A 72,089-nucleotide genomic window follows, 5' to 3' on the forward strand; every position below is an offset into this window, starting at 1 on the left:
TATGGCTAAACCTTCTCAGTTTTGCCAGTTAAGATATTAAACTCTTAATTTAAAACAGTGGCCTGTCTCATACAAAAGGGCAGGATAAAAGCTGGAAAATGGCTTTACAAAATATTGACTATGATCAATGTTTCTTATACTAAACAATAGATTCATTGATAATTTTAAGATTGATTCCTAGACAATTGTCTTTGCTCAATTCAAAGGCAAAAACAATAATATTTTCCAAGATCATTGCTACAATTCACACAACTGTATTTTGCTAATGTTATAGCAAAAAATCCCTTAAAGGATTTTATGCTAAATTTTACAAATGGCTCTTCTTCCAATGGAAGAACTGCGTATATGGTTAAAAATAAAAAAAAAAATATGGAGCATAACAAGGCTCCTTGAAAGCAACTCATAAAAGGTTGCAAGCAGATCCTGATGCAAACGGATCTGGCGTGATAACACCAAGCTAACCTTTGCTAAGGCAAGGTGGAAAAGCCTTTGCAATGCATTATGAAAAAACCCGACCTATATATATTTGGGGTCGAGGATATGTTTATGCTTTTTTCACAGAAAGAAAATAAAAGCTGGATCTGATGCTGTTGAGGCAGCGGACATCCCACAGAGGAGTTCCAGAGGCGACTAGGGAGAGGTCCTTGGTCCGGCCTTTCCTGCCCCCAAGGAGAGAGGAGTGACTGATAACAGAACCTGCTACACCACTCTGCAGGGTGTCAATTCTGCCCCTAGAGAGTCCAGAGAGACTGGCCTGAGATAAGTGCCAGGATGTGCTGCTTCAGATAGCTGACTCCAGCTCACCTCACTCAGGAATCCTCTGATGCGGACTAAACATCAGACAGTTTTAATCTTTGGGACACAAAACTCATTTTAATTAAAATATTAATGCTTCTTCACTTAAGAAGGGGAAAGATTAGGGTTCCTGTCACTGTTGCTCAGAGACTGGAACTGGTGGTATTTGGTAACAACTATGTATGTCATTGTGCTCTTACTGCAATTGACCTAATGATACTTATAACTGCTTATAGATGTTGGGAAAAGTCTGACACACGCTGTAAAGTGTTTGGGTTTAATGCATATGTTAAAAAATTTTAGATTTAGATCCCTTTTACACTGCCCTAAATTTTGGCAGGCAGCACTCATAATCTTATTGTGGAGTAGGCATTTAGGAAGGAGGATACCTAAGGCCAGATTAAAAGGTGAATACTGGGTTTGGAAAATGCCCTTTCTTCTTGTCTGGAGATGGAGTTATTGGTGCCCAAAATTATATCATTATATTTTGTTTGAGGAGCTACTCACAGTCTTTTCATTAATGATAGACGCAGGGGCCCAATGACGGGAGTTAGTGTGGATCCTCGCCTGAACAGCACACCATACAGAGGCTGTACTGGCCGGCTCAACATGGCATGGTGCCAGGCACGAGGAATGCCCTCCACATAGCCTAAGACAGGACTCCCTGTGATCTGTTTACTTTAAATCTCGCTAGATACCTTTCATTTGAGGAGCTCCAAGGATGGGTGACTTGTGGCAGGAAATCCCCCAACCTAAGACAGGATACTGGGAATCCTAAGACGGGTAAGGGGGATAAAGACCTGGTCCCCACTAAACCTAAGAATCATAAGGCACCCCTCTGTTCCCAGGAGAGGTAAATTGCTTCACCATTCGAGAGGAGGGTCTCTCCTTGGTCCCAGTCCCTTCTCCTTTAGATCTGACACCTTGGTTGGACTCTGACCTGATGCCCTTCACTTAATAGCTGCCTGTCTTTATAAAAGAAAGGGGGATCTGTCAGGAACCAGTTTCCTCCTAAAATCATTACAGGAACCATCACCCTGGGGAGTCTGCAGAGAACCCCACACCCCTAATTGTGTTAAGAATGGATCTATTGACAGAGCCTACCCCACACCCAAATTGGCTGTTAATGAGAGCTATCTGTTAGCGGAACCCACCCCGCATTCTAAACTATCTGGAGAACTAGGTGTGTCATCTCCTAGTTGCGACTTCTTGGCCTACTGTGACCTGACCAAAGGTAACCTGGCTACGTGATCAACGAGAACCACGTGACCAACGTGAACCACGCGGCAAGAGCCCAGAACCCTGTGCCCATCCCCCCAACTCCTTACCCTATAAAAGGTTGTATCTCGTCCCTAATAAACGGAGGCTCTGACAAACTTTGCATGGCCTTCTTCCTGTCTCCTAGCCCATATCTTCCAGGTAGTGCCTCTCCGTGACCCTGGAATAACTGACCTGCCAGGCGGGCTACTAACCCTAGACTAAGTGGCCCGCCCAAGGCAATCCACAGTGGCGCCCGAACCAGCGACGCGGAGCACGGTCAACTATCGGACGACAACGCGCAGTCCTGGGACAACAAGAAGAAAAGAGAAGGTTCTGCGGCTGTAGGACTCGGACAGATCTGCAGGACAAGGTAGGCGCAAGCTCACCGTCGTCCAAAAAGATATGGGACTTTCAAGGGAAGAGAAATTCATACAGGAATTTAATCAATCACTCAGGGAGAGAGGAGTAAGAGTCAAAAACAGAGATTCATATGTTTGCTTTATGTGTTTGCTTGTGGACTCAAAAGGGAGTCCCTCGAGATGCGAGAAGTTAGGGTACAATCCACACAGCTACACCTGCCAAGCAGGCTGGCTGCTAGGGCTAGAGAGCCTATGTCTTTAACCCCCTGCCATATGGAGCGAAAGCTGACAGGCAGGTTTGCTATACAGGAATCTAGACTCAAAAAGCTACAGCTTCATTTAGGGCAGTAAATATGCTTCTTTTTCATTTTAAAAATCTTGCTTCTTGGTCAAAAATCTTTAGTTTGTAGGTATAGAAGTTTATATCTAAGGTAGATTAATTTCAGTACTGTGTTTCTGTAGGAAAGTTTTAAAATCAAAGATTGTGATATATTCAGAGGATTTTTAGAATTGTTTAGGCTATCCTGAGTTTTTATTTCTTTTGTATAAGGTTGGAGATTGTTTTTTTGAGTTCTATATTGTTCTTTTGAGTTCTGTGAAAAGTTTTGCTATAATTTTAATGAACATTTACATTAAATCTGTGAGTTCTGTGAGAAATGTTGCTATAATTTTTAATGGACATTTACACTGAATCTGTAAACTGCTTTCAGTGAAATTGTCATTTTTGCTGTGTTTCTTCTGCTTTCGCAAGAAAGTAGGGGATCTTTCAAGATTTAAAGTTCTTATCCTACAAGTTTTTCCGTTTGTACGGCCCGCTCTTGGGTGGGAGTCGTATTGTTTCAGCTTGAGGTCCTTTCCTGCTGCCAGGTATGGCTTCAAGGTGGAATGCTGAGACTCAGGCCTCTTAATTAAATTTATCAAGGGCCAGAGCTATACTCTTAACAAGCTATAGAGATGACAGGACCCAAAACTTCTGTCCTGCTTGCTTGGAATTACTCCAAGATATTTTGTGGTATTCATGAATATTAAAAAGGATGATGTCTCGTTTATCCTAGGTGTAAAAGAGGTACATCTGGGTTATTTTCAGATTCTAGGCTATGATAAAATGGTTCTGCTATGGGCATGGCTAAACACGTGTCCTTGTGGTATGGTTAAACATCTTTGTATTTAGGCCCAAAAGAAATATTGCTAAATTTTGAGGTAGATATTTGCCTAATTTTAAAAAATAGACCGAATGAGGGTCCCTCAGTGCTGGGGAGACTCTCGCTCGGGTCTAGGGATGGCAGGGCCCGGAGACCATCCTTGCTGAGGTCACACACGTGGCCTTGGTTGGTGGGGGAGGAGTTCGACCCCCAGTGACCAGGAGAAAGAATTTTTTGAGGAAAGGGGCCACACCCCAGTGGTTCAGGAGGGTCGTAAATTCCAAAAATTCTGTGGTGGTTGCAGTAGGACAGCTCTCCTGCCTCGGGACCACTCCCAAGGTCCTAATCCCCTAGTTCCTAAAACAGTGCTGTGATAATCGCAGCTGGAAAACCTGTTTTTCCGAGGTCAAGGCTTTGTCTTCAGCTGATTCCTGGTGCAGGGTCGCTGAAGCGGCTGGCCCTGGATTTTTGGTTCTTCTCTTCCTGCTGGGAGAGTCTGGTTTATCCAGGATTTTCAATACTAGGTATGATCCAAAAGTGGCTGTGCCAGTATGCACTTCCAGCACCAGTTTACACTTCCAGCAATAAAAGTTTTTTCTTTACCCACATTTTCTTAAGCATAAATTGTTAACAATAATTTTTAATCTTGGTCATTTCTACAAGGATAAGATAAAATCTCAAAGTTTTGGTTTGCATTTCTCTGATGGCTAAAGGTTGTTATGTTTGAGCATTTTTTAAGTGTCTCTCAGTCATTTTTAAGTTCGTCTGTTGAGAGTTTTCAGTTTAGGTCTATAACAAATATTTTTTGGGATTAAAATTTTTAATAACTAATTTCCTGAGTTCTTCATATATTTTTGGAATGGATTTATGATAAGTAAAGATCTTTTCCCACTATATAGTCTTGTTATACAAAAGTTTCTCAGTTCAGGAGATTTATGGTTTCTCCAAATGTTTATGCCACTGAGGCTATGTTTGAGATGTGGCAAAATGTGCTTCAAAAATTTTTCTCTATGAGGTTCAACATAATTTTTATATGCTGAGGCCTTTGGCTCATTTAAACTTAAGTTTTGTACATGGAGATGGATGTAGATTTATTTTCATTTTTCTACATGTTGGTGTCTAATAAGGCCAGCATTATTAATTAAAAAATGCTTCATTTTTCCATTTTCCTATCTGCAAGGCAGACTTAAAACTTAAGAGGAGGATATCTTAAAAACTTTTAATTAGATATACAATGGTTAAAGCCCTAGTTATAATATTCTTATGGAAGACCTTGAGCTGCTAGGTAAAATTCATACAAAAAACAGTTTCCAATAGAGAGCTTAAAGCTGCCTAACAGGTACTCAAGCAGGTAAAAAATATAAATCAACAGGTAAAGTATACAATAATCAACAAATGCAGTATATTAATTATAATTCAGCTATGACAAGTGTATATATTAAATGTAAAATTTATTCTACAAGAGTTTTATAAAAAATGCTGTTTATGGCTAAACCTTCTCAGTTTTGCCAGTTAAGATATTAAACTCTTAATTTAAAACAGTGGCCTGTCTCATACAAAAGGGCAGGATAAAAGCTGGAAAATGGCTTTACAAAATATTGACTATGATCAATGTTTCTTATACTAAACAATAGATTCATTGATAATTTTAAGATTGATTCCTAGACAATTGTCTTTGCTCAATTCAAAGGCAAAAACAATAATATTTTCCAAGATCATTGCTACAATTCACACAACTGTATTTTGCTAATGTTATAGCAAAAAATCCCTTAAAGGATTTTATGCTAAATTTTACAAATGGCTCTTCTTCCAATGGAAGAACTGCGTATATGGTTAAAAATAAAAAAAAAAATATGGAGCATAACAAGGCTCCTTGAAAGCAACTCATAAAAGGTTGCAAGCAGATCCTGATGCAAACGGATCTGGCGTGATAACACCAAGCTAACCTTTGCTAAGGCAAGGTGGAAAAGCCTTTGCAATGCATTATGAAAAAACCCGACCTATATATATTTGGGGTCGAGGATATGTTTATGCTTTTTTCACAGAAAGAAAATAAAAGCTGGATCTGATGCTGTTGAGGCAGCGGACATCCCACAGAGGAGTTCCAGAGGCGACTAGGGAGAGGTCCTTGGTCCGGCCTTTCCTGCCCCCAAGGAGAGAGGAGTGACTGATAACAGAACCTGCTACACCACTCTGCAGGGTGTCAATTCTGCCCCTAGAGAGTCCAGAGAGACTGGCCTGAGATAAGTGCCAGGATGTGCTGCTTCAGATAGCTGACTCCAGCTCACCTCACTCAGGAATCCTCTGATGCGGACTAAACATCAGACAGTTTTAATCTTTGGGACACAAAACTCATTTTAATTAAAATATTAATGCTTCTTCACTTAAGAAGGGGAAAGATTAGGGTTCCTGTCACTGTTGCTCAGAGACTGGAACTGGTGGTATTTGGTAACAACTATGTATGTCATTGTGCTCTTACTGCAATTGACCTAATGATACTTATAACTGCTTATAGATGTTGGGAAAAGTCTGACACACGCTGTAAAGTGTTTGGGTTTAATGCATATGTTAAAAAATTTTAGATTTAGATCCCTTTTACACTGCCCTAAATTTTGGCAGGCAGCACTCATAATCTTATTGTGGAGTAGGCATTTAGGAAGGAGGATACCTAAGGCCAGATTAAAAGGTGAATACTGGGTTTGGAAAATGCCCTTTCTTCTTGTCTGGAGATGGAGTTATTGGTGCCCAAAATTATATCATTATATTTTGTTTGAGGAGCTACTCACAGTCTTTTCATTAATGATAGACGCAGGGGCCCAATGACGGGAGTTAGTGTGGATCCTCGCCTGAACAGCACACCATACAGAGGCTGTACTGGCCGGCTCAACATGGCATGGTGCCAGGCACGAGGAATGCCCTCCACATAGCCTAAGACAGGACTCCCTGTGATCTGTTTACTTTAAATCTCGCTAGATACCTTTCATTTGAGGAGCTCCAAGGATGGGTGACTTGTGGCAGGAAATCCCCCAACCTAAGACAGGATACTGGGAATCCTAAGACGGGTAAGGGGGATAAAGACCTGGTCCCCACTAAACCTAAGAATCATAAGGCACCCCTCTGTTCCCAGGAGAGGTAAATTGCTTCACCATTCGAGAGGAGGGTCTCTCCTTGGTCCCAGTCCCTTCTCCTTTAGATCTGACACCTTGGTTGGACTCTGACCTGATGCCCTTCACTTAATAGCTGCCTGTCTTTATAAAAGAAAGGGGGATCTGTCAGGAACCAGTTTCCTCCTAAAATCATTACAGGAACCATCACCCTGGGGAGTCTGCAGAGAACCCCACACCCCTAATTGTGTTAAGAATGGATCTATTGACAGAGCCTACCCCACACCCAAATTGGCTGTTAATGAGAGCTATCTGTTAGCGGAACCCACCCCGCATTCTAAACTATCTGGAGAACTAGGTGTGTCATCTCCTAGTTGCGACTTCTTGGCCTACTGTGACCTGACCAAAGGTAACCTGGCTACGTGATCAACGAGAACCACGTGACCAACGTGAACCACGCGGCAAGAGCCCAGAACCCTGTGCCCATCCCCCCAACTCCTTACCCTATAAAAGGTTGTATCTCGTCCCTAATAAACGGAGGCTCTGACAAACTTTGCATGGCCTTCTTCCTGTCTCCTAGCCCATATCTTCCAGGTAGTGCCTCTCCGTGACCCTGGAATAACTGACCTGCCAGGCGGGCTACTAACCCTAGACTAAGTGGCCCGCCCAAGGCAATCCACAGTGGCGCCCGAACCAGCGACGCGGAGCACGGTCAACTATCGGACGACAACGCGCAGTCCTGGGACAACAAGAAGAAAAGAGAAGGTTCTGCGGCTGTAGGACTCGGACAGATCTGCAGGACAAGGTAGGCGCAAGCTCACCGTCGTCCAAAAAGATATGGGACTTTCAAGGGAAGAGAAATTCATACAGGAATTTAATCAATCACTCAGGGAGAGAGGAGTAAGAGTCAAAAACAGAGATTCATATGTTTGCTTTATGTGTTTGCTTGTGGACTCAAAAGGGAGTCCCTCGAGATGCGAGAAGTTAGGGTACAATCCACACAGCTACACCTGCCAAGCAGGCTGGCTGCTAGGGCTAGAGAGCCTATGTCTTTAACCCCCTGCCATATGGAGCGAAAGCTGACAGGCAGGTTTGCTATACAGGAATCTAGACTCAAAAAGCTACAGCTTCATTTAGGGCAGTAAATATGCTTCTTTTTCATTTTAAAAATCTTGCTTCTTGGTCAAAAATCTTTAGTTTGTAGGTATAGAAGTTTATATCTAAGGTAGATTAATTTCAGTACTGTGTTTCTGTAGGAAAGTTTTAAAATCAAAGATTGTGATATATTCAGAGGATTTTTAGAATTGTTTAGGCTATCCTGAGTTTTTATTTCTTTTGTATAAGGTTGGAGATTGTTTTTTTGAGTTCTATATTGTTCTTTTGAGTTCTGTGAAAAGTTTTGCTATAATTTTAATGAACATTTACATTAAATCTGTGAGTTCTGTGAGAAATGTTGCTATAATTTTTAATGGACATTTACACTGAATCTGTAAACTGCTTTCAGTGAAATTGTCATTTTTGCTGTGTTTCTTCTGCTTTCGCAAGAAAGTAGGGGATCTTTCAAGATTTAAAGTTCTTATCCTACAAGTTTTTCCGTTTGTACGGCCCGCTCTTGGGTGGGAGTCGTATTGTTTCAGCTTGAGGTCCTTTCCTGCTGCCAGGTATGGCTTCAAGGTGGAATGCTGAGACTCAGGCCTCTTAATTAAATTTATCAAGGGCCAGAGCTATACTCTTAACAAGCTATAGAGATGACAGGACCCAAAACTTCTGTCCTGCTTGCTTGGAATTACTCCAAGATATTTTGTGGTATTCATGAATATTAAAAAGGATGATGTCTCGTTTATCCTAGGTGTAAAAGAGGTACATCTGGGTTATTTTCAGATTCTAGGCTATGATAAAATGGTTCTGCTATGGGCATGGCTAAACACGTGTCCTTGTGGTATGGTTAAACATCTTTGTATTTAGGCCCAAAAGAAATATTGCTAAATTTTGAGGTAGATATTTGCCTAATTTTAAAAAATAGACCGAATGAGGGTCCCTCAGTGCTGGGGAGACTCTCGCTCGGGTCTAGGGATGGCAGGGCCCGGAGACCATCCTTGCTGAGGTCACACACGTGGCCTTGGTTGGTGGGGGAGGAGTTCGACCCCCAGTGACCAGGAGAAAGAATTTTTTGAGGAAAGGGGCCACACCCCAGTGGTTCAGGAGGGTCGTAAATTCCAAAAATTCTGTGGTGGTTGCAGTAGGACAGCTCTCCTGCCTCGGGACCACTCCCAAGGTCCTAATCCCCTAGTTCCTAAAACAGTGCTGTGATAATCGCAGCTGGAAAACCTGTTTTTCCGAGGTCAAGGCTTTGTCTTCAGCTGATTCCTGGTGCAGGGTCGCTGAAGCGGCTGGCCCTGGATTTTTGGTTCTTCTCTTCCTGCTGGGAGAGTCTGGTTTATCCAGGATTTTCAATACTAGGTATGATCCAAAAGTGGCTGTGCCAGTATGCACTTCCAGCACCAGTTTACACTTCCAGCAATAAAAGTTTTTTCTTTACCCACATTTTCTTAAGCATAAATTGTTAACAATAATTTTTAATCTTGGTCATTTCTACAAGGATAAGATAAAATCTCAAAGTTTTGGTTTGCATTTCTCTGATGGCTAAAGGTTGTTATGTTTGAGCATTTTTTAAGTGTCTCTCAGTCATTTTTAAGTTCGTCTGTTGAGAGTTTTCAGTTTAGGTCTATAACAAATATTTTTTGGGATTAAAATTTTTAATAACTAATTTCCTGAGTTCTTCATATATTTTTGGAATGGATTTATGATAAGTAAAGATCTTTTCCCACTATATAGTCTTGTTATACAAAAGTTTCTCAGTTCAGGAGATTTATGGTTTCTCCAAATGTTTATGCCACTGAGGCTATGTTTGAGATGTGGCAAAATGTGCTTCAAAAATTTTTCTCTATGAGGTTCAACATAATTTTTATATGCTGAGGCCTTTGGCTCATTTAAACTTAAGTTTTGTACATGGAGATGGATGTAGATTTATTTTCATTTTTCTACATGTTGGTGTCTAATAAGGCCAGCATTATTAATTAAAAAATGCTTCATTTTTCCATTTTCCTATCTGCAAGGCAGACTTAAAACTTAAGAGGAGGATATCTTAAAAACTTTTAATTAGATATACAATGGTTAAAGCCCTAGTTATAATATTCTTATGGAAGACCTTGAGCTGCTAGGTAAAATTCATACAAAAAACAGTTTCCAATAGAGAGCTTAAAGCTGCCTAACAGGTACTCAAGCAGGTAAAAAATATAAATCAACAGGTAAAGTATACAATAATCAACAAATGCAGTATATTAATTATAATTCAGCTATGACAAGTGTATATATTAAATGTAAAATTTATTCTACAAGAGTTTTATAAAAAATGCTGTTTATGGCTAAACCTTCTCAGTTTTGCCAGTTAAGATATTAAACTCTTAATTTAAAACAGTGGCCTGTCTCATACAAAAGGGCAGGATAAAAGCTGGAAAATGGCTTTACAAAATATTGACTATGATCAATGTTTCTTATACTAAACAATAGATTCATTGATAATTTTAAGATTGATTCCTAGACAATTGTCTTTGCTCAATTCAAAGGCAAAAACAATAATATTTTCCAAGATCATTGCTACAATTCACACAACTGTATTTTGCTAATGTTATAGCAAAAAATCCCTTAAAGGATTTTATGCTAAATTTTACAAATGGCTCTTCTTCCAATGGAAGAACTGCGTATATGGTTAAAAATAAAAAAAAAAATATGGAGCATAACAAGGCTCCTTGAAAGCAACTCATAAAAGGTTGCAAGCAGATCCTGATGCAAACGGATCTGGCGTGATAACACCAAGCTAACCTTTGCTAAGGCAAGGTGGAAAAGCCTTTGCAATGCATTATGAAAAAACCCGACCTATATATATTTGGGGTCGAGGATATGTTTATGCTTTTTTCACAGAAAGAAAATAAAAGCTGGATCTGATGCTGTTGAGGCAGCGGACATCCCACAGAGGAGTTCCAGAGGCGACTAGGGAGAGGTCCTTGGTCCGGCCTTTCCTGCCCCCAAGGAGAGAGGAGTGACTGATAACAGAACCTGCTACACCACTCTGCAGGGTGTCAATTCTGCCCCTAGAGAGTCCAGAGAGACTGGCCTGAGATAAGTGCCAGGATGTGCTGCTTCAGATAGCTGACTCCAGCTCACCTCACTCAGGAATCCTCTGATGCGGACTAAACATCAGACAGTTTTAATCTTTGGGACACAAAACTCATTTTAATTAAAATATTAATGCTTCTTCACTTAAGAAGGGGAAAGATTAGGGTTCCTGTCACTGTTGCTCAGAGACTGGAACTGGTGGTATTTGGTAACAACTATGTATGTCATTGTGCTCTTACTGCAATTGACCTAATGATACTTATAACTGCTTATAGATGTTGGGAAAAGTCTGACACACGCTGTAAAGTGTTTGGGTTTAATGCATATGTTAAAAAATTTTAGATTTAGATCCCTTTTACACTGCCCTAAATTTTGGCAGGCAGCACTCATAATCTTATTGTGGAGTAGGCATTTAGGAAGGAGGATACCTAAGGCCAGATTAAAAGGTGAATACTGGGTTTGGAAAATGCCCTTTCTTCTTGTCTGGAGATGGAGTTATTGGTGCCCAAAATTATATCATTATATTTTGTTTGAGGAGCTACTCACAGTCTTTTCATTAATGATAGACGCAGGGGCCCAATGACGGGAGTTAGTGTGGATCCTCGCCTGAACAGCACACCATACAGAGGCTGTACTGGCCGGCTCAACATGGCATGGTGCCAGGCACGAGGAATGCCCTCCACATAGCCTAAGACAGGACTCCCTGTGATCTGTTTACTTTAAATCTCGCTAGATACCTTTCATTTGAGGAGCTCCAAGGATGGGTGACTTGTGGCAGGAAATCCCCCAACCTAAGACAGGATACTGGGAATCCTAAGACGGGTAAGGGGGATAAAGACCTGGTCCCCACTAAACCTAAGAATCATAAGGCACCCCTCTGTTCCCAGGAGAGGTAAATTGCTTCACCATTCGAGAGGAGGGTCTCTCCTTGGTCCCAGTCCCTTCTCCTTTAGATCTGACACCTTGGTTGGACTCTGACCTGATGCCCTTCACTTAATAGCTGCCTGTCTTTATAAAAGAAAGGGGGATCTGTCAGGAACCAGTTTCCTCCTAAAATCATTACAGGAACCATCACCCTGGGGAGTCTGCAGAGAACCCCACACCCCTAATTGTGTTAAGAATGGATCTATTGACAGAGCCTACCCCACACCCAAATTGGCTGTTAATGAGAGCTATCTGTTAGCGGAACCCACCCCGCATTCTAAACTATCTGGAGAACTAGGTGTGTCATCTCCTAGTTGCGACTTCTTGGCCTACTGTGACCTGACCAAAGGTAACCTGGCTACGTGATCAACGAGAACCACGTGACCAACGTGAACCACGCGGCAAGAGCCCAGAACCCTGTGCCCATCCCCCCAACTCCTTACCCTATAAAAGGTTGTATCTCGTCCCTAATAAACGGAGGCTCTGACAAACTTTGCATGGCCTTCTTCCTGTCTCCTAGCCCATATCTTCCAGGTAGTGCCTCTCCGTGACCCTGGAATAACTGACCTGCCAGGCGGGCTACTAACCCTAGACTAAGTGGCCCGCCCAAGGCAATCCACAGTGGCGCCCGAACCAGCGACGCGGAGCACGGTCAACTATCGGACGACAACGCGCAGTCCTGGGACAACAAGAAGAAAAGAGAAGGTTCTGCGGCTGTAGGACTCGGACAGATCTGCAGGACAAGGTAGGCGCAAGCTCACCGTCGTCCAAAAAGATATGGGACTTTCAAGGGAAGAGAAATTCATACAGGAATTTAATCAATCACTCAGGGAGAGAGGAGTAAGAGTCAAAAACAGAGATTCATATGTTTGCTTTATGTGTTTGCTTGTGGACTCAAAAGGGAGTCCCTCGAGATGCGAGAAGTTAGGGTACAATCCACACAGCTACACCTGCCAAGCAGGCTGGCTGCTAGGGCTAGAGAGCCTATGTCTTTAACCCCCTGCCATATGGAGCGAAAGCTGACAGGCAGGTTTGCTATACAGGAATCTAGACTCAAAAAGCTACAGCTTCATTTAGGGCAGTAAATATGCTTCTTTTTCATTTTAAAAATCTTGCTTCTTGGTCAAAAATCTTTAGTTTGTAGGTATAGAAGTTTATATCTAAGGTAGATTAATTTCAGTACTGTGTTTCTGTAGGAAAGTTTTAAAATCAAAGATTGTGATATATTCAGAGGATTTTTAGAATTGTTTAGGCTATCCTGAGTTTTTATTTCTTTTGTATAAGGTTGGAGATTGTTTTTTTGAGTTCTATATTGTTCTTTTGAGTTCTGTGAAAAGTTTTGCTATAATTTTAATGAACATTTACATTAAATCTGTGAGTTCTGTGAGAAATGTTGCTATAATTTTTAATGGACATTTACACTGAATCTGTAAACTGCTTTCAGTGAAATTGTCATTTTTGCTGTGTTTCTTCTGCTTTCGCAAGAAAGTAGGGGATCTTTCAAGATTTAAAGTTCTTATCCTACAAGTTTTTCCGTTTGTACGGCCCGCTCTTGGGTGGGAGTCGTATTGTTTCAGCTTGAGGTCCTTTCCTGCTGCCAGGTATGGCTTCAAGGTGGAATGCTGAGACTCAGGCCTCTTAATTAAATTTATCAAGGGCCAGAGCTATACTCTTAACAAGCTATAGAGATGACAGGACCCAAAACTTCTGTCCTGCTTGCTTGGAATTACTCCAAGATATTTTGTGGTATTCATGAATATTAAAAAGGATGATGTCTCGTTTATCCTAGGTGTAAAAGAGGTACATCTGGGTTATTTTCAGATTCTAGGCTATGATAAAATGGTTCTGCTATGGGCATGGCTAAACACGTGTCCTTGTGGTATGGTTAAACATCTTTGTATTTAGGCCCAAAAGAAATATTGCTAAATTTTGAGGTAGATATTTGCCTAATTTTAAAAAATAGACCGAATGAGGGTCCCTCAGTGCTGGGGAGACTCTCACTCGGGTCTAGGGATGGCAGGGCCCGGAGACCATCCTTGCTGAGGTCACACACGTGGCCTTGGTTGGTGGGGGAGGAGTTCGACCCCCAGTGACCAGGAGAAAGAATTTTTTGAGGAAAGGGGCCACACCCCAGTGGTTCAGGAGGGTCGTAAATTCCAAAAATTCTGTGGTGGTTGCAGTAGGACAGCTCTCCTGCCTCGGGACCACTCCCAAGGTCCTAATCCCCTAGTTCCTAAAACAGTGCTGTGATAATCGCAGCTGGAAAACCTGTTTTTCCGAGGTCAAGGCTTTGTCTTCAGCTGATTCCTGGTGCAGGGTCGCTGAAGCGGCTGGCCCTGGATTTTTGGTTCTTCTCTTCCTGCTGGGAGAGTCTGGTTTATCCAGGATTTTCAATACTAGGTATGATCCAAAAGTGGCTGTGCCAGTATGCACTTCCAGCACCAGTTTACACTTCCAGCAATAAAAGTTTTTTCTTTACCCACATTTTCTTAAGCATAAATTGTTAACAATAATTTTTAATCTTGGTCATTTCTACAAGGATAAGATAAAATCTCAAAGTTTTGGTTTGCATTTCTCTGATGGCTAAAGGTTGTTATGTTTGAGCATTTTTTAAGTGTCTCTCAGTCATTTTTAAGTTCGTCTGTTGAGAGTTTTCAGTTTAGGTCTATAACAAATATTTTTTGGGATTAAAATTTTTAATAACTAATTTCCTGAGTTCTTCATATATTTTTGGAATGGATTTATGATAAGTAAAGATCTTTTCCCACTATATAGTCTTGTTATACAAAAGTTTCTCAGTTCAGGAGATTTATGGTTTCTCCAAATGTTTATGCCACTGAGGCTATGTTTGAGATGTGGCAAAATGTGCTTCAAAAATTTTTCTCTATGAGGTTCAACATAATTTTTATATGCTGAGGCCTTTGGCTCATTTAAACTTAAGTTTTGTACATGGAGATGGATGTAGATTTATTTTCATTTTTCTACATGTTGGTGTCTAATAAGGCCAGCATTATTAATTAAAAAATGCTTCATTTTTTCCATTTTCCTATCTGCAAGGCAGACTTAAAACTTAAGAGGAGGATATCTTAAAAACTTTTAATTAGATATACAATGGTTAAAGCCCTAGTTATAATATTCTTATGGAAGACCTTGAGCTGCTAGGTAAAATTCATACAAAAAACAGTTTCCAATAGAGAGCTTAAAGCTGCCTAACAGGTACTCAAGCAGGTAAAAAATATAAATCAACAGGTAAAGTATACAATAATCAACAAATGCAGTATATTAATTATAATTCAGCTATGACAAGTGTATATATTAAATGTAAAATTTATTCTACAAGAGTTTTATAAAAAATGCTGTTTATGGCTAAACCTTCTCAGTTTTGCCAGTTAAGATATTAAACTCTTAATTTAAAACAGTGGCCTGTCTCATACAAAAGGGCAGGATAAAAGCTGGAAAATGGCTTTACAAAATATTGACTATGATCAATGTTTCTTATACTAAACAATAGATTCATTGATAATTTTAAGATTGATTCCTAGACAATTGTCTTTGCTCAATTCAAAGGCAAAAACAATAATATTTTCCAAGATCATTGCTACAATTCACACAACTGTATTTTGCTAATGTTATAGCAAAAAATCCCTTAAAGGATTTTATGCTAAATTTTACAAATGGCTCTTCTTCCAATGGAAGAACTGCGTATATGGTTAAAAATAAAAAAAAAAATATGGAGCATAACAAGGCTCCTTGAAAGCAACTCATAAAAGGTTGCAAGCAGATCCTGATGCAAACGGATCTGGCGTGATAACACCAAGCTAACCTTTGCTAAGGCAAGGTGGAAAAGCCTTTGCAATGCATTATGAAAAAACCCGACCTATATATATTTGGGGTCGAGGATATGTTTATGCTTTTTTCACAGAAAGAAAATAAAAGCTGGATCTGATGCTGTTGAGGCAGCGGACATCCCACAGAGGAGTTCCAGAGGCGACTAGGGAGAGGTCCTTGGTCCGGCCTTTCCTGCCCCCAAGGAGAGAGGAGTGACTGATAACAGAACCTGCTACACCACTCTGCAGGGTGTCAATTCTGCCCCTAGAGAGTCCAGAGAGACTGGCCTGAGATAAGTGCCAGGATGTGCTGCTTCAGATAGCTGACTCCAGCTCACCTCACTCAGGAATCCTCTGATGCGGACTAAACATCAGACAGTTTTAATCTTTGGGACACAAAACTCATTTTAATTAAAATATTAATGCTTCTTCACTTAAGAAGGGGAAAGATTAGGGTTCCTGTCACTGTTGCTCAGAGACTGGAACTGGTGGTATTTGGTAACAACTATGTATGTCATTGTGCTCTTACTGCAATTGACCTAATGATACTTATAACTGCTTATAGATGTTGGGAAAAGTCTGACACACGCTGTAAAGTGTTTGGGTTTAATGCATATGTTAAAAAATTTTAGATTTAGATCCCTTTTACACTGCCCTAAATTTTGGCAGGCAGCACTCATAATCTTATTGTGGAGTAGGCATTTAGGAAGGAGGATACCTAAGGCCAGATTAAAAGGTGAATACTGGGTTTGGAAAATGCCCTTTCTTCTTGTCTGGAGATGGAGTTATTGGTGCCCAAAATTATATCATTATATTTTGTTTGAGGAGCTACTCACAGTCTTTTCATTAATGATAGACGCAGGGGCCCAATGACGGGAGTTAGTGTGGATCCTCGCCTGAACAGCACACCATACAGAGGCTGTACTGGCCGGCTCAACATGGCATGGTGCCAGGCACGAGGAATGCCCTCCACATAGCCTAAGACAGGACTCCCTGTGATCTGTTTACTTTAAATCTCGCTAGATACCTTTCATTTGAGGAGCTCCAAGGATGGGTGACTTGTGGCAGGAAATCCCCCAACCTAAGACAGGATACTGGGAATCCTAAGACGGGTAAGGGGGATAAAGACCTGGTCCCCACTAAACCTAAGAATCATAAGGCACCCCTCTGTTCCCAGGAGAGGTAAATTGCTTCACCATTCGAGAGGAGGGTCTCTCCTTGGTCCCAGTCCCTTCTCCTTTAGATCTGACACCTTGGTTGGACTCTGACCTGATGCCCTTCACTTAATAGCTGCCTGTCTTTATAAAAGAAAGGGGGATCTGTCAGGAACCAGTTTCCTCCTAAAATCATTACAGGAACCATCACCCTGGGGAGTCTGCAGAGAACCCCACACCCCTAATTGTGTTAAGAATGGATCTATTGACAGAGCCTACCCCACACCCAAATTGGCTGTTAATGAGAGCTATCTGTTAGCGGAACCCACCCCGCATTCTAAACTATCTGGAGAACTAGGTGTGTCATCTCCTAGTTGCGACTTCTTGGCCTACTGTGACCTGACCAAAGGTAACCTGGCTACGTGATCAACGAGAACCACGTGACCAACGTGAACCACGCGGCAAGAGCCCAGAACCCTGTGCCCATCCCCCCAACTCCTTACCCTATAAAAGGTTGTATCTCGTCCCTAATAAACGGAGGCTCTGACAAACTTTGCATGGCCTTCTTCCTGTCTCCTAGCCCATATCTTCCAGGTAGTGCCTCTCCGTGACCCTGGAATAACTGACCTGCCAGGCGGGCTACTAACCCTAGACTAAGTGGCCCGCCCAAGGCAATCCACACTGGTTTTTGGAGACGGTTTCTCTGTGTAACCTGGCCATGCTGAAATTTGCTCTGTAGGCTATTGTGTGATACTTTAATTGTGTTCTGACAAATAAAGTTTGCTTGGAGTCAGAGGGTGGAGCCAGACACTAGCTGACCAAAATTAACCATAGAGGTTTGGAGAGCAGACAGGAAGTAGCAATATGGAAGAGAGGGAGGATCTCAGTGATTTTGGATGGAGGAAGGGAAGAGGTAGGAGGTGACCGGTGACTACTCTCTGCTTCTCTTCCCTGATTTTCAGGTTCTTACCCCTCTATTTGACTTCTGATTTTTTATTGATAAAGATTAATTAGATTAACGTTACAGTAGACTAGGCTGCTCTTGAACTCAGTGATTAACCTGTCTCTGCCTCCTGAGTGGTAGGATTAAAGGCATTTGCCTCCACTGCCTGGTGAAATCCAGAGTTAGCCCCCTGCCAAAGCTTGCATATATAGTTGTATTGCTTGTATAGTAGGAAGAAAAACTGCACAGTGAGGCTTCTACCCTTGTCAGTCTTCTTGTTTGTCCTGAATCACAGGTCAAGCCTGCAGTGGTAAGGATGGCCATAGGAGAGCTATGTGGTCCTTTGTTTAGCTTCTGTAGTGCTCTTCCTTGAACTGAGAATGGGTCCCATGTGTAGAGGTAGTGATGCTTTCTGTCTTTGTAACTGATGTTCGTTATATTGTGGTGTTGAAAACCAGGAGACGTTCCAAGGTAAAGATTTAATAATTTAAGTTTAATTCCATTCTCCCACAGTAGAAGAATGAAAACATCCTGGATTAAAGGCAGAGTAGTCTCTTTATACCAAGCAAGCAAGTGATTAAAAATGGAATTTTGCAATTATTTTTATGATCATGAAAAAGGTATGTGTTTATGGTCAGACCTTTAACATACCACAAAACATCGTATGATCAGTCAATTCTCACAACAACAGAAACAATGTACAATATGTAATTCACAGGGTTCTTGAGGAAGAATCAGTCAAAAAGGTTTAGCTGGGGACACGATCAAAGTTTAACATTGTTTAACTGAAAAGAAAATGAAGTTAGCTGTCCCTCAACAGTTACTGCTCAGAAGCTACTTTTAGTTCCTTCTGCAGCCGCAGCCTTCCTCAGCTGCACAGGCAATTATGTCATCACCTGTCTCCAGGTGCCTTTTCACCATCTGCTGTGTGACAGACACACAGACACCTCTAAAAGTGCCCTTCAGTCACAGCTCCCTTCTCTTGCCTTTCTTCTTGCCTATTCTCTCTGTCTGTCTGCCTGTTTGCCTGTCTCTCTCATGTCCCCACTCGGAGGGCTCTTTCATTCTCTCCCTGCCCCCCCAAACCTTTTATATTAACTCTGTTGCATGCGACATGTTTGCTTAGGGACATACCTTGACACATTCTGCCAAAATGTGCCTGCTTCTCCTTTGTAAAAGATCTTTTCAGCTACTGTTTTTGGTTTTCGGGGCTATGTGTTTGTTCGTTTGTTTTTCTGGCTGTTCATCTCCCGAAAGCACGGCCGCTTACTCCCACAGTATTGTCCAGTCCCTGCTGTTTTATGTGTCATATCTCATAAACATTCCAAGAAGCCCAGATTCATTCAGACCAGCTCACCCTCCAGGTGAGATAAGGGTCATGATCAGAGATATGGTCTCTATGCCTCAGAAATGCATCTCACTCACAGCATCACAGGAAGGAAACAGAGCAAGGATGGAGGCTGGGAAACCCAAGACCCACCACAGACCCATACAGCATAAATAATGCACAGATTTGGTAACCTGTTATCAGATGCATAAAAGTTAATTCAGAATTGCCAAAAAAGAATTGGTTGAAAAATATTCAAAATGACCAAGAAGATTGCAAACCCAAGAATGGACCTTGAATAATGCTGTTTGCCAGGGGGATTATGGTTTAAGTAAAGCATGCTGAGGGATTTGTCTATTATCCTTTTGTGTACAACGTGTTGGTGTATCAATATCTGTCATGAGTTCCTGGAACTTCAGCACGTTTAGGAGAGGACAAAGACATGCTATGTTTACACATAGGTGATAACCATAGTGCACTCGCCCACATCAGGCACTGACTGTGGTGTGTGTGCTTCGTGAAAAACTCCAGCTGTGAGGCCAGTTTTATAGATAAGAAAGCTGAGAAGTGAAAGGATAAGTAATTTCTTCAGAAAACACTGCCTGTAAATTCGAATCTATGATTTAGCCCTCAGCGTGCTAACTGACTCTAGTTTACAAAATGTTCAACATTATAATTCTTAGAATGATACTGTGCTGTGAAGTACCAAGTATCACACAGGGAGTCAGGAACCACAAACCATAAATAATCACACAGGTAAACACCTGTGATTGTGACTGAACCCTGCCTTTCCTACCTTGCCTCTCTTCTTGCCTGTTCTGTCTGTTGGTCTGCCTCTCTCATGTTTCCACTCCGAGGAAAGTGAGGCTTATGCCATTGTCAGTCTTGGTTATTCTTCATCACAGGCCCAGCCTACTCTCATCATCGTTGTCACTATCAGTGAGATAGGATCTCTCTTGGCCACCTTAGCTGGCCTAGAACTTGAAGCACTCCTGCTTGTACCTCCCAAGTACTGGGATTACAGCTATGCATGGCAACTCCTGAATAAACCTAGCTCATACATTCTGAAATCCTGCTTACTTGCAGGATATTCTGGAGGTGAGTGTCAGGCTGCTATAGTAACTGTTCAGTTTTGTCTACAAGTGACATTGAGGTACAAATTTTATTATGACTGTTAAAGGCACACTAAAAAAATCTTTTAATTAATGTAATTTTTTATTGACTCCTTGGGAATTTTTCATCATGCACTCCAATCCCACTCATTTTCCAGTCTGACTGTATTTTGCCCTGCTATAGGCCAAAGAAGCTTCTTTATTAATCAATGGTACAATGATAATAAAACATATTCAAAGCATACAGAGAGGAATCCCACATCATCTTGTCTTTTCTGTTGAAATAAAAAGGAAGGTTTTAACTTTAACATAGTAAATTTACTTATACAAAACAGGTGTCAAGTAAGAATTATAGCTAAAATATTTCTTTATGAATTTAAAGTTTCATATCTAATTTATCTTTTGTTGTAACTAAGGAAATTTGTAATTATTTCTCTCCAATTCCATCAAAGACCCCAGAAGGATATATTACCTAAGTAAACAGGAAGTGCATTGTAAGCAACTTCCCAAACTCTAGAATTGACAGAGACATTTTGCTGTCTGGAAAGTCACCCTAAGTTTCTCTGTAATGTTGGAGCATACATACAGTAGGGATATTGTATACTATTATGTTTTCTTTGAATATTTTGACTGTCAATGAACTCAGTACAGAGAGACATTTTATTGTACAGGCTGCTAAGCTAAACTAACATATATATTTTAAAGGTAACTTGGTTTCAAAATTTGGGTCTAAAGATATATTGATTTAGAAAAGAGGTTCTGCTTTTGTTTCCATAGAGGATGGAAAGCTGTGGATTTTTTTTTTCCCAGCAAATATGGTTTGGTCAAACAAGACCCCTTGAAGCAATGGCCCAGATGGTCCAACATCCATGAATGCTTCAGGACTGCTGGCTGAGAAGGGCCTACCACACAGGACAAACCATGAAAAACCTGATTAACAGTACTCTCAATCAGCATGAAGTAGTCTAGAAAACAATGTCCAAATTTTCTGAATGATTGTTTATAAATATTTCTTTACATTTAAAGAGGGATATGCTATAGAGATGAATGCTTTGCATTGATATGGATCTTGGTTTATTGATACAAATTTAAGGTCAATTTTGTTGTATGTATATTTCTGCTCTTGATTAAGGTAGTATTTGTGCAGTTCATTTAAAAATGTAATGTATAATTAAGAAATACAGTCATCTATAATAGTCAAGCTTGTAGTCATGTTAGTTAGGTTTTCTAGATATACAGGTGTCTGAAAGATTAGAAGAATACCTATCTAACTAAAATATATTTCTATATATCTAGATTATCTATTAACCTGAATTTCTAAATTTTTAAATTATACATTATATTTTTAAATTGGCTACACAAACACAATAACTTAAAAAAGAACAGAAATATATAAATACTATACTATACTATTCTCTCTCTATACACACACACACACACATATATATACATATATATATATATATATACAGAATAAGAAAATTGACCTTAAATTTGTATAAATAAAACAAGTCCATACCAATGCAAATTTCTATAGCATATCCCCCTTTAACTATAAGCAAACATTTGTAAACAATATTTGGGAATTTGGGTGTAGTTCTATCCAAACTAGTTCCTGCTGTTTATTGGGTGATGTATTTTGAAGGTCATTCATGGTGACCTTTTTTGGGAGGGGTGTCTTGGTCCATCAAATCACATTAGTTTGGAAGGATTCCACAGGATCTCATCCTCTGTGGAAACAAAAGAAGAACCTCTATTCCAAAGCAAAATATCCTTAGACCCAAATTTTGAAGACAAAATACCTTTATGTTGGTTTAACTTAGCAGTCCAAGCAATGAAATATCTCTCTGTACTTAGCTCCTTCACAGTCAAAAATTCAAATAAAACACAATAATGTAATAATTCAGACTCTCTGTGTATATGCCATCTTTATGTGTTGTATTTGTTTTTATTCTATTACTTCTTAATATTTTTATTATCTTTACTACTTTAATCTATGACTGTCAGTACTCCTATATATTATATTTACTGTCTCTTTACTTTTTTCTCTCCCAAGCCTATGTACATTTTTTTAAAACATGCTGTGTCTCATTTAGAGGTCTTTTTGTATCTGAATCTGTCCTTTTGCGTATCTTTAATTCTTTTCTGTCCAAGAATGCTTTTTAAAATGCTAAGAACTTCTAAGGCTGCTTTGTCTTTTGACTTCTCCCAGTCCAACATGGCAGAGCATAGGTCTGATTATCATGAGCCAGTGAGCCATGCTCATAGCCCCATTTTCAGGTATGCAGAAGGTCTATGTTGCCATTAAGCAAGCTATAGCACTCTGTTCACAAAACCCATTTAGATGCTTGTCCTTCTGAAAGAGCCAGTTCACGCTGGGGGCATGACCCAGAAAACTGCCATTTCAAAGCTACGCGGCTTCTTTTTCGCTACTGCGGAATTAGGAAAACCTCTCTTAAAGGACCTGCTGCATGCCACCAACAAGTAGAGCCCATCTGAAAAAAAAATACAGCTAAACTTTGTTTTTTAGTGTCTATAATTTCTTTTTAAGCTTCGTCAGATTTTACATGGATATAGTTGACCACATTACTACTCCTGAGAGAGTGTTGAGCACCAAAGACACTTCACTTTTTGTTGACACAACTGGCCTTTGTGCAAGAAACTGTTCATGCCTCAACCACTGACAAAGTGCATGGTCCAAACTGGACAAGCAGGATACAAGAAAAAAGACTGTCAGACCTTGCCAAGACAGGGTAATATGATTTTGAAAAAATTCCTGTCTCTGAAAATGGTCTATATGTTACTCTAGGCCTTAGCCAAAGTTGGTTGCTTTAACATTGCAAATGAGACTTTGAGTGATTGCTCAGGCAGCCAGTTGTCTCTGACATCTACTGCACATTTTGGAAGGTGCTTGATTGCAATTCCTGCCTACCCAAGTAATATTATCTCCCTTCTTAGGCCTTCAATGGGGTTGAAGATTAGTTAGTGATAGTTATCATCCTTTTATTATCTAGCCAGCCATTTCCAATACAAGACTTAGACTCCTTGGGATAGAATGTTTATTAAAACACTTAGCATACATTTCTTACTTAATATTGTTTATGGTGGTTGTAATTCTAATCTTATACTTGAGTGCTGTTCCTAGTGTACATAGCTTTGTATTAGGTTTGAAACTCTCTTATTTAAACAAAAGGAGGAGGTGCTGTGGAAGCTCCTTCTGCTTTTTCAGCCAATAGCTTTTAAGATACTAACCCAGTTGGGTATGGTCTCTTATACTATAAAGCTTCTGGTTCTTGCTTCCAGCTCTCCCGTCCTGCTGCTAGATTCTGTTCCTGTTCCCTGTTCGTGTACAGGACTGTGATCTAGGACAGTGATCTGTAAGCCTCCCCTAAATAAATGACCCTTTATTATATGTAATTCTGAACTAGTGTGGGATTATTTTGTGACTTCCACCATCATCCATTGGACAAGAATGCCTGAAGGAAGAAAGGAAGAGCTTGAGTACATAACTGCTTTGTTTTCCTGAGCACCAGTGTTTATGAAGAGTTGAAGATGTTCCACAGGAGAGGACATCAGGAGAGCTATGGGAAAGAGGGAGCCAGGGTTTGGTGGGCAAATGGTGGGAGTTAGAAGAGTTGTATTTATGACTTAATAGCTGATAGGAATCTTTGTTGTATCACCATACATCTGCCTCCTCCATCTTCTTCCTCTTTTTCTCTTCCTTTTCCTTCTCCATCTTCTTCCCCTCATCTTAGGGTTTCTATTGTTGTGAAGCAACACCATGATCACAGCAACTCTTACAAAGAAAAAGACATTTAATTGCGGTGGCTGATTTACAGTTCAGAGGTTTAGTCCATTATCATCATGGCAGGATCAACGCAGCATGCAGGCAAACATGGTACCAGAGAAGAGACAGTTCCTACATCTTGACCCAAAAGCAACAAAAAGTGGTCTGGAACACTGAGTGTGGACTGAGCATACATGAAACCTCAAAGCCTACCTGTACCTTGTTAAGATTTTCTCCAGCAAGCCATACCTACTCTAACAAAGCCACACTTCCTAATAGTACCATTCCCTGTGAAGTTATGGGGTTCAATTACATTTAAGCAACCATACCTTTCTTCTTCTGTGTACAAGTATGTATGTATATATGTATGTATGTATGTATGTATGTATGTATGTGTATATGTGTGTGGTGTAAGTTTGTGAGAAGGTACACATGTAACTGTGTGCATGCAGAGGTCAGAGACTGATGCTGAGTATCTTTCTTGATTGCATTCCACGATATATATTGGGCGGTGTCTGTTCTTGAACTGAAGGTAATCAATTTAGTTTGTCTAACAAATAAGCTTGCTCTGGGAATCCCTTTTACCCAATGGATAGGATTAAAGGTAGGTCATCAAAGTCTCCCATGTTTTAAGCAGGTGATGGAGATCTTAATTCCAGCCTTCACATATTCCTCAAGTTCGAACAGCAAGGACTTTATCTAGTGAGTGGGCCTCCAGCTACCAACCCACAGCCCCATCTCTAGCCCCACCTAGCCTCCAGACCTATATTTCCTCTTTGGGTTGTCTGGGGGAACTTGGTAACTGCTACACTATGGAAACATATCAGTTTGGGTTTGTATTTCCTTTTGCTTTAGATGACAGACTTGACTGTCTTGGTTCTCCTACTACTGATTTGTGGGACTCCAGAAGGCACAGTTCCCCCTGAAATCTTAGGTAGGCTCAGGGACACACAGCCCAGCAAGCCCTTTCTCTGTTGGAAAGTCAAAAGTGAGTGTTTTCCACAGACTGGGTGTGTGTTTTACACTTTCGGAACTCCTTTTTAAAAGAGGAAACATTACCCTTCGTTTTGCAAATTAGAAGAAGGTTTGAAAAAATGGCCTTTGGCAAATGGCAATGCCAGGCAAGAACCCAGGCCTGTCTGGCTTTCCCGGAAATCTCCTCTGTACATCACCTGTCCACTGGGCCCCAAAGGGCAAGGGCTCATTCTCCACACCCTATTCTCCTGTCCAGTCTTGTGGTCTAGGACTAGAGTGGGAAGTCAAGGGACATGGTCATAATCTCTTGCTGTCATTTCTTTCTCATTCAAATTCATACAGTTTTTCTTTAAATAAAGTAACCCTATTCTTATGTAAATATTGTCAGAAACAAATTAAAGCAAGAAAAATTAATGACGGGATTAAGGATACCACCACATAATTTAACTCACAGACAGGAGCTGTCAATCCTGTGTCGGTGTTGCTGGATTGGTGCCAGGTTCCTATGCTTTTTCTCTGTTCACTGCCATGCATCCCCTCTCCCGCATTTCCTTACCAGCCTGACAATGAGGCCCTCAGATGCTCTGGTGTAAACCTTTAAGAATTATGGCATTAAGGATTTAAATTGACCACACAGCTCAATATGTGATAAAAATATGAAATGGCTACCAGACAAGTGAATATAATTTTGGACTGAATTAATAAATGATTGTGCTGGTAAGGGTCTTGTAGTCATTCAGGTAGAAAACTTTCATAAGAGATTATAAAACTGTGTGAGGCCATATGTTCAAGTAGAGTCACAAAATAAAACAGAAAGAAAAAGAGCCTCAAAGAAGAAATGATCTTTGAATAATGGACTACAATATTGCTGGATGTTTGACAGATGGATATGGAAGTCAGGTACCCTAAGGTAAGTTCATGCTAATAGTAGATGAAAAGGAAAAGAAGGAAGATACATGCCATATCTGTGAAGAAGTGAGACAAGATCATTGAGATGGTTCGACATCTTGTGCTTGTGACAAGCCTGATCTGATATTGGTCTCCAGGACTAACTAACAAAAGAAGAGCCAACTCCTGAAAGTTGTTCTCAGACTTCATTATGTGTGCTATAACTACTAAATAACTAACTAATATGTAATTTAAAAAACAAAGTAAGGTAAGTATGGTTGGAAATATAGCTTCCTTGATAGACTGCTTGAATAACAAGCATGAGACCCTAAGTTTGAACTCCCATGCTGAATAAACTGTATATGGTATTGTGGGAGTCCACATGTGACTCAGTTTCCATCTGGAGTGATTTCTGACTTAAAGAAGTTATTTGAGTTCAAGCTTGCCTGCTCTGCTTTTTCTTATAACTTTGAGGGCTGTGAGAAATTTCTGATTTAGCCTGTGAGGAAAGAACACTGTATCTAGTAGACAGTACACTGCTGATGACAGACCTCAGGAACATCAAGATAAAAAGTAAGGCTGCTTCCGAGCAGCAAGCACATGTTGGATAGGAGGCTCCTCATTCAAGGACAGGACTGGTCTTGTGGTTAGATAAAGACTTACTGACTATCTTGTGATTTGTTTTGTTTTTGTATATAAGCAAGTTCTGAAATAAACTCTGGGCTGTTTGGCTGCTTTGGCATGACCAGACAGACCTCCTGATTCTATCCTGTTTTCTGTTTCTTCTGACTTTTCTTTGGCCTCAAGAATCCCCCATCCAGGAACCTTAGCTGAGTTGGTAAGAATGGGATCCTACATGGTATAAAGAGGCAGAGGAGGGAGATTAGAAGTTCATGTCATTCTTGGTTACAAAATGAATCCGGAGACAAGCCTTACTATCTAAAACTCTGTGTATTAGGTCCTTTTCTATTTCTGTGATGAAGCACCATGAGCAAGGCAACTTATAGAACAAAGTGGTTTTGTAGTCTTATGGTTCCACAGGGTTGGGTTCCATGATGGCAGACTAAAGGCATGGTAACAGAAACAGGAAGCGGAAGACTCACATTCAGTACCACAAGCAGGAAGTATCCACTCCCAGTGACATATTTCCTCTGTAAGCCCACAGCTCCTAAATCTAAAACAGGGCTATCAACCAGAGACCAAGTATTCAATTATCTCACATTCAAACCTGCACACCTTGCCTGAGAAGAAACCCCAAAACCCAGAAGAGGTAAGAGTGGTTTGTTGCCTATAATTCCAAGACTCAGGAGGTAAAGGCAAGAAGGCTAGGAATTCAAGACCAGCCTAGGTGACATGGAGAATTTGAGGCCAAGTTGAACTCTTTGACACCATGGTTTTTCTTTTTATTTTAAAGGTGGGAGGGAGCCTTTTTAAAATTGGAAGGTAATTTTTAAAGTTTGTACTCAGATCATTTATGATTTTGAACACTGTCCTTTCTTAATCAGGCAAGTGGTGAATTGGCGCTCTTGCTCTCTTCAGTCACTGTTAGTTTGGAAGACTGTCAGTCTCTGCTGTCTGACTATCTCTGGACGAGCTGCAGAAAGGCGTTTTTGTCCCTGTGTGGCTGTCTCCGTATTCACTGGGGTCTCAGCTCTCCTTTGGTCTTCTGTCCCAGGACTCTCTCTAGGGCTACTCTTCTGATGTGGCACGCCCTGGCCACAGGTGTGAACGCTTTCATTTTGTTTTGCCTGGTGTGTCAGTGAATATGTTGTGCATCTGTGTGCCAGTGCACAAGTGTCTACATGCACACAGAGGCCAAAGGTCAGCCTTAATTTTTGTCTTTCAGCATCTTTCCACTTAAAAAACAAGATTTATTTTATTGGCATGTGTGTGTGTGCACACATGCTTGTTTTCAGCTGCTTGTTGACATCAAAAGAGGGTGTTAGGACCCCTGGAGATGGAGTTAGAATCATTGGGTGGTTTCCAATGTGGGTGCTAGGAACTGAGCTCCTGTCCCTGTAGACAGAGTTTTATTGTGTCTCAGCAATTGTTTCCAAATAATCACATGGAAACTTAGTATTAATTATGAATTCTTGGCTGATAGCTCAGGCTTATTACTAACTCTTACAAATTAAATTAACCCATTTCTATTAATCTACATTGTGCCACATGGCATTACCTCTCTTTCATCTTGCATCTCCTGTTTCCTCTCTCTGTCTGGCTGGTGGCTCCTCTGACTCCTTTCATTTTCTTCCCAGTGTCCTTAGTCTGGTTTTCCCACCTAACCTTATTCTGTCCAGCTGTTGGCTAGTTAGCTTTTCTTTCTTTCTTTTTTTATTAAACCAATCACAGAGACATATTCACACAGTGTAAAGGAATATTCCAAATGCTCCCTAGAAGAGCAACAAGAACTTAAGCACTCAGTTATACCCTGGCTGGCTCAGAACTCAGTCTCAATACACAGATCAGCCTGGCCTGGAACTCACTGAGATCCTCTTGCTTCTGCCTCTGCCTCTTGAGGGATGGGGTCCAAGGTGGTTGCCACAAGCTGTACTTCATCTTATCTTTATGAGCCAAGATCTTTGCCTAAAGTTTGGGGCTCATTAGGTTAGGTTGCCTGACCAGCAACCCCAGTGACCTATCTCCATAACCCTCTCTATCCCCCCACCTTTTGTGGGTGCTGGAATCAAACTGAAGTAAAAAAAATGCTATCATGGCAAACAGCATATTATCTACCGGGCCATCTCCTTAGTCTCTCCCATGAGAGGCAAATTTACATTTTAAGTTTTAACTACTATGCCTAAGAGATCCATGAATCAAAAAAAGTCTCTACTCTGAAGTCCCTTGTCCAAGACAGATAGTTCCTAAAATACTAGAGGCCATTGCTTATGGGAGATAACAAACCACATGTTTTCACTCTCCTAAATAAATTTGTTTGACACATCTGCATCTGGTGCATAGTAACATGTGGGCGGAAGGTTCGCAGGCAGGATGTATGCTTGCCCCTGATTGGACCTGGAGATACTCAAACTGCTGTAAACCCTGATTTGTGGCCGTCTTCTGGAAAACCTAGAGATGGACCTGGCCAGAGCCCATCCACCTGGCCAGTATTTAATTAAAGCTTGCTGCAAATTTGGCTTTAAACTGGGAGAGTGATCTTATTCTCCATTGGTGGGATTAACAACCCCACTGTGAGACAGTCTCATGTATCCCAGGCTGGTTTCAAATTCAGTATATAGCTAAGGCTGGTCTTGAACTTCTGATCCTCTTACCTCCTCCTCTCAAGTGCTGGGATGACAGATGTGCATGGTTTCACCTGGCGGAAGTGTAAAATAATTAACTGTAAAAGTAAATCTATATAATTGAGCACAGTAGAAAATTCAGTTCCCCAACTGCTTCAGCTCCAACTCAAGTAAGTGCCAAGCAGTCACACAGACATTGGCTGCAGGCTGGTGAAGCAGCAGGACAATGATCCCAGCTCTGCAGTCTGAATAGTCACACAGAGACATTGGCTGCAGCCTGGTGAGGAAGCAGGACGACACTTCTAGAACTGCAGTCATATTACACAACTCCCTTCTAGAGTGCAGACATTTCTGTTCAGCCAACAGAAGCCCTAAGTGTTGCAGCTTTGGACCCAGCAAGTTCCTCTGAGGGTGGGGAGTATGTAATCTAATCCCCTAGTAAGCTGGGAAGAATTTCTTTAGAGACCTCAGGTCAGGATCTGAATTCAACCCTATCTGAACACTGAGTGAGGCCTTTGAACTTCATCATGCCTCCACTCCTAGTCTTGCCTCAAAATTTCAGTACTAATTAATTTGATCATGTTTCTTCTCCTTGTCAGGCAGGGCCAGGAGGGTATTGCAGTGCTCTAGGCTGTGGGAACTGTATGGCCCACTTTCCATAGTCCCTTCTGTGACCAGTTCCTCTTCGGTCCTGTGTGCTGTGTACACATCTGTATACTCGCTGCTCTGCAAGCTTTCATCTCCCTTTCACAGGGTAGAGTAGGATGTCTCAGGCAATGGCTGCTGACCTAGAGATTGTACTGAATGCAAAGGGTGCCTGCAAGGAGGCTTAACTGTGAGTGGGAGGGAGCCGCTGAACTCTGGGTGGTACAGCCACTGTACAGCATCACCATAACTGAAAACTAACTCCCTGCCTTAAACTCCCTCTGGCTGTTTGCTAGGCTCCACCCTTCCCCAGTCTCTTGAAGAAGCTCCTTCCAGAAGCTACAGCTCAGACCCCACCGTGCTAGAACTTGGCCCTGGCATTCTGAGCTTGTTGTGTGTTTCAGGTCATTTTTCCTTACAGTTTATCCATCTAGCATTTCCTAGCATGAGGAGCTGTCCTTGGCATTATTGTTTAGTCTGTCTGTGCTTAAGGAGAGAATTTGAAGACCAACATGAAAATCAGCATTGGTATCCATGGCAACTATAAAAAATGGATGAAGTTATATTACATCCATTTCTCTAATACCAATTGGAAACTACTAATTTCTCCCACGTGACCCCTCTCGATGTCTTCATTCCTCTCCCCACCCACCAGCTACCTCATCCAGCCTGTTCCTGGGAGGATATGTGTGTGTGTGTGTGTGTGTGTGTGTGTGTGTGTGTGTTTGTATCTGAGGCACAACCAGCTGATAAACCAAAGGCCACATGAGAGCTCACCCCACAAGTTCTGCCTGCTTACATCTACCCACGCTGTGCTGTTCCAGTGTGTTTATGCTTTAACTAAGTGTCTGATACTTATTTTTTTATTTTCTTATTTACTGATATTTCACTTTAGAGCTGTAAGGAAATAAACCACCATGTTCTTTAATATGTGGAGTCTAGCCAATAAGATATGTGTATATGCAGAGCATTGTACATATGGGTACAGAATACCAGGAGGCAAAGAAAACAAGAAGCACTTAGTAAGTATGAGGGGATATGGAGAGACTGAACGTAGGTAGTGGAAGAATTAAACGAGGGGATATAATGCCAATCGTCGTCGAGTTCTAAGTCCATCATGGTTCTTTTGGTTCTAGAGGTGGATAAGTGCATAAAATATACTCAATGCTAAAAATGTAAATTGAATGTGAAGCTTCACAGCTTCCATAATGCCAATTCCTTCTCTATGTAAGTTCATTAAATTGTGTAGTCTTTGGGTCTGGTTAGTTTGGGTGTGTGATGATTTTATTTCTTTGAAATTTTTTCTATATTTTTAAAAAAGAAATTCTTATAATTTTATATTTCTGAAAAGTTCTAAAATACAAACATCTTGAATGTTTAATTAGCCCGTATGCAGCTATTTGGTGAGAGTTTACATTCATTTCCACGGAGCTTCCTAGGGAATTAGGGAATGGGGAAAAAAAAGAAATAAAAAGGAAGAAATGATTGGTCCTAGGTCTGGTGGAGGAGGACGTTTACTGAGGATTAAAGGGAGAGCAGAAGTCAAGGCAGACACATCCAGGACTGTCCAGAGTAGTCATGACACTGGGCCATGGGAGAAGAAGGGGAAGGGGAAAGGAGAGGAGAGAGAGGAGAATCAGGTGCAGCAGTCAAGAGAGCAAAGGTCCAAAAGGGCTGGGTAGCTAAAATGTCTGGATTATATAGGGAAGAGCCTCTGGGGCAAGGGCAGACCCGCCCCTGGACTGCAGAGGTCAGGGTAGAGGGCAGTGTATGGCACTCATACCTTATAACTGGTAGGGACTGAGGAATGCTGAGAGAATCTGGAGGTCAGGTCTGCTTTTATTTATTTATTTATTTATTTATTTATTTATTTATTTATTTCTGTGTAGCAGCCCTGACTGTCCTGGAACCCAAGTAGACCAGACTGGCCTCGAACTCAGAGATCCACCTGCCTTAGCTGGGATTAAAAATATGAGACACCATGCCCAGACCCCCTCCACCAAATCTTCTTAAACTTTTATTTTTTGCATATTTTATGTGCTTGAGTGGTTTTTGCCTCTATGTATGCCATTGCACCGTGTGTGTCCATGCTGCCAAAGAAGGCCAGAGAGGCTGTAAGATCCTTCAGAATTGGAGTTACAGACAGTCGTGAGCTGTCATGTGGGTGGGCATTGGGAATCAAGCTTGGGTCCTCTAGAAAAGCAGCCATTACCCTTAACCATGGAGTCATCTCTTCACCCCTTCTTTAAAAGAAAAGACTATTTTTATTGTTTTGACTTTTTAAGACCCGTTCCCATATAGCCCAGGCTGGCCTTGAGCTCCTCTTTCCACCAGATCTTCCCAAGAGAGGGATGTAAGTGGGACCTTCCATGCCCCACCCAAGATTGTGCTCTTGAGTGGTTGTCAGGTAGAAACCCCCAGTGTGTCTTAGAGTGAGCCACAGGCAAGGGTACCAGCAATAAGCAACACCAGGCGGCATTCCCTACCTGCAGACACCATTCAAAACAATGGCAGTACCTACAACTGGCCCTTAAAAAGCCCAGGACTGGTTCAGGAACTTCACACTGAAGTTTCCAGACAGGCTTAGCAAAGTTTAAGTTCAAGTATAGGATCAGTTCTATGCAAGTTTATTTGATTTCTAGGTAACTGAGAGTAACAGAAGTGGGTATTTCCCCTCTGTGTACTTTTTATTTTTGAAGAATGAAGGCAACAAATATGGGAATTGGGCTGGGGCCAGGACTGCAGCTGAGAGCTTGTTTAGCAATCCATCATTCTGGGTGTGGTGGTGCATACCTGTCTCGCAAGCACTCAGGAGGTGGCAGGTAGTGGCAGGAGGGTCAGGAGTTCAAGGTTATCCTTAGTTCCCTGTAGAGTTTGAAGCCAAGCTGGGGTTTGTGAGACCTCGTCTCAACCACATAGTTCCCAAACCAACAATAACAGGACAAGAAGGAAAGTAACTAGTATAAACAATGACTGCAACAGCAAACCTTGAAGATTCTTCTGAAGAGAGAATGCTGTTTAGAATTTTGTACACCCCAAAAGGTCCTCTTACCAGACAAGAAGTCACAATACCTAATTAAGTGTCTTAATTCAGTTGTCCTAAATAATCTGTTATCATAGGTGTTAGTAATATTTTTTAACCTAGCCTCTCTGCCTGTGCAAAGAATTCCAATCAAACCAGATTAGACCAAATCAAAAATATCTATGTTTGATTAATGCTGCGCTCTTGGGGCCTAAATACCCTGTGGGGGTGGTCCTGACCGTCCCCTGGGAGGCAGTGCTTCGTAGGCTGGGAGTTGGAATCCTAGCGCTTGGCAATTCCAAGGCCAGGGGCTGGGCCAACACTTCCAACTCAATATTACAATAGGTAAACAATTTTTACGAGTTAATCACAACAGTCGGTGAAGGTGATAACGGGAACAGTTTGAGCTGGATGCACAGGGATATGATGGCTTCAGCTGCAACATCTCTATCCAGTTCTGAGACTATCCTGGGCGGGGAAGGCTCCCCTTTCTTACACCGCATTCTGCCTGGGTCAGAATCCTGCTGTCTCTTTCACAAAGGAAGCTTAATGTATTCTTGTAAGAAAAGCCTTGTTGGAAGACCAGGGAGAACTGCTGTCTTCCCACAGGCTCTTATCTCCTGGAAGTCCCTGGGCCACCTCCTATCTTACCACCAAGAACACATTCTTGGCCCTCAGAGTTGATTAAGCAAGGCTTTTCTGTTTGTTTTAATTTTGCTTTATCTATCCTTTGGAAAATTTCATACATGTATACAATGTAATTTTATGAAATCCCTTCTCTCCTCCTTTTTACTTCTCCTAAACCTTTTCCCATAATCTTGTCTCAACATTGAATCTTTTCTTTTGCTCTACAGTCCACTGAGTTCAATTAGAGCTGCCTCTATGCTCACGGGTGTTGGGAGCTGTCTACCGGTGGAGCAAAGTTGGAGGAGGTTGGACCCGGAAGATAGCTGGCACTTCCTCTTCTAGGGGCATCAACTGCCTACAGCAATCAGATTGGGGTGGGAGCTATCTGTCTGTCTGTCTGTCTATCTATCTATCTATCTATCTATCTATCTATCTATCTATCTATCTATCATCTATCTATCATCTATCTATCTATCTATCTATCTATCTATCTATCTATCTAGTAACTTACATTTGTGTGTATGTGTGTGTGTGTGTGGTGTCACAGTGTTCATTTGAAGGCTAGAAGACAACTTTCAGGGATCTCTCTATTTTGTGGGTCTCAGGGGTTGAACTTGGTGTTCAGGCATGGTGGCAAGTGCCTTTACCAGCTGAGCCATTTTGCCAACCTGAAAGACAGTTTTTAAAGACTGGTTAAACCAAAGACAGAAACTTGTGACCCTATGGTCCACACGATTGTCATACTCATGGGTTATTGTTATTACACATGCTGCACCCCCGTCCAGGATTGTTATTTTTTCTTTGAAAGCCTGGTTTCGAATGGGGATCACTTGTGCTCATGGGTTAAAACAAATATTCCTTTCCCTCAAACTCTGCAGTGTATTTTTAGAATCTCTTCTCCTCAGCCAGGCAGGTTACATGCTCCCAGCTGCTCTTCTCCTTTCCCCCAGCCGAGGTCACCCTCAGCTTACTTCTGGCTGCCACTGGGCCTGCCTTCTGCAGAGCTCTCTCTCTCTCTCTCTCTCTCTCTCTCTCTCTCTCTCTCTCTCTCTCTCTCTCCTGCCTGTCCACTGCTGTTCCTCTCTTTTCCAAACTCAGGGTCTGGAACTTTTTGGTCTGGAGCTCACATTTTACAATCACACTCACTTTTTCTTCAGAGAAAGGCAATCATTGTAACTCTTAGCATTAAACAAACAAATCACCACCAGCAAACTATACCAAAGCAGGTTTTATGGTAAACTATGCAAAAGCAGATTTATGCAGCTCTTTTGGAGACTCCCCAGGCAGCATAAGGGCCCTCAAGCAAATGCAGGATTTTCAGACAAGTAGAGCCTGGGTATCAATTAAGGGACCAATCCCACTTTTGTTTTTCCAGTTAATATCTTTTTCTAGTTTATTAATAAATTAAACTCTTTCTGTTCCTGATTTTTTTTTACTTAATACTAAGAATGAGATAATAACATTAGTATGTCTATTTATCACTCTGTTGTCACTTTGGATGGAATAACTTCATAATAATGTATTATTGAGAAATGGATTTGATTGTAGCTAAAACAACAACAACTAATAATAATAACAATACCAAATTAAGATCCTTTGGATTTGGGGTTTTCACTCTATTTTATGTGGTCTATTGGAAGCAAACCACATTCTAAGATTTGGGGTTCGTTTTTCCAATTCCACACATCCCCCACTTCTTGTTAATTATGAAACTATTTCCAAATATTTTAGCTTCATACTGGGAATATTATTTTAATGTATGTTACTTTTGTTTATGTTGTATTTGTTTAACTCTATGAAGCTGTGATACTTTGCCTGTCTTGAACACCTGATAGTCTAATAAAGATGTGAATGGCCAATAGAGAGGCAGGAGAAAGAATAGGCGGGTCTGTCAGGCAGAGCGAATATACAGAGGAGAAAACTGGGAGAAGGGGTTTGAAGTAGTAGCCTGAGAAGGAGGAGAACATCAGGGGCCAGCCACCCAGCTACACAGCTATCACAGAGTAAAAGTAAGATTTAAATAAGAAGGAGAATGGGAAAAACACAGAGGCCAAAGGGTAGATGAGATAATATAAGTTAAGAAAAGCAGGCAAGAAACAAGCCAAGCTAAGGCCAGACATTTATAAATAAGACTGTGTAATAAGAGCTGGGTGGCAGGTTCCACAAAAGAGTTAAAAAAGCACAGCATCATATTATAACAGCTCCACTCTCTCAGTCTTCAAGAGACTGATAATAGACTCTTTTTTTTTTTTTTTTTTTGGTTTTTCGAGACAGGGTTTCTCTGTGGTTTTGGAGCCTGTCCTGGAACTAGCTCTTGTAGACCAGGCTGGTCTCGAACTCAAAGAGATCCGCCTGCCTCTGCCTCCTGAGTGCTGGGATTAAAGGCGTGTGCCACTACCGCCCGGCAATAATAGACTCTTATTACCTCCAGAAAACTATCAGAAGATAGCCAATGGAAAGCTAGAATCTGGGAAAATGTAATGGGAAGCAGGATGAGAATCAGAATAGCAGTGGGCAGAAGGAGAAAGGCAGGTGCTTCCTGCATTACAGAAGGCATGATGAGCATGAGGGGCATGAATGAGTGAGCAACCTTTCAAGACATAAACATTGCCAGGTGGTGGTGGCAGTGCACAACTTTGGTCTCAGCAGAGGGAGGTAGAGGAAGACAGGTCTCTGAGTTCAAGGCCAGCCTGGTCTACAGAGTGAGTTTCAGGACAGCTAGGGATACACAGAAACACTCAAATACACAGAAATACTCAAATACACAAAACAAACAAAAGAACAAATAAACAAACAAACAAACCAAAACCACCACCACCACAGCAACAATAAACTCATTCTTTAAAGAAGTAAATATTAAGGAGGTATGGTAGTTTAAATGAGAATGGCCCTTATTGACATGTATGTTTGAATACTTGGATTCCAGATAGTGGAACTCTTTGGGAAGGATTAGGAGGTGTGGCCTTCTTAGAGGACCTGCCACTTTTGAGGTTTCAAAAGTCCATGTCAGCCCCTGCTGCCTATGGATCAGGACGTAAAGTTCTCAGCTACTGCTCCAATGTCATGCCTATCTACTCCCTCCATGATGTTCATGAACTAACCTAAAACTGTTAGCAAGCCACCAACGAAATGTATTTTTCTTTTTTAAATAAGAGTTGCCATGGTCATAATTTCTCTTCAGAGCTATAGAATAGAAATTAAGAATGGGGCATGCCCAAACATGAATACATTGTGTGTTGGGTCACTCTGAACAGCCGTAGGAATTGACTTAACAGGTATTGAGGGAATGAAGAAATGGCAGATACACATACAGAGAAAAGTGGTGATCAGGTAATCTGGGCTCTCAATAGGGAAACCCTTCCATAATTCAGAGTGTTTATATTCAGTTGAACAGGAAGCAGAGTTTATTGTACTCAGCTGAATCAAGGAGGCAGGCTTAGTTACTCTCCATAGGAGCAGTCTCTGTAGGGGAGCAGTCTTCTTGGGGGTGGTGGTGGGATAAGAAAGCTATAGTGGACATTTTCTGGCCACACTATCAATATTTGTCCCTGGACCAGAGGAAGGATTTGCTATGCTTTTGAGCATCACTGGGGGAAGTCTGCCACTCACATGGAGCTGAGACTTTGAGGTCATTGACATGCCCATGTCAACAATACACATTCACGCAGGACTTCACATGTGTGTGTGTGTATGTGTGTGTGTGTGTAAATGTGTGTATATGTTGTACCTGTACCTGTGCTTGGCCAATGAGTTCCCAGAATTCCCATCTCTGTCGTTTAATGCCAAGCCTACGGGCATGCACTGCCATGCCTATTTTTTCACATGGCAGCTGGGAGTTGGAATTGAGGTCCTCATGCTTATACAGCAAGTACTCTTCTTCACTGACTCCTAAATTTTAACAAAGCTGAAACTGATTAGTTTTCATTATCGTACTTGATGCCACAAAACCCCAAGAAGTCGATGCTTCATTAAAAGATGGTTTTCATAGTCTGATTCAGAAAATGTAAGTACACACTTCACCCTACACTAGATTTCACACACAAAAATCAAAAGAATGAAATCTATTTCTGTACTCACACTCTCACACCAAGAGAAATCTGAATCTTGGGTCAACCTAGAACTAAAAGGAAAACTAGAAACATATAGTAAAAACAAAAACAAAACCCAAAAAAACACATGAGAGGACCACATGTCGTCATATAAAATCAAGAATTTTGATGCATCCATACAGACTCACTCAAAACTATAAAAATATATACTTATCACCACTCATTAGTGGGGAACCCAGCCTGTGTGGCTCAGTGGGCACAATTTCCTTGGTGGCAGAGAGATGACAGCAGCTTTTGTTTCCTTTTGCTAGGAATCTCATCTCTGTCCTGTTCTAAGGTAAATATTACAGCGGAACATGCATTATAAATCTTTCTTTGTCCTGCCAACCAGCTCCCAAATAATGAATGGAGACTTATTATTAATTATAAAAGCTCAGCCTTAGCTTAGACTTGTTCCATTATCTCTTATAATTTAAATCAACCCACATTTTATTAATCTATGTTCTACTACATGACTTTTACTTGTCTTTTATTTTTTACCTTCTGTTTCCTCTCTGGGCCTGGTTGGCTTTTCTGCCTCTTTTCTTCCCAGAGTCCTCTCGTTCCTGGAAATCCCACCTTTAACTCCTGCCTAGCAATTGGCCATTTACCTTTTTATTAAACCAATCAGAAGGCACCTTGACAAAGACACATCTTCACAGTGTGCATAAAAGGTTATTTCACAACAAACATGCCTTCCTATGCTACCCTGATGGAGTAGAGTTCATCCAGGCCCATGTGGCACTTATTTTTCACCTCATTCTGAAGACAAAAGACTCTTGATGACAATCAGTAATGGTTCTAATATGGTGGCAGGTAGTTTTCTACTGAATTCACAGTTCCATCTCCAATAAGCTGCGAAGTCCCTCAGACCAAATCCCGAGTCAGACTCTTATGTGTGCTTTTCTCTTTCTCTGTGCATCTTGTGACCTCTTGTCACTTATGAAATATGAGTGTAGCCGTGCCAGCACTCCATTGTCTTGTGTTCCTGCCAGCTAGGAAGATGCTGGTCTCCTAGTACATCAGCTTTCTTGCCTGGCGTAGGGTGTGGGATGTGGGTGGGAAGTGATATGAAGCAGTGTTCTGAGAACCAACCATCCGTATGTCACCTGCAGCTATTAAGAATTCATCAATCTGACATGGTCCTGGGAAGGAACCCGACTTAACGTATCAGCCCTTGTGAGAAAGTTTGTCTTACACCAGATGTTTGAACTGTCGAGTCTGCTCTCAGGTGTGACATACTGCAGGGTAGCATTGTCACCCACCTCCCCATGTGCCTTGTGGCAGACTTTTATAGGGAAGGCAGCAATCTGTGGAACAATGGCAAAGTTTTATTGTTTGGATCTTTTCTTTTTTAAGTGAAACAGCGCTAGCTTGTTAATGAGAGATATTTTGGAGACCCTCTCTGTTTAGAGATTCATGTTTGGGGTGTCTCTTGAACAGTCTCTCCCCCTCTGTAGGTTGTGAGGGAGGCTTTGCAATATGTTCCTGTGAGACTTTTCACAAGCGATACATTAGATTCTCAGTCTTCCCATTCACACAGTAGCTGCCTGAAAAGCCAAGGAGTGGAGTGAGGGGGCGGAGCTGAGGGCGGCAGATTGATGACAATGAGGAAAAATGAATCTGGAGAGGGAAGGTGGAGCAAACCCGGGAAGAGTTGTCAAAAACAGAGAAGCAATGCTTGATTGAATTTAGAATGTGCAGAATGTCACAGTGAATTTTTCTATAGGGACAGAGTTGCTAGGATGCTAGTTCTGTGAAGGCAGCCTGCAATTTCTGCAAAGTGGGAATGAAAAAAGAGAACACACGTAGTTACTGAAAAGAGACAGGGACTGCTAAAGGCCCAGGCTCCCTCCGGCAGCTTTCCTGCCTTTGTTTTCTTAGCTGAGTGCTGTGATTTTGGAGAAGCACATTAGATGAATGAGTCCAACTTCCTCATGAGGCTTTTGCAGGAATCCCAAAATTTAATATCTCACCCTTGGCCTCCCAGACACCTCACTTTGACAGCCATGGCTGGGTCTAGCTACTTGATCTCTACTGGCTCCTGAAAGTTGCATAAGAATGATCGAGATAATGCGAGCCCTTCAAATCACATCTCATAGGTACCCTTCCCTTACCCCCAGCAGTGGGGCATTAAAGGAAAAGGACTAGAATCTGTATTCAGACCTGATGGAGAACCCCAGTTCTGGAGTCACTGATTCCTGGGCTCCGTGGTTTTTTTTTTTTTTTTTGTTGTTGTTGTTTTGTTTTGTTTTCTATCTACCATGAAGCTCCTGATAAATCTGCTGGCCCTTTCCCAGCCCTCTCCTTGGACCTTAACTGTGTCCAGGACAACAGAATTAGGCAAAGTCCATCAACTCTCCTAGCTGGTGAGAACCAGATGAAATAATGCATACAAATATAAACTCATAAAACTGCTATATAAAGTAACAGAAATACCATTCATATATAGGCACAAGATTATAACATTGTTCTTATAAGATGTGCACTATGTTTTCTATCTTCTCCCCTTTGTACCTATTCATAGCACACATGTTTGGTCTTAGTCTGTATATTTGTGGTTTCATCAGAAATTTCTCTGTTATTTTAAAACTATTATGCCTTTAGATTCCAATTAGCACCACTGTGCCTTCTCAACTGTCCCATTTTTAGCATTCACAAGGCTGGAAAGATAGAATGTAACAGATAGTACTTTTATTTTATTTTTGAGAGAAGAGCTCACTATATAGCTCAGGCTGGCCTTAAACTCACCATCCTCCTCCTACCCAAGCTGCTGAAAGCTGAGATTCCAAGTATGGGTCAACACATCTGGCCAGGAACTACCTTTATAATGAGCACCTTTCCCCATCAATCCCAGAGTTATCAGACAAATTGAATTCAGTAATCCCCAGAAGACCCAAAAATAAACTGATTTTTTAAAGACAAAGATGAACTTAGTGTCAGGGTTGTGAGAGAATATTATTGCATCCCTTTCTATTACCATATATAGTATCTTCCCATTGAAAAGCCAAAGGCATTTTACAAAATCTGACAGTGATCCTCATCATGTCCCCCGGGATAAAAACTTCATTACAAACAATAAATAATAACTACACTGTTCCGTGAAATGTCTTCTACAAAGCTATTAATCATGGACTAGAATGTCATGGATTTTAAGGGGAATTTATTCACAGGAATTAGGGATGATTGTGGGTTCCTGTGGATTTCAATTGGACTTGTTTTATTGAAGAATAAAATTGTTGAAGAACACTCCTGTGTACTTGAAAGTTGTCTCTTATAATTGGTAATATCTACATTTCAGTTAAAAGAAATATAGTCAATGACCATAAAATATAAAGGAAATATAAACCATAATCCCAGTCACTGACTTACTGAAGGTCTCTAATCCAAGCAAAGTTGTCTATTGGTATTTCTTCTAGCAGAATACTCCTGACTTAGTTGTCTGATGAGTGATGTCAATCACATTGCCTGACCTTCTGAGGAAAGTGGCATCATAATTATGCCTGACTGAAAAAGCCTTGAGAAGTTACATTTGCTACTATGTCTTCTGACTTCTGTGGACAAAATGACCACCCAACACAGATATAGCCAATGCATGAGCCTGTTACTGACATGTGAATAAAAGATGATTGGGGTCAATCAGATGGTCTGTCTAGGGCACTGTAACGGGGTGTTCCCAAGAGAATAAATGACTTAGCTGTGGGAGGAGAATTTAAAAAGAAATGGGATAGATGGGTGCTGGATCAGATTGTGAATGGGGTAGAGTTCTATATGAGTTACGGTCATAAATGAGTAGATATTTGAGATAGAGGGAAGAGTCACATGTTAAAGGACAAAGAGGCCAGTTCATAGGAAATCAGGAAGGATGTTTTAGTTGGATTTCTATTCCTGTGAAGAGATACTACGCCCACAGCAATTCTTACAAAGGAGAACTGTAAGCAGAGACTGCTCATTCATTTTCTGGCTGCCCAAACTGAAATAATCACACAAAACTATATTAATTACAACACTGTATGACCAATAGCTTAGGCATATTTCTAGCTACTCTTAAATTTTAAATTAACCTATTTCTATTGAGCTATGTATCACCATGAGGCTGTGGTCTATCAATTAGTTTCAGTAAGGTTCGGCAGCTACATGGTGTCTCTCTGACTTTGCCTTCTTTCTCCCAGCATTCAGTTTTGTTTTTCCACCTTGCTCTTTTCTGCCCTGCCATAGGCCAAAGCAGCTTCTTTATTAACCAATGGTAACAAAACATATTCACAGCATATAGAGGGGAATCTCATAACATCTCCCCTTTTCTGTCTAAATTAAAAGAAAGGTTTTAACTTTAACATAGTAAAATTACATATAACATGTCCAGTTCATACAGCATACTATCAAGCAGTCAAGGCAAGATCAGTTTCTTTTCCAAATGGCTATTTTTGTCACATTGAAGCCAAATTCCATAACAAGTTTCTTCAATGCCATCAACTTCTCTGAAGTAATTGGTGCTACCAGAAGTGGACATGCCTCACTGTTGAGAAAAGTCTAAGTTCTTAATCCCTTTTAAATATCATGTTCTGTAGGTCTTTTAAAGGTTTGAAGAATACCTATCCATCTGAAATTTATCTCTGTACATTTAGAAAACCTAACTAATATGACTACAAGTTTCACTATTATAGATGACTATCTATTAATCCATAATTTTTAATTATTTCACAATTTTTAAAAAGAGCTATATAAGCATAATACCTTAAACAAGAGTAGAAATATACATATTGTGGCATGGATGCTTTAAAAGAAATCCCATGCTAGCTCAGAATTGAGAAATAGATGGTTATTTATTTAGGGGTAAACTCACAAATCAGAATTCTTTGCTTGAATGGAAAATAGAGATCAAATCCAACAATCCAGCAATCTGAAAGAGCAGCCAGCGACAAAGAGGAAGGGGTGGACATGGGCTCTGCCTCTGTGTATATGGTCTAAGAGGTCACACCCAAGTAGGCAGGTAACCACAAGCTGTAAGATTTCCCACAGCACCTCCCTCTTTCGTTTAAATGAGAGAGTTCTAAGCCTAATACAAAATTATATACAATAAGAACAAATATCCTCTCCTAACTAGTTTAAATCTTGTATAATAAATAATTTGGCCAAGTCATGAGAGGAAAGTAACTACAATTATGAAGTCTTTAACCCATCGAAGATCCAAGAAGGGAAATAATATTACTTGAGTATTCAGAAGTGCAATCAAGCAACTTCCAAAATGTGCAACAAATGACAGAGATAACTGGCTACCTGGGTAATAACCCAAAGTCTCATATGCAATATCGGAGCAACCAATTTTGGCTAAGGCCTAGAATAACTGACAGACCATTTTCAAAGGCAGGAAAATTTTCAAAACTGTCTTACCCTGTCTTGGCAAGATTTGACAGTCCTGCTTATCCATTTTCAGATACTATGTATCTTGTCAGTAGTTGAGGTATGGGCATTTCTTTGCCCAAAGGCCAGTTTTGCCAAGGAGAAAACAAGCTTCAAGTGGAGTGTCTTTGGTGCTCAATGTTCTCTTGGGATTAGATCAATGCTGTCAGGAGCAATCGTGTCTCACTTCAACAGAATCCTAAGTTATTTAAATGACATTTTTCAGCTCTTTCAAGTGGTTGAAGATTATCTGTCTATGCAGAATATAATCTCTACATATCTGAAGAACCTGATTAGTCTAACTATAAGTATGACAAATTAAATGACAATTGATCTATAATTCTTAATACCTATATAACTTAAGGCTTAAGAAAATAAACAACTGTGCAATAAATGAGGACAATGACCGCAAAATATAAACAATGTATAAGTATCTTGATCAGATACAGAAGTGTAGATTGCAATATAATAATTATATATCAAAGGATAGAAGATGTTTCTTTATAGTCATCTACCTCCCCTAGCTCTTCAACTTTCTCCATCCCCCATTCTGCCTTAGAAGTGGGTGCAGCAGATATATTTCTTTTACGGCTGAGAACTCTTCATTCTCTTATTCTTTGAGCTTTGGCCAGTTGTGGGTCTCTGTGTCAGTCACATTCTACTGCTAAGAGAAGTTTCTTAAATGAGGATTGAGAGATACATGTATCTATGGGTACAGAAGTAAGTTATTAGGAACTAGTTACGACTATGTCCATTTAGTAGTATATCAGTTGTAGGTTCTTCCCTAGGACCAATTACCTGTCTATCCATAGGTAGTCGTTTCAGTAGCAGTGCCAGATATGAGTTTCATATTGTGGAACAAGTCTTAAATCCAAGCACAAAGTAGGTAGTTATTCCCACAACTTCCCCGCCACTGTTGTACCAGTGAGTGTGTATTGCCAGGCCAGTCATTGTTGTAGCTCAGTTAGAACTGATGATTGCTTTTCTCCTCAGGTATTGTGCATAGCACCTTCCAGCACTCTGAAAGCTATCCAGTAGGGAAGAAACTTCCAGGTCATTACCATCATGAATTCATCATAGTTTATAACTTAGTCATGAGGTGTCTGCAGCAATAGTCTTACTATCAAGTTCTGGAGGGCAGCAAAGAACAATGGCGATCTTCATAATGTTTAGGGATCTATGGGACTTCATTGTCCAATAACTTCAAAAGAGGTAGCCTGTTCCTGGCACTGGGTATTTTATTTGTTATTCTCTGATGTCTAGGACAGGCATTTTTACCCCGTGTAGAGTAACTCCTTTTCCTCCCACTTCCTCTCTCTGTCTTTTTCTCTGTCTCTTTCTCTCTCTATGTGTATATGGAAGCTTTTATATTCATCTGTATTCATAGGTTTCCTTATACTCTATTCAAAGGTTTTTCAGGGTATTTATCCATCTCCCTACTCCCTCTTTAAGAAAGTATGGATAAAGGGGGTATTTGTGAAATCCAGGGGCCATTCTCTTTCTAGCCAGGTGTTCTGTATTGTCTACATATTCTGTTACTCCTTGCTATTCTCATTAGTAGCACAGCATATACTCAATACTCCTAACAGCTTATACTATACTCTCTTCTCCAGAAAATGACTGAAATATGTGTTTCCTTTGACCAGCTAATATTCAGCAACCATGAGTTGCAACTCACGATCATTTCTTGGCTTTCATTAATGATCTATGTACTAAACATATATATCACTATTGATTCATCAAACTAGGACTCATTTTAAAATATGCTCCACCTTCACTATTCTGTACTCTCCTTTATATTATTTATTAAGCAAATAATTTACCTTTAGTAGATGATAATAGCAGGGTATAAAATATGAATATGCATGATATTTTTTTTCTGATAGCACTTAATTTAAGTGCTTACTATGATTGGTCCTGGGCATCTGCTTCAGGGGAGACAGACCCTTTATCAGCCCTAAGGGATGACTTCTGGAGGGTTCCATTTTGATTGCCAGGAACCATGTCAGTTGGCTTACAATCTCCTGTACTTCCAGGTCCAGGAGCATCCAAAGGTGCATTGGCTTCTGTGGCACCTGAACTCACATGTAAATACCTCCATAAATAATTAAAAATAATAAAATAAAATAAATATTTTATTTTGTTTTCAAATTTTAAAATATTATTTCATATTATTGTATGAGTGTTTGCTTGCATGTGAGAGGGACTCAGCTAGTTTCCAGGCAGGAAAATGAACCCTGAAAGAGATGAGAAGGAAATCTCAGTTTGGATTGACCTTGTCAACCTAGATCAGACTTCGGGGAGTCTAAAGTTAGACAGTTCATTGTCAGCGTATTTAAAATACAATACAATTTGAGAAAAAGTTTCTGGGCAATAATAATTCCAATTCCAAGTGCACAATAAAGCTTAAGGTGTGACTATATAGAGACTCCTTTACTGAGTACATATAACCATGAAGGTGACCTAGAATTTAGTGTGGTCTCTGACAGATAGCATAGAGGTCAGCAGGCCAGAAAGTCCAATTGACATTTCCCTTATGGATGGATTTTACTATAAGCTAAAGATAATGACCCAGAGAGGAAGACTCTGGGATAAGCATTCTGGGGGATTTGGGTGAGGTATGCCTCTATACCAAAAGGTGAGTGAGGTCACCTCCATAGAGAGAAAAAAGGACTTCCTGCCTTCTGGGCAGGGAAACAGGTATTTTATTGCCTTCATTGAAAAGAGACCCTAGTATGTTTGACATTCTTAATTTCCCTGGTAATCTGTGGGCTCAAGGACCTTTGTGTCCCCAGCGTGCATGTATATCTCTGTATAAACTTAGAGATAAAAAAGAGTATTGAGTCTGAGCTGCCATGTGGGTGCTGGGAATAGAATTCAGATCCTCTGGAAGAACATCCAGTACAGTACTGTTAGCTACTGAGTCATCTCTCTATTCCATAAATTAAAACAAAAATAAAATTCATCTATCTATCTATCTATCTATCTATCTATCTATCTATCTATCTATCTATCTACCTATCTACCCACCTACAAACTTACATGTCTATCCATCCCCATCCATCCCCATCCATCCATTGTCCATCCACCCATCATCTATCTATCTATCTATCTATCTATCTATCTATCTATCTATCTATCTATCTATCTATCTATCTATCCATCTATCTATCTTTTGTGTACTCTTGCCAGCCAGGGTGCACATGTAGAGATCAGTAGCCAACTTGAAGGAGTTGGTTTTCTCCTTCTACAATGTGATTCCGGGAAAGAAATCTAATAACAAGTTCCTTTATCCAATCAGCCCTCTCATCAACCATCCTTTCATTTTTGATTGACTTAATGTATGTGTCACTACTTCTACCAAACAAAAATAAAAGCCTGATGATTTAACCCTGTCATACTAAGTGACAAAAGTTTCTTCAAGGAGATGATTGGGGTGGGATGGGGTGGGGATTGGCTGATGACAAATTTTCTTTATTCTTAGAGAATGGAGGGAGATACAGGCATTTCCCCTCTTCTCTCACTTTGTTTTGCCTGTGAGGATGCTCTGCAATCATGTGATACCTGGGACCATGGCAGCCATTTTATGACCATAAGAGAATTGTTGGTACACTGTCAGTCTCTAGGCTGGAAATAACTTTGACTCTGATGATTTAGATGACTTTACAACAAATCTGGGAACGTCTGTAATTCTTGACTTCCTATTCCAATGGTGTAGCTTAAATGAGGCTGAGATTCTTTTTCTGTAATCGGCGTATTAACCAGGCTAGCTTAATATGAAACAGCAAATTTTAATGAAGGGATAGCTTACAACACCAGGGATCCAGCGATGGGCAGGAAATACAAAAAAAGGACCAGCGGGGCTCACGCCCGCCAGATTTATATGTAAACATTAGCATGAGATGAACACAACCCCCCTCCCCCATTGGGCTGGGCTTCTCCTACATTTTTCTCTATATATTTCTGGCCCTCATAGCTATATGTTTTGCCAGCTAAACTGGCATCCTGTAAGTAGTTCTGATTTTGGTGATTATTAGTAATAAAGGTATATATATAGAAGGAATCTCAGGGGCCTGCTAAAGGCTATCTATGCTGTTCATTCTATGCAAATTGAGAATTTAAAGGGCAATCTAAGCCATCAAATTGTGACAGTAGACTTTCACAAACTTGCTGAAATTATGGTCAGAGACAACAATAACTTGACAAATGGTATATTATTAATAGGAAACAACCTATTGTGAACAGAATTGTAGCTGAAACATTGATCCCTTGAAACGCTCAGGCATGTCCAGCCTGCAGCAGGCAGGCTGCATACAGTCAAGGATAGGTATGAATTCAGCCCAACACAAAACCATAAACTGAACACACCAGGAGGCTTTTCTTAGATTGTTCTTGGTAACTCGATTGTGTGGCTCTGAAGAATGTGGCAAATGACAGTGTGCTCCTGTGCCCAAAGGCCAAACCTTTAAGATAATAAGTTCTTTATAAGAAGACACAGTAGGTTTTGCTATTTGGGTAAACTGGAGTGAGGGCTCTTAAAGAGGTAACTGAGACCAGATGAGGTCATGGGGTTAGGGTCTTAGTCTAACTGTAGAGTCCATGAGGACTAGGGTCCTTTTAATAAGATGAAGAAAGGCTCAGGAGTCAAGGACACAGCTCAGAAAAGCACTTGTGTAGAGTGTGCAAGTCTCTAATGTTAGATCACCAGGGATAGAGGGGTGGGGGTGGGGCTGCTGGCCCATGGAGAAAAGGGCTTTTGAGGGATATAAGCTGAAGAGAAAGGTTTGGTGAAACTAATGCTATCAACACCTTGGTCTTGAACTTCATGTCTTTTCTGGAGTATTTTGGTATAGCAGCTTTAGGAGAGAGAGAGAGAGAGAGAGAGAGAGAGAGAGAGAGAGAGAGAGAGAGAGAGAAGACACAAACACAAGGTGTTATAAATAACAAGCAATGTTATAATCTCATATATTATTGAGAAGATATTTCAGGGCTGTTTAATTAACAGCTCAATAATTTTCACAGGGATGTGGGTTTTCTAGTTTTTTGCTCTTCCATCTCAGTGGGATTGGCTTTTAGCCTTGGTTTTATCTCTGCATGGAAGGAGGCATTCAGTCAGTTCCGCAGGTGATTTTGGCACACAGTCCCATTCAGCAGAAAACTCAGTTTCTCTTGAAAACCTCTTTCAGAGTGAAGCAGGCTTTCCAGCGAGCAGTCCTCTTCTAGCCCTCATCATAATGTATTGTGTCACAGCTATTATTATTGAGACAAGGTTTCTCTGTGTATCCCAGACTGTCCTGACTTAAATTCTGTGGGTGTGGCTCCCTAGCCAGAGCTCACATTTCAAGGAAGCCCCTAAGGTCAGGCAGCAGGTAAAGAACACACCTTGCCCCCTGGTATTTTTCTTGTCCAACTTTCTCTTTCTCCTTCTGCTCCAGCCACACTGGTCCTCGAACCAGTTACAGCAAATCCACTGTTTTTCTTACTAGTCTTGGTGAAACTTGCACAGAAGCAGATAGAGTGGGGGGAGATTTTGCCGAAGATATCTCTCTCTCTCTCTGTCTCTCTCTCTGTCTCTCTCTGTCTAAATTAGTTGCATCTCAGTCTTATCACGTATTTCAAAAGCCTATTTAGTTTTTGTTCCTCTTTCTCCCATCCATACTGACCTGATCTTCTGTTTGATTTTTCTAGTCCTTCAGTTTGAGCTAACAGTTGGTCCATTGTATCCATTAGTCCTGTGGGAAGGTGGGTGCCTCTGTGTGCATTCAGAGACTGGGGCTGCCCTTTTGAATAAGGAAATGATAGCACTAATGTGCATATCTCTCGACATGATCTTAAAGTACCTGCTTATTAAAAATTCCCTTTCCCCATTTCTCCTGGTGTTTGCCTGAAAGCGTACAGCCATGCCCTTCCAACAGGAGAGCTCCTGTCCTGATAAGGGTGAAGATCCTGGGACCATGCTGATGCTTGCTCCGTTTAAGGCAAGCCATTTCAGCTTTGCTGCATAGATATAATTTTAACCTTTTCCAAAGCAGTGGGGCTTGTTTCAGAGGATAGGTGAAGTACATTGGAGACAATAGTTTCTTTCCTGGTCTGGACTGAACTCTGGTTTGGGTCAGACAGTTTTCTAATTGGTTTGGACTTTCAGTTCGTTAAACGAAAGTTCTGATTGCATTTTACAGCAGTTCACTAAGCAAAAATCTGCTTCACCTACATGAAGGCTGTGCTTCCTTCCCATATGACTGCAGCCCAAGTACTGCTCAGCCAGTAGGGTGCCACTTTCTCTCCACCATACCTGGTAGGATGTCAGAGGGAGGACACTCAGAGGAGTGGCTCCTGCTCATCTATCCAGTTCATTATCACCCGCGTCAGCCTTGGCTCCGCAAACAGGGAAGTTGCTGCATTGGGAAAGCAGCATCAGGTTTGGGGATGTAGGTCACTGGAAGCCTTCTTACACAATAAGCTCTGAGTTGGACACTTAACATTTTATAAGCACAGTGCCATGGGTCATTCCTGTAATTGCTGCAGGAAGGAGGTGCTGGAGTTCAAGGTCACCGTCAGCTTGGGAAACAGGAGACCCTGGTTCACAAAAACAAATGAAGCAGTGTGAAACTAGGCACGACAGTACACTATTATAATGTCAACATCCCTAGGTGTGACAGTGTAATCTATAACTCCAACATCCCCAGGTGTGTCAGGTGCACACCTATAATTTCAACATCCCCAGGTGTGCCAGTGCACACCTATAACTCCAACATCCCCAGGTGTGAGAGTGCACACCTATAACTACAACATCCCCAGGTGTTACAGTGCACACCTATAACTCCAACATCCCCAGGTGTGACCATGCACACCTATAACTCCAACATCCCCAGGTGTGACCGTGCACACCTATAACTCCAACATCCCCAGGTGTGACCATGCACACCTATAACTCCAACATCCCCAGGTGTGACAGTGCACACCTATAACTCCAACATTCCCAGGTGTGACAGTGCACACCTATAACTCCAACATCCCCAGGTGTGACAGTGCACACCTATAACTCCAACATTCCCAGGTGTGACAGTGCACACCTATAACTCCAACATCCCCAGGTGTGACAGTGCACACCTATAACTCCAACATCCCCAGGTGTGACAGTGCACACCTATAACTCCAACATCCCCAGGTGTGTCAGGTGCATTACTGTAACTCCAACAACCATGGGTGTGAGAGTGCACACCTATAACTCTAACATCCCCAGGTGTGTCAGGTGCATTACTGTAACTCCAACAACCATGGGTGTGAGAGTGCACACCTATAACTCTAACATCCATGGGTGTGAGAGTGCACACCTATAACTCCAACATCCATGGGTGTGAGAGTGCACACCTATAACTCCAACATCCATGGGTGTGAGAGTGCACACCTATAACTCCAACAACCATGGGTGTGAGAGTGCACACCTATAACTCCAACATCCCCAGGTGTGACCATGCACACCTATAACTCCAACATCCCCAGGTGTGACAGTGCACACCTATAACTCCAACATCCCCAGGTGTGACCATGCACACCTATAACTCCAACATCCCCAGGTGTGACAGGTGCATTACTGTAACTCCAACATCCATGGGGGTGAGAGTGCACACCTATAACTCTAACATCCCCAGGTGTGACAGTGCACACCTAAACTCCAACATCCCCAGGTGTGTCAGGTGCATTACTGTAACTCCAACATCCATGGGGGTGAGAGTGCACACCTATAACTCCAACATCCATGGGTGTGAGAGTGCACACCTATAACTCCAACATCCCCAGGTGTGCCAGTGCACACCTATAACTCCAACATCCCCAGGTGTTACAGTGCACATCTATAACCTCAACATTCCCAGGTGTTACAGTACACACCTATAACTCCAACATCCCCAGGTGTGAGAGTGAACACCTATAACTCTAACATCCCCAGGTGTGACAGTGCACACCTATACCTCCAACATCCCCAGGTGTGACAGTGCACACCTATAACTCCAACATCCCCAGGTGTGACCATGCACACCTATAACTCCAACATCCCCAGGTGTGTCAGGTGCATTACTGTAACTCCAACATCCATGGATGTGAGAGTGCACACCTATAACTCTAACATCCCCAGGTGTGACAGTGCACACCTATAACTCCAACATCCACAGGTGTGACAGTGCACACCTATAACTCCAACATCCCCAGGTGTTACAGTGGACACCTATAACTCCAACATCCCCAGGTGTGACAGGTGCATTACTGTAACTCCAACATCCATGGGTGTGAGAGTGCACACCTATAACTCTAACATCCCCAGGTGTGACAGTGCACACCTATAACTCCAACATCCCCAGGTGTGTCAGGTGCATTACTGTAACTCCAACATCCATGGGTGTGAGAGTGCACACCTATAACTCCAACATCCCCAGGTGTGACAGTGTAATCTATAACTCCAACATCCGCCGGTGTGACCATGCACACCTATAAATCTAACATCCCCAGGTGTGACAGTGTAATTTATAACTCCAACATCCCAGTTGTGACCATGCACACCTATAACTCCAACATCCCCAGGTGTGACAGTGCACACCTATAACTCCAACATCCCCAGGTGTGACAGTGCACACCTATAACTCCAACATCCATGGGTGTGAGAGTGCACACCTATAACTCCAACATCCCCAGGTGTGACAGTGCACACCTATAACTCCAACATCCCCAGGTGTGACAGTGCACACCTATAACTCCAACATCCCCAGGTGTGACCATGCACACCTATAACTCCAACATCCCCAGGTGTGTCAGGTGCATTACTGTAACTCCAACATCCATGGATGTGAGAGTGCACACCTATAACTCTAACATCCCCAGGTGTGACATTGCACACCTATAACTCCAACATCCCCAGGTGTGACAGTGCACATCTATAACTCCAACATCCCCAGGTGTGACAGTGCACACCTATAACTCCAACATCCCCAGGTGTGTCAGATGCATTACTGAAACTCCAACATTCCCCGGTGTGACCATACACACCTATAACTCCAACATCCCCAGGTGTGACAGTGCACACCTATAACTCCAACATCCCCAGGTGTGTCAGGTGCATTACTGTAACTCCAACATCCATGGCTGTGAGAGTGCACACCTATAACTCCAACATCCCCAGGTGTGACAGTGTAATCTATAACTCTAACATCCCCAGGTGTGACAGTGTAATTTATAACTCCAACATCCCCAGGTGTGACCATGCACACCTATAACTCCAACATCCCCAGGTGTGACAGTGCACACCTATAACTCCAACATCCCCAGGTGTGACCATGCACACCTATAACTCCAACATCCATGGGTGTTAGAGTGCACACCTATAACTCCAACATCCATGGGTGTGAGAGTGCACACCTATAACTCCAACATTCCCAGGTGTGACAGTGCACACCTATAACTCCAACATCCCCAGGTGTGACCATGCACACGTATAACTCCAACATCCCCAGGTGTGACAGTGCACACCTATAACTCCAACATCCCCAGGTGTGACAGTGCACACCTATAACTCCAACATCCCCAGGTGTTACAGTGCACACCTATAACTCCAACATCCCTAGGTGTGCCAGTGCATACTTATAACTCCAATATCTCTAGGTGTGAGAGTGCACACCTATAACTCCAACATCCCCAGGTGTGCCAGTGCATACTTAAAACTCCAATATCTCTTGGTGTGAGAGTGCACTCCTGTAATCCTAGCATTTGAATCTGAGACATAAAGAATATGATTTCAGGGCCAGCCTGGACTATATAGCGAAGTCCCCAGCCAGCTGGAGATATAGTGAGTCCCCACCTAAAAGAAAAATTAGGCAAACTCCACAAAGAAAGCATCAGCTCTTACAAACCTCAAATCCACTGTTCAGTTTCTAAGAAACTTCTTGTTCATGTTAGTAAAGCCTGTTTTCTTACCTTTTAACAGTTGGCTGAGGAATGTCGAGGGGACACTGTGGCCTGGAAACACTGTAGTGCTTGCTGGATGAGAACATGCTGGCTCAGCTGGCTGATGGTCTGAAATAATCTGAGATCACTAAAAGTTGTAGGAGAAGGGAAGGAAAATAATTAAGTTTTAAAGAATATGATTTTGTAAACCTGGGTTTTTAGGGTGGCACCCTGAAATTTAGATGCACCACTATCGATAGAAAATTACATTCAAAAGTCACTTCCAAGTTGGACTCAGTGGTAAATCCTTGTAATCTCAGCACCTAGGATGCTGAGGCAGGAGGAGCGCTGTGAGTTTGAAGACAGCCTAGGTTGTACAGTGAGTTAAAACCCGGTGTTGGCTTATAGAGTGACACTTGGTCTCAGAACAAAACCCAAACCAAAAAACTCCCTTCAATCCCTGACAAACATCATTCCATTGCCTGGCACAGAAGAGCTCTTGTTGTCCTTGGCTGCTGTGAAAGGAGTCTCTTTAATAAAGAACAGTCCAAGTGACATCACCAGTTTCTATTTATGTCGTTCTCTGACAGTTTCATACATGTATATGATAAATACTGATTACTCTTCCCTCTCACATTTCCCCCATCCCTATCGAACCCCATCCCTATCAAACACCACATCCCTACCAGTCCATTTTCACAGATTCTTAACTTCCTAGGTACTTTTTGTGACCAATTTAGCTTAAGCAGGGCCGGCTGTGTGACCACTGAGTGGCAGCATAGTGGGGTTACCAGAGGTTGCACATCTGTAGGCAATGGCTTTCTCTGCTATGCATCTGCCAGCAGCAAATAGTTCAGCAATGAGGGGCAGGACCCCATCCTCTTTCCATTAAGTGTGTGCTATTTTTAAGACACAAACTTATTAGTATTATAAGATTTCAGAGTGAAATTACTGATATTTTTGGTAGTTGTCTGGTTAAATTTAAAAGCTCAAGTGCTCTGAATGAAACAAGGTAATTTGTAAAACCACAATGAAATATTTTACTCTATGAAGATGGGTATTATTAAAAAATAACAAAAGAATAAAACATACAAGAGCACGGATATAAGTAAAGAACAGGGATGTCCAAGTCTGAAAATATCAGGGTAAACCCTAAATTTTCTTTTTTAATAAAAAAATTAATGACCAAAAGACAAAGGAAATTGGTAGTGGTGGTAGTGGTGTGTAGAAATGGGAAGGCTCACACTCTATTGACAGGAATGTAAATTAGCCACCATTGAAAACAGTATGGAGAGTTTTCAACAGATTAAATATAGACCCACTACATCACTCAGCAATCACATTCTAGGCATGCTTGTCAGAGTCCTGCCTGCTCTTCTATATTCATTTCAGGATTAGTCATAGTAGCTAAGACTTAGGAACAAACACAATAACTAACTAACTAAATATATTTAAAATGTGTATTTATAATTTACTGCATGAAGTTTTAAAGTACATATACACTGAGCAATGACTAAATCCAGAAAATCTACATGTACATCCCCTCCTATAGTTATGATTTTGTAGTGAGAATTTATAATTTCTACTCTCTCAAGATTTTTCAGGCCTGGCAGTTTATGCCTGTAATCTCAGAACTCTGCAGGCTGGGGTGGGCAGCTCTTAAGTTTGAAGCCAGAATGGTCTACACAAGGGGAGCCTTAAAAAGAATGCATGCTATTATTAATAGGGGTTTCTCTGTTGTACCACAGTGGCACAACACACACTGACAGTGTCACTGGATGGGTGGATGAAAGGAGATGTGATTTGTGTACACAATGGAATAATAGTCATCTTTATAAGAGAGAGAAGAGAATCCTGCTAATTACAACAACGTGGATGAAACCAGAGGGCATTGTGCTAAGGGGAAGAAACGTCTGCCATAGAAAGGTAAATACCATGATATCCCACTCCAAACAGCCCTAGGACCTCGCTCAGGAGGAAGCTAAAATGTTGACCTTGTGGAATGAAGCTTTACTGGGGGCTGTAGAGTTTGAGGCTGAGAAGCTGGGGAGAGTTGGTCAAAGAATACAAACATCAGTTTATATAAGAGGAAACCGTTCAAGAAATCCATCATAAAACAGTGACCACTATTATGGTGATTTGGAGGTATTGCTCCACAGACTCGTGTGTTTGAATTCTTGGCCTATAGGGAGTAGCACTGTTAGGAGGTGTCGCTTTGTTGGAGTAGGTGTGGTCTTGTTGGAGGAAGTGTGTCACTGTGGGGGTGGGCTTTAAGGTCTTATATGCTCAACCTCTGAAACTGTAAGATAACTCCAATGAAATGTTTTCTATTATAAGAGTTCCTATGGTTATGGTGTCTCTTCACAGCAATAGAAATCCTAACTAAGACAACTATTCATAATAACATGTATTCTTCTTTTTATGACTCTCCTTGCATAGTTCATTCCTGCTTCAAACTCAAGAACCTCCTCTTCAGCCTGCTGTGTCTAGGATTATGAGCATAAACTGAGAAATCCTAGGAGACTGGATATTATGAATTCTCAGTATGACATGATAATTAAATGTGGGGATGCACATGTGAACTTGCTGGATTTAGTCATTGCTCAGTGTATATGTATTTCAAAACTTCATGCAGCAAGTTATAAACACACACCTTTTATACATTTATATATTCTGAGTGTGGGTGTGTGTGTATGCGCATGAGGACACATGTCATAGCACATGAATGGAGGTCAGAGGATATCTTGTGGAAATCAGTTCTCTCCTTCTGCTATGTGGTTTCTGAGGACTGAACTCAGGTCACCAGGCTTGGCAGCAAGTGCCTCTACCCTCTGAGCCATCTTAACAGCCTTAAATACATGGTTTTAACAATTGAAAAATAAAATATTTAAAAAGTAAGAGGCATGTTTTTCTTTGATAAGTTATTTTTGTCTAAAATATATTTTTTTAATTTGTGTGTGTGCATGTATATTTGCATTTATTTTTAATTGAGGCTCTAAGAATGTAACTTTAGTTTATCAGAAGAATTGAATGTAGCAGAAAAGCAACGCTGAGAGCTGTCAGCACGCATCTTCTTTCTCCCAGCAGTGCTCTGCATTCTTCTTTGAGGTGCTTGTCTTGTCCTCCAACACATCTTTGGGTTTTCCATCTGAACTTGGTAGCTTCACACAGTCACTCTGTGTCGCGGTAAAGGGAGAATGCAGCACCAAATGGTGCCCCTTGGATTCTTCCTCATGTTGGTTCCTCATGGCCTGTTGTTGCTCCGCCTACAGGGAGAAGCAGGCAGGTTTCTGTGTGTGTGTGTTTTAATATCCCAGAGAATTATCCTCGTGAGACATAAGGAAGCAGGATAAATATTTGCAAACAAATTAAAGCTTTTTAGATTGGGGGAAAAATGAAAGGAAAAAAAAAAGCCAAGCGAGGGCAAAGTCTTATTAGAGTCAATACACGTGACACCCATTACTGAAAATGGGGTCTTTTGTGGGCCATGCAAATGATTTTTGTCCTAATAACATTTTCATGATGCTAATTTAAAACATATTCTTAGAGCCTCAATTAAAAATAAATGCATTTCTTTGACTTTAACATTTTAAAGGAAGCCCAATTTTAGGAATATAATTGATGATTAATTACACTGCCCTTTCTGTACACTGATAATAAGCCCCACACTCTTTCTATACCCATGAAAATAATTACAGTACTCAATTTTACAGTCTTTTCAAATGATCTTTCTTTTAGATGCCTATGTACTTCAAGACCGCTTATACGCAACAAAGCTGACGGTGCCAGCATCTGACATTCATAAGGATCTCCTGGAAGATTAATACTTACTGTGTGGCTTTACAAAATAGAGTGTGTCCTTTCTCAGTGTTGACCGTGTGACACAGGGCTGCTGCTCTGTGTGGAGACAAAGACGAGCAACTTCCAAATCCTGTGTCTGCATGTTCCCCACATCCATTATCCTTTACCAGGGAAAGACACCAAAAGCCTCAGAGCATGTTGGAAATGCAGGATCTGTCTGGGTGGGGCCTCTTCATTTCTTTCACTATTTCCTGTTGTCTGAGGTTTCTGTCCTGCCCGGTTCCCACAGTTATTAAGTCCCAAAGAAATCACACAGAGAGTCTACATAAGTTAGCAACTGATTGGCCCATTATCTCAGGCTTTTTATTAACTCTTACAACTTATATAGCCCCTTATTAGCCCATTATTCTTATTTGTGTTAGCCACATGGCTCGGTACCTTTTCCCAAGAGGCAGTCACATCTTGCTTCTTCTGTGGTGGGGTCAGGACTGCAGAGGAATGGGCATTCTCCTTCCCTGAACTCTCCTGTTCTCATTGACCCACCTCTACTTCCTGTCTGGCTGTCCCGCCTATACTTCCTGCCTGGCTACTGGCCAATTGGTGTTTCTTTAAAATATAATTGACAGAATACAGACCATTCTCCCACACCAATTTTCAGACATCAGTACCAGGGGTTATAATTGTGTCTGTGCATGTATACACATGTGTGGTATATTCATGTGGTATGTTCTCTGTGTGCATGTATATATGCATGTGATATGTGTATATATGAGGTATGTGTATGCATATGCACACGTGTGGTGTATGCATATGGTATATTTTCTGTGTGTGTATGTGTACATACATGTAGTATGTGTGTATACATGGGGCATGTGTGTGGTGCATGTGAATGGTATGTGTAGATAGAAGTTTCTGTCCCACCTGGTCTTTTAGCCATTCAGTCACACATTAAAAACACAGAGGCATATATTAGTTACAAACTGTTTGGCCTCTTAGCTCAGGCTTACTACTAACTAGCTCTTACAATTTAAATTAACCCATAATTCTTATCTATGTTTAGCCATGAGACTTGCTATCTTTTCTCAGTGAGGCATTCTTATCTTGCTTTCTCAGCCTCTGGCTAATGACTATGTCTCTGCTTTTCTTCTTCCCAGAATTCTCCTAGCCTTGTCACACCATCTATACTTCCTGCCTGGCTACTGGTCAATCAGCATTTTATTAAACCAATATGAGTGACAAATCTTTACAGTGTACAAGAATGTTAACCCACAGCAGGTATTTCTCTGTGTGTATGTACATGCATGTGGTGTGTGTGGTGTATTTGTATGATATATTCTCTCTCTGTGTACAGGCATGTGGATGTATTTGTGCTATGTGTGTATGTATGTGAACACATGCGAGTGTATGAGTGTGGTATGTTCTGTGTATGTATATGTGTACAAGCATGTGTTATGTGTGTATATGTGGTGTGAGTGTCTGTGTGTCTGTCTGTCTATGTGTGTGCATGTGTTTGATGATAAGGACTCTTATCTTCAACCCCAGACTGACCTAGGCTTTAAATGAATTTTTAATGTAGTATCACTGATAGCATAATCTGGGTCATGTTGGCAGATCTCCACTTCTACAGCAGAACTAGTTAAGCTGGCATGACTATGAATCCATATTCAGAGAACAAAGTTGACCTTTTCCACTGCCACTTTCTAGAAACCACCATTCTATTCTTTACTTTCATAGGTGACATTTTTTAGAAACCCCGTATAAGTGGGAATTAAGTTCTGGAAACCACTCAAATGTCCACTGACAGAACAAGGACAATGAATATGCAGTAAAGAAATGCAACAGAATATTACTCAGCCTTTACAAAGAAGGGAATCCCACCAATTTTGACATCATGGACAAACCAGGATAAATCATGCAAAGTAAAACAGGCTGGTCACAGAAGGACAAGTACTGCATAGTCTACTGAGGTGAAGTACCTAAAATAGTTAAACAGGTTAAAATTTAAAAACTATTATTGGTTATGGATATAGCTCAATGATAGGGCACATGTTTAGCAGGTTTAAGGCCCTTATTCTGTTCCTAGCATCAAGCAGAAAAGGGCATTTTAATAAATAAAGTTATTTAGTGGCAGTGTGTGTGTGTGTGTGTGTGTGTGTGTACACACACATATATATGAATTCTGGGTATGTCGTGTCTAGTTTGAAGAATTGTGACAAAGTAGACATAGCTCCATGACCATGTAAAAATCTAATAGTACCAGGAAGTAAAGTTTTATCAGCACTCAAAAGTCCCATCATACCCATCCCCAATCACTGATACATCTATGAAAAGATGACTATTAACCTGCTCTATACACCACGATGAATTTACTTGTTTAGAATTTTGTGTGAATTCAGTATCATAACCAGCCCTCTTCATGGCTGGCCTCTAGGCTTTGGTTTTGGTTTTGCTTCTTCCTTCCCTCCTAGAATTTTGTGTGTCCCAGGTTGGCCTTAAAATCACTAAGTAGTAAAGGGTGACCTTGAACTTCTGACCTTCTTGCTTTCCCTTCCCAAGTATTGGGATTACAGGGATGTGCCACCACACGACTTATGCAGTGCTGGGTTCGAACCCAGTACTTTGTGCCTGTTAGGCAAGCACTCTCCCAATCATTCTACATCTACAATCCTTGATTTATTTTTACGGTGAGAATACACTTTTTCATTCTCCCTGCTTATCAATTTTGGTGGTTTCATGCTGTCACTAACCTAAGAGAAAGCACAAAATACAATTTGGATATGGTGTATATTCTTAGATAGCAAACAAGATTTAGTATAGACTGTGGATGACTTAGACAATTTGGTCTAACTTCTTTTTGTATCTATGAGCCACTGCCTTTAAGGTCAAGGGAGAGTTTGGATCGGGAGGAAAGCCTCATCTCTCCCTTTCCTTTGGGCTTCAGGTTTTCATGTCTTGGGCAACCTAATTTCTTTTTGGAAGAATTTTTTAAAAATCACATATTCATTTTGTGAGCTCTATTTTATCTCTGTATCAGTTATCAAGTCTAATTGGGAGTATCTTACTGATATATGCACTACAAATCATGTGAGATGAAGGATGCCATTACCATATTTTTACATCAGAGAACCCTCTCCATGCCTCTGTCAGCACAAACACCTTGCATCTCTCTGGCATACAAAGTGACATTCTCCAAATTAATCTGCATGCTAAATGCTAGTAGGAAAGGAGAAAAATCAGCTTTAAAAGAGTTGTTTGGGATTTCCAGCCTAAAATGTGTACTCATATCTTACATAGAATCGCAATAAAAGGCTACAGTGAACTGAAGTTCTCTGAAGTGTCTGTATCTTTATCAAATACCCTGCAGACTGCCACCTTGATTGAGAGGAACATTGTGACTGTGGAGAGATGGAAGGGTTTTGTTGCTTTTGATAACTATCAACCTTTAAATATCCTAACATCCACTCAACTTTTAGATCAACTCTCAACATGTATTGCTAAGCTTGATGCATAACTGAGGCCCCACGAACTCCAAAACTAAGGCTGTATCCAACAAGAGGTCTAACTCTAATAGGTTTCCATATATTATGGCAGCCGGCTACCAGATCATCCCACCTGAGTCTCTCTGAGAAGCAAGTTAATGTTTCAGAATTAATTTGTGCGTTAAATCCTAGTGTGAGAGGAGAAACTCTTTTCTGTGAATATAAAAGTTGATATAGCCTTTTCTCTAGTTGGATCTGTTATTCAGGGCACCTGAGATCTATTGTGGGATATTTGTTTACACTGTGTGATTATGTGTTACTGTGATGGGTTTAATAAAGAGCTGAATGGCCAATAGCTAGGCAGGAGAGACTATGTGGGTCTCTGGGGAAAGAGAGGAACTCGGGAAGAATCTAGGTATGAGAAAGATGCCAAAGAGTCATGTAGGAAATTGGACATACAGAATGGAGAAGAGGTAAAAAGCCAATTGGCAGAATGTAGATGAAAAGAAACAGGTTAATTTAAGTTATAAGAGTGAGCTGGGAATAAGCCTAAGCTAAAGGTTAAGCTTTCATAATTAATAGTAAGTCTCCAGTCATTATTTTGGGGCTAGTGGTCCCAAAGAAAGTCCAACAAGAAAGTTTATCTACATAGATCTGTAGTCCTGGGTCGTGGCCATTCATATTCAGTCCAGAATTAAGTATGCTCTTACAGAGTGTTGGTGTGTGTGTCAACACTTGGAAAGCTTAGGCTTTTGATGACTGGAAATATGATCAGTGTGTATTAAAGGTTCTGATTTTCTTCATATTGTAATAGGATCAGCTCCTTTTTATGTCATACATGTCTCTCTTGAGGCACCATCAGTGAAACGAACATGATATCATCTTCCAAACTTTTATTTGTTTTGGAGTCTCAGGGTAGCCCAAGTTATTCTGGAATTTGTTGCAATCCTCCTGCCTCAGATTCCCAGTTGCTAAAATTATATAGTGGGCCACCATGCCTGGCTTTCTCCTAACATTTTGGTAGCCACCTGCTCTACCTGAGTTCACCTTTCAGACTGTTTGGATGACTTGGTAAAATGTAAATCTGGTAAGGGTATTTTTCACACCAAATTTCTTTGATATTACTCTCCTTCTTTTCTCACTCTTTAATCCCCAATTTACCTACACTGTTCAGTTCTTTATTCTTTTTTCTTTTCTTTTCTCCTCCTCCTCCTTTTTTTTCTTTCAAGACAGGGTTTCTCTGTGGCTTTGAAGTCAGTCCTGGAACTAGCTCATATAGACCAGGCTGGCCTTGAACTCACAGAGATCCACCTGTCTCTGCCTCCCAAGTGCTGGGATTAAAGGCATGTGCCACCACCTCCCAACTCAGTTCTTTATTCTTAAAATATTAATTAATGTGTAAATTTTGGTTACACATGCTGTGGCCTATTGTAGCAGTCAGACGACAACTTTCAGGAGTTAGTAGTTGGTCCTGCAGATCTAACTCAGGCCATCATGCTTGACAATCCTTATCTCTTTTCTCTTGATTTTACGATGACCCCAGTGCCATCAACTCTCCCCTGGTTGTCCTTTACTCCTCCAGCCTGTTTGTTACCTTAGCAGAATCTGTGGTACTGGGGCTATCCTTGATTTGTTCAGTTGGCTTTCTTTCTAAGGAAGTCATCTTAAGAATGCTCCATAGGACAAACACTTTTCTCCTTTGCCATCAGCTTGAAGAATCCATCTATTTGGTGGTGGTTTCTCCCCAGTGGTAGGATTTTAGTTTTCACATCATGCAATTAGATTTTGACCTGAAGACCGACACCAATCTTTGACCCAAACTGTATCTTTTTCGTCTCACAGCTTTCAAATCAATAACAATAACACTGAGCTCTGGTCAAATAGCAATGACTTTTATTTTTGGCCAAGAACAGGAGAAGCAGTAAGAAAAGAAACATGATCACAGATTAACCTGTAAACCCCCTGAAGTTCAGGAGGGCTAGATACAAGGACACAGAGTAAAAGAAACAAGAGGCTAAGGGAAGTTCACACCCATTTTTTTTCTGAGCATTTTAGTGTTTTTTCTTTTGTTCCTTTTGTTCTTTACAATTGTCTTCAGAGCAACTGCTAACTTACAACAAATGGGCTGCATCACTTAACCTAGAAATTGGATGGAAATGACAGTAGAGAAGGTCTGGCTGGCAATTTGGTGGCCATTTCAGCTCCACCAGTTTTGTCCTCAGAGATGAACAATATTAGGGCAGGGTGGAGATGAGTGAGGGAGCCAGAGTCAGGGAGAGTAACAAGATGGACTCAGTTTTTGGTTCTGGTGCTTGACACTCATTAGCATCACCGAATGTGGGATGTGTCAGACATTCAGAAGTTCTTAGCTTTCTTCTTTAAGATGGCTTTACTGGGATTTTCTCCTTCCTAGTCTAGAAGACTATCAGTCTCCTTTCCTGTTCATGACTGTGTTCTCCACACCCTACCACTCCATCCAGATGTCTTCAAATATCTAAGCACACTTGTTCTTAAGCTTTTGTTCTAAGTGACATAAAATCTAGGTCTTTTTTAGACCTTAGCACAGAACTCAGCAGAAGGCAAACACACACCCTTTCCCCAGTGAATAACCCTGGTACTGAGATGACCGAGCCGGGGGCTGAGAGATGCCATAGTGGTTAAGAGTACTTGTTGCTCTATCATGAAGCCCAGAGTTCACACCCCTGCACTTGTGGCAGCATCTCACAGATGTCTATAATTCAGCTCCAAGAGACGACAAAGGACTTCAAAGGTACCCATGTGTGTGCACACATGCGTGCACTCCCACACACAGAGAATAAAAATTAAGATAAATCTTTAAAAATCTCAATTATCTAGCACAATTTTACATCAGGTAAAAATTGACGAGATGACTATACACAAAGAAAGTTTCTTTACTATTTATCTATTAATTACTCTGTCTTAATACATTCATTTAGGGATTTCTTGGTTGCATTATTTTTGACTTATACACCAGAGAAGTTACAGTATCATGAGAATCATTATTTTATAAGCACAAGGCAGAACTCTTTCCCCTAGAGCCCAGCCAAGTGCAATCACTCATATTGCCTTGTTACCCACTCTTTCCTTCGCCCCCAACATTTATTTTTCCATCAGCACTTTCTCAAGCAATGCACTCAGCAGACAATGATCACATTAAAATTGCCAAATTCACTACACTTAGAGACTTACCGGCTCTTAGATCTTAGGATACATCACAACACCTGGAAGGTTTTAAAAACAGATTACTGGATTTCACTCCCCAGTCTTCTAATTTAGTTTTGTATACTACCCAAAAGAATATTGCACAAACATCTGTCGAGGCTCCCTTAGGCTTGCATTGGTAGTGGTATAGCGAGGTGGTTGAGGTTTGGACAGTGTAGTCATGTGGAAAGACAATTCAAAAACATTTCTAAGAATATGCTTCTTAGAAGCAGCGGTAAGCTGGCTAGATAACTCTTTGGTAGAACATGATCCTCCATTCTATGAGTTGTTCAGGGTTGTTTAACTCATTCTCAGCCTAGCCATGGCTTGCTATTTTCAGTTCCATTCCCCGTTCTTTTCTCATTTCTCAAATATTTATGACTAACAAGCACACTCCCTCCCATCACTGCATATAATTCGAAATACCCCTACACATGTTCAAAATAACTTCTAGTTGAGACACACTGTGTTCTGAATTCAAAAGTACCCGAGTAATTTTTTGGCGGAAGAAATTTCCTAAGAGGATAGCATTCAACTTGTCATGGCTACTGCTCACTGCTCTTATCCAGGTTGGGGGGGGGCACCGCAAAAGGGGACAGAAAGGTAGGAAAATGTGCAGTTTGGTGTAGGAAGCAGCCTCTAGAAAGATGCTGAAAGGCATGCTTGAAACCAGCTCAGCAGCTGAAATTGTTAAAAAGATTAGCACTGCTGACCTAGTAAGGGTTACCGTGGCTGTGATGAAACACCATGACCAATGGCAAGTTGAGGAGGAAAGGGTTAATTTAGATCATACGTCCCTAGAGTAGTCCACCACTGAAGGAAGTCAGGGCAGGAATTCAAGAAAGGTAGGAACTCAATCAGGGCAGAAAACTGCCCTCCGGGTTTGTCTGATATTATGGAGAATTTTTTTTCTCAGTCAAGGTTTCCTCCCCTCAGATGACTGTAGGTCATTCTAGTTAACATAAAATTGTTCAGAACAATCATTAAAGACAAACCTCATGTTCTACAATAGAAAAGGTTTCTCTGTGGTAAAGCTCAAATCTTTGAAATATCCATTTTGTAAAAATACCAATTTATTTGAATGAAGAAAATGCCACTGAAGGGGCTTCCTGCTTGGAGAACCAATGTCTCTATACTTTTGTTTAAAAGTATTTGATATGTATGTTAGTCAGGATTTTTTTTTCCCTACTGCTGTGACAAAATGCCTAGAGGAATCAAGTTAAAACAGGAATTTTATTTTGTTTCATGATTTCAGAGCTTTCAGTCTGTGGCCATCTGTCTCGGATGCTGGGGGATGAGAGAAGGCTGAACTATGTAGGTGGAAATGTGGAAATGCAAGATGGAGAAAATCTTCGTGGTCGTCAGGAGTGAGAAAGGCAGGGAGAGACAGAGACTGGGTTTAAGATCAACAACAAAACCATGTCCTTGGTGGCCTATTTCTACAAGCTAGGGTTCACCTACTGTTCTATTATGAGCTGAATAGATTAATCTACTGGTGAGATTGTAATTCTCAGACCCCAGTCATTTCTTGATAGTATCACTGCTTGGGTACCAGGCCTCCAAAGTTGAGTCTTTTGCTGGAACCCTTCATTACAAAATAATGTGGGCTTTGGATTTAAACTCGTTGCTTTTCAGAAAATGGATGGAGATGCTAGATAGGGCATCTGTCTTCCAGGGGTTGAAAATTTTAAGACAAACTTGCTAGAGAAAACTAAATTCAGGTTGTAGTATACAATACTCTCCCCTTTCCCTGTTTTTAGAGATAAGGTTTCCTGTAGCCCCTCCTGACCTTGAACTTAAAAATTACGTATTTATTATGATTGTGCAACTGTGTGAGTATGACCCCATGCAAGTCATCCTGTGTATGTGAAAGTCAGATGTCAACTTTTAGTTCTTGAGTCCCACTTTGCTGAGACCTAGTCTCTCCTATTGCATCTGTCAAGCTGTGTACTCCAGACTGGCTGTCTCTAGAGCTTGTCCATGATTCTCCTGTCTCTGCTCCCCAATTTCACTACAGCAGTGCTAGGATTATAGATGTATGCTACCATGCCTGGCTTTTTGCGTTACTTCTGGGCATGGGATTCAAGTTTCCATGTTGTTTGGTAACCAATTTTACCCACCGAACCATATCAGGAGTTGGACATCAAACTTGTTTTGTTTGTTTGTTTGTTTGTTTTTTACCTTCATGTTCTGATGTTCTGAGTTCTAGGATTATAGATTATACTCCCATGCCTGGATGCCAGGCAAACACACTACCAAATGAGTTACATTCTCTACCCAAATATTACAGTTTTAAATGTTTTCAATTGATCTGAATGTTTCAATAAGTATGTAGGCCAAATGAAATCTGTTTGGGACCACATTTCACCCCTAGGTCACTAGTAGATAAATTTAATTTGATCATTTTGGATTACTGAATAGTTTGCTTAGTAATTTCCCTTTGTTCTTTGAACTCACTTGTTTATAAGCATCTTCTTTATTCTTCACAACTATCAGCTTTTTAAAAGAATAATTTAAAAAAAAATGATGCCAGGGATTGAACCTATGGCTTTACACAAGGCTGCTAAGTAATTTGCCCCTAAACCACATTTTACTTAAAAAATGCTTATTTATTTGTTTCTTTAGTGTGCCTGTGTCTGTCTGTCTCTCTCTCTCTCTCTCTCTCTCTCTCTCTCTCTCTCTCTCTCTCTCTCTCTTTCTCTGTCTGGGTGCATATATACCACAGCATGCATACAGTAGTTGGAGGAAAATTTACATGGTCAGTTTCCTTCTTTCACCATGGAAGTACTAATAGTCAAACTCAGGTTCTGAAGCTGGGCCACAAGCACTTTACCCATGGAGCTATTACCTGGCCTTCTGTTTTATTTTTTATTTGCATGTTTGTATATATGTGTTCACGCGGGTGTGTGCATATGTGCATTTGTTTGGAGGTCATTCAACGTTGAGTGCATTCTTCAATCATTCTCCACTCTTTATTATTATTAATATCATCATCATCATCATCATCATCATCATCATCATCATCATTATTTGGGTTTTCCTCCAGGATTGCTCTGTAGACCAGGTTGACTTCAACATCAGAATTCACCTTTCTCAGTCTCTCAAGTGCCATGGTTAAAGTTGTGCACCACTACATCCAGCTTTCTCCACTTTATTTTTTGAGCCAGCGTCTCTCACTGCACCCAGAGCTCATTGACTCAAGTGGATTAGAGAGTGAGCTCTGAAAATGTGCCTGTCTCTGTTCCACACTACACAGAACTGGAGTTAGTGACACACACTGGGGTTCCACAGATCCACACTCTGGTCCTCGGGCTTCCACAGTGGGTGATTCCCTGACTGATCCATTTCCCCAGCCCCCACTTTTATTTTGAGACAGGACGGATCATTAAGTCACTCATGCTGGCCTAGAACTCACTTTCTAGTCCATGCTGGCCTTCATCTGGTAATCCTCTTCTTTCAGCTTCCTAAGAACCTGGCATAACAGGCTTGATTTCATCAGTTTGTTTACCTTGTGAATAAAGCACAGACTGAAGCCTGACATTCAAGAAATGGCATCTTTTGTTAACTACCTTTCTTCTTCTTCTTCTTTTTATTTTTGGTCAGTCTGCTGTAGAAATTTATATTATACTCAAATGAGAAAACCCAGGAGAGCTGAGAGCCCTAGACCTTTTACTACACTCTGTTCTTACTCTGCATGTCTCATTTTTTGGGCTCTCAACATTTACAAATTCACTTCATGTCCTCATCCTTCATAATGTTTCCCTGGATCTCTCCACACTACTGTTACCTCTCTCTGTGGTATTCATTGTTCTTAGCATTTACTTTCTATGCGCTTCAGACTCCCTTGTTTTTTCATTACACATTCTTTATGTGTGCCGGTTTTTTCTCAATAAATATTTGGAGGTGGTGAAATATTTAGTGGCATATACTGCTTCAGAATCTAGAAAATAAAAGAGCATGTCCATCAAAGGATGTACTGCTTAAGAAATCATTTATGCCCTTGAATGATCCCATGACATCACAATGAACAGTCAATACATCAAAAAGTTTGGTAAGCCAGTTGCCTGGGTGCATTCCTAGGACTGATGGAGCCGTGGGCTGAATCAGCTGGAAGTACCGTTCCTTGCTAAAATTATTTTTGTGGAATGAGTCTGTGACAAGAAATACAAGATATTTATTTTTGTGTGGAAGCTTCTAGATAAGTTCTTTTGTTCACTAACATCTTCAAAAAAACCTCGCAGCTAAGAAATCCCAATTTCCCAAGTTGTACATTGGCTTGTATTTCCTTACTCATTATAGTTCTTAATATAGTGTTTGTCATATTGAAAATTGCAATCTATTCTTTATAGTTAATAAGAACTGCCACTTGGTACATAATCACTTTACATTTAGGGTACTGTCATCTGAACCTTCTGAGATTCCAGTGGGACAGTCTCTTCCTCTCTTGCATGTAAGTGATAATATGGAGCCCACGGTGGGGTATCATCATCAGCGTTTCCCAGCCTCTGACCTTTACTCTAGTTCTCTGAGTGTGAGATACTCTTGTGCTCTTTGTATAAATTTAATTATGATGTTGACTTTTTCTTTTTTTGTGGGCCTTAGCTCTAATATCTTCAAATGACATTGCTTATTACCTCTGTGAGTGAGAAGTCCTCTCTCTCTCTCTCTCTCTCTCTCTCTCTCTTTCACCCAGGATAGCTCCCTGTAATGAGAAGAAACATTAGTATTTCAGGCTGAGTTCCAAAAATAAAAGCCTAATGCCTTCTGCCGGACAGAATTTAAACCAGTCTACAATTTTCAATTCTAGGGCATCCATGGTACTTTATCTTCGGTCTTTATTTCATTTTCTCAAGAATTTCTTCTCATTTCTTGCTTGGTTACTCCAATTAAGTCACCTAGGTGCTAAAGTGTTCTGCCAAGAATTTTTCTGATCAGGACTTTTAAAAATGACGTAACACCACTTGTGACAGCAAGGTCAAGTGATATTAACATAACAGCTTTTCTCTTTCTTTCCTTTTGTGAGGACCCAGCCTTGCGAGAGTTGTGGCTCTGGTTTCTTCTGCCTTCCTGCACTGATACAACTCTGACCCCAAAAGAACAGTTTAAAATAAAATCGGACAGAATACATTGAAATCATCTATGTTGCTAATTTCATTTTGTGCTAAATGGTTTCTTTCTTCTCTTGTCTTTAGCCTAATGGTCCATCCCCATTCTGGAGTTAAGTAGCATATAATGTATCCACTCTTATTATCCTCCATCTGTTCTCCCTGTGTGTTTTGGGAAAATTTTCCATTACAATTCAGTTTTGTCAGTTTCTACTTTATTTAAACACATCCACAATTTGTAAATGACTAGCTAGCCTGAAACTTTCCAAACTTCTCAATTCATCTGCCATTTATAGAATTTTTTTGGTTTAAATGATTGTAGCGTTTTGTCTTTCAGGTTATTAAGAACAACTCCAGTGGAGTGTGCCATTCTGCACGTTCAGCTACCTGACCTTTGGTTTTCTACATTATTAAAGAAAAATTATTTAATGTTCCATTTCTTTCTTTAACCAAATTATCCAGTTTGTTTACAGTGGAAAAAAAATTCCCAATGCTCGGTTCTTAGTTGATCCAGTGGGCCACATTCTCCTGGTGTCTTCCATGCTTCTGACACCTACAATCTTTCCAGCCCCTCTTCCAAAGAGTCCCCAAGCTCCAAGGGGAGGAACTCAATGGAGACCTCCAGTTTAGGTTCTCTTGCCATATGACGTCTGCTAGTGGGTCTCTACATCTGCCCCCATTTCTTCCAGACAAGACATCGATCCATGAATGTAGTAGAATATCTTTAGAAATCGTTTCATTGATTTTTTTTTGACTAGTCATCTTTAGTTCTACTCCTGGTCTCTGGGCTATCCAATCACCAGTTTCTAACCATCCAGGCAGTATAGGGCATGGACTCTCTCTAAGAGAGTGGGCTTCAAGTTAAAATGACATTGGTTGGCAACTCACACAAGTTTTATGCCACCATTGCCCCGGTACATCTCGCAGGCAGGACAGATTATAGGTAAAGGTTTTGTAACTGGGTTAGAATCCAGTTTCCTTTTCCAGTAGCTTATACAGAGCCTTCTCTCACCAAAGAGACTAGAACATAGGGTGAAGGCTCCATGCAGGCACCAGCTTGAACTTTCTATGATCAATGAACTATGTGACTATTGTTCTCAGCAATGGGGCCCTGCTGTCAGTTTCAGAAAGTGACTCTCTGTTTTAGCATTGGTCTGGATGTTTGGGGATCTTCATGAGACCCATTTTAGCCAACAACTCAACCAAATGCAACACTGGCTCCTGTCACTGGGAGTCTTGCCTAGCTATAAGAGATGGTCACCTCTGATGCCATATCCCCTGTTACTATGAGTCCTCATTAAGGTCACACTCAGAGATTCTAGGAAGCTTCCCTTGCACTAGGCTTCCATATAACCCCCAATGCCCACCCCCAATTTCAGCTGTCTCTCTCCCTCTGCACAGCTGTCCTCTTTCCCTCCCATCTACCCCTTCACCTGATCCCTCCTGTTTCTATCCTCACCCACTCTCAGTCAACCCAAAAAATCTATTAGATCTCCCCTTCCCCGGGAGATCCATGCATCCCCTTAGAACCTGCCCTCTTTACCTAACCTAATATCCACTTATAAGTGAATACATATCATAATTGTCTTTGTGGGTCTAGGTTACCTCACTCAGGATGATTTTTTTCATAGTTCCACCCATTTGCCTGCAAATTTCATAATGTTATTAAAAAAACCAGCCAGGTAATACTTCATTGTGCATATGTACCAAATTTTTAACCATTCTTAGGTTGAGGAACATCTTGGTTGTTTCCAGCTCCTGGTTATTGTGACTAAAACTGCAATGAACATAGTTTAGCAAGTGTCCTTGCGGTAAGATAAAGCAACCTTTGGGTATGTGCCCAAGAGTGAAATAGCTGGGTCTTGAGGTAGATCAATTCCCAATTTTCTGAGGATCTACCATATTGATTTTCATAGTGGCTGTTCTAGTTTACACTTCCACCAGCAATGGAGGAGTGTTCCCCTTGCTCTATCTTCTCACCATAGAGAACTGTTGCTTTTGTTATTGACCTTAGCCATTTTGACAAGTATAAGATGAAATCTCAAAGTAGTTTTGATTTCATTTTTCCATTGGTTAAGAATGTTGAAGATTTCTTTAAGTGTTTTTCAACCACTTGACATTCCTCTATTGATAATTCTTTGTTTAGATCTGTACCCTGTTGCTAACTGGATTATTTGTTTTTTAATATTTAGTTTTTTGAGTTCTTTATATATTTTTTTATTTTATTTTTCTATCAGAAGTAGAGTTGGTAAAAAAAAAAGTCTTTTCCCATTTTGTAGGCTGCTCCTTTGTCTTATTGATGGTTTTCTTTGCCTTTCAGAAGGTTTTTAGTTTCATGAGGCTTCATTTATTAATTGTTGATCTAAATGCATGTGCTACCTATATTCTGTGCAGAAAGTTGTCTCCTGTGCCAGTCTTTCAAGGCTCTTCCACACTGTCTCTTCTATCATGTTTAGTGTATCTCGATTTATAATCTATTCCACTAGTCAATGTGTCTGTTTTTGTGCCAAAACCATACAATTTTTATTCCTATAGCTCAGCAGTACAACTTGAAATCAGGGATGGTGATTCTACCAACAGTTCTTCTGTTGTTCAGGGTTGTTTTAGCTATCCCGAGTTCTTTGTTTGCTTTTTACATATGAAGCTGAGAATTGTCCTTTCAAGGTCTATAGAGAATTATGTTGTGATTTTGATGGGGATTGCATTGAATATGTAGCTTCCTTTGGTAGGATTGTCATTTTTTTTATTATGTTGATGGTTTTAATCCATAAGCAAGGGGGATATTTTTATCTTCTGATATCTTCTTCAATTTTTTATCATACAAGATTTTTTACCTGCTTGGTTAGAGTTACCCCAAGCTATTTTATATTATTTGAGGCTATTTGGAAAGGCATTGTTTCCATGATGTCTTTTTCAGTTCACTTGTCATTTGTATATGGTGGGGCTACTGATTTTTTTGAGTTAATCTTATACCTAGCCACTTTGTTGAAGGTGTTTACCAGCTGTAGGAGTTTCCTGGTGAAATTTTTAGGGTCACTTACACATACTATAAAATCAGTTACAAATATGATACTTTGACTTCTTCCTTTCCAATTAGTATCCCTTTGATCTGCTTCATTTGTCTTATTGCTGTAGCTAAAATCCCAAGTACTTTATTGAATAGATATGGGGAGAATGGACACCCTTTATTTATCAAGTAACTCTTATCACAAAAAAATGTTGGATTTTTTCAAAGGTGTTTTCTTTATCTGATGTGATGATCAGGTAGGTGAAAAACTAGCCGTGGCCATGTGACTGTCCCTCCAGTGATTCAGAGGGCAGAGATATCAGGGTTTCTGGGACTTTTTGTCAACTAGTCCAGGGAGACACACTATCTCAAGAAAGTAAGGCAAAGAGTGATAGAACAGAACAGTTGACTTCTTCCTCTAGCCTCTGCACATATCTGGGCACATTCTGTCCCTCACATATGTTCATATAAGCCACACACATGCATCATACTCTCTTTTCTACCTGCATGCAGAATAAGGAATCTCTGGCCCTTGCCCAGTGTGCCTTCCCTACGTCTTTAGTCTCTACTTAACCCCTAGGTTCCTGTGATGTGTTGGGCACTGCGACCAAAGACACATGTCCAAGTTCCTTTCTGGTATCTCCTCAACTCCCTTGCTAGGGTGATGGGGGAGAATCTTCTGTTTTGTGTTAATTTCATTGGTTAAATAAAGAGACTGCCTTGGCCCTTTAATAGGACATAAAAT

This window comes from Microtus pennsylvanicus, chromosome 1 (genome assembly GCF_037038515.1).
Source record: "Microtus pennsylvanicus isolate mMicPen1 chromosome 1, mMicPen1.hap1, whole genome shotgun sequence".
NCBI lineage: Eukaryota > Metazoa > Chordata > Mammalia > Rodentia > Cricetidae > Microtus > Microtus pennsylvanicus.